This window comes from Vigna radiata, chromosome 4, assembly GCF_000741045.1.
Source record: "Vigna radiata var. radiata cultivar VC1973A chromosome 4, Vradiata_ver6, whole genome shotgun sequence".
Classification (NCBI taxonomy): domain Eukaryota; kingdom Viridiplantae; phylum Streptophyta; class Magnoliopsida; order Fabales; family Fabaceae; genus Vigna; species Vigna radiata.
The window spans coordinates 2,852,946-2,925,034 of record NC_028354.1 but is presented as its reverse complement, the minus strand read 5'-3'; the positions used below and the strand labels follow the sequence as shown (position 1 = coordinate 2,925,034).

Sequence of the window (72,089 nt, the reverse complement as noted above, 5' to 3'; positions counted from 1 at the left end):
ATGTTGTATTGGTCAACCTTACTAATGTTAGATATTCCTAACCCGCTTGTAAAATCTTATCTTAACTCTTCGCTCAAGTTTGCTAGAAAAAAAAGAGTCCACATGGCTCAATCTAAATTAGAGTATTAAAACTCTTCAATAACTAATGGATTGAAGAAACTCATCCTTAAGAGCAAGGATGTTGAATTCATGCCAAAAGTGAAGAGTTCACAAAAAAAAAAAAAAGTTGATTTACACTCTCAATCTGAATTTAAAGAAGGTTGTCTAACCTTTGATGAGCTCATGATAAACTTCAAGTTGGACCAACAACTTATTCAATGAGTCGGACAAAAATAGAGTCACATAGTTTAGTTTGACAATAACTAGAAAATGTACTCAAATATAATGTCAACATGTTTTCTTAAAGTGTGACGTACATGCCAAATGTTCATGATAGAAGACTATGTCCTAAACATATAAGAAAAGAATTTTTTGAAGATCACTTACAATTTAAAGCATTTATAACAAGGTCATTAAAACACTCTCATTAAATCTTTATAATGTTCCATGAAGATCATGAGCACATAATGGTAAATTCGACAAACAAGACAGTTGTATTCATTAGGCAAGGGGGCTTCATTAGGTGAAAGTCTGTGTTTGTAATTTTTCGTTTTTTGTTATTTTTATACATTTTGGGCTTTAGGCTTTATTTTAGGGTTTCTAGGTTTTCCTAAACTTATGTGCTTATATATATGGGTATCAAAAACTAATGTAAACACTTTTAAATAATATTGTAAGCATTTACATTTTGTGAGAGGTGATTCTCCTGGTTCTTGGATTAAAATTTTAATTATTATCAAAATTACCATCTTTGTGACGAATCTTCACTTAACTTATCAATTTACTAGATTGTGATATTATTGTTTTTGTCTTGTTTTATATTTTTATTTATTTTTATTATGCCTCTTGAGAATTTAAATTTAAAAATAAAAATATTTTTTTCAAGATCACATCGATTCACTTAAATTTCATATGTTAAATCTCGATAATTAAATTCGATACCTTATTTTTATCTTTAATGACCTTTGAAAATGACTTAGAATTCTTAATCAAATTTGGAAGCTTTGATCTTAACGTTGCATTGTAAGTAATATCAAACTTCCCCTTGACATGTGCATAATGTGATAAAGACTAATAGACAAAAAAAAAAAAAAACATGGGATAAGATCTTAAGTTTTTATCTTTAAATTGAGTTATGAGATCTTCATGAAGTACACTAAGTAAACCTTTATTATTGATTAGACGTAAGAACCTTTATGATGATTTAATGTCTACAGTATCGTCAACACTAACCCTTTATCTTAGACTTAAACTTTGTAAATTTTACCATATTAAATTTAACAAAATAAGTAAACATTCAAATTAATCATTTAATTTAATTGGATACAAATATGTTTAATACTCCCGTATCATTTTAAGAATTGATGTTGAAGATAATTTAAATATGTATTCTTTTAATGCTTTAAGACACCTTTTATGTCTATGATAAACTTGCTTTCAGAATTAATCAAATAAGCATAATTATCTTCACTATCTTATTTTGAGACTCTTACTTTCCTATTGAAGTTGATCTCCACCCTATATTTCCCATACTAAACAAAACTCAATTTGAAAAATTTCAGATAGGTCCTTTTTACCAGTTGGTCATCATATGATTTCTTTTGACTTACTATTTTTTTTTTATGCAAGAGATTAAGGCAGTGTTCGCTTGAACAGATTTCACTGTTCAGAGACAAATGCGAGCGAAGAATTGAAAATGATAAGGTGTTCGTTTGTGTGGATTTGTAAGCGATGAAACGCGATGATTTGTGAGTTGGTACTGTTTTTTTCATCTCAATGAATCGAGGAGATTTGCGCTGATTTCTTCGGAAATTACGTGTGTGCCCTCGTGATTTTATTAACTTCGCAGTTTCGTGTACAGCGAGATTCTACACAACCATTCAAGACGAAGAACCGAGATGGGAAATGGGGACCCAACTTTTGACGATAACGGTGCCGGCATTCTGGTCCTGCTATAGGGTGGCGGGAACAAACGGCGCAACGGAGACGGTGTTACCGTAGAGGAAGGGCGACTAAACAGTGAAGTCGTGGTGGCCCTGGTAGGTGTCGGGGAGGGCGATGGGGAGGGAGATCTGCTGGCTACAGTAGGAGGCATGGAGGTGGAGTGCGTGTATTAAACGCCGATGCGGGAGTTGGGGTTGTGGGCGGAGAGGGTGACCTGCATGGTGAGAAAGAGGGTATTGGGGATAGGGGAAGAGAGGTTGAAGGTGAGGAGGGTGGCGTCTTCAGAGAAAGAGAAATTGTTTTGATGCAAAAGGTGAAGAGCTACCCAACCAGAGAAGAAGAGTGAAGAAAGAGAAGAACTTAAAACGTAGTTAATTATTAAAAATAAATTCATTATTAAATTCATTTTATTAAATAAATTCACTCTTTATAATTCACTCTTTATTAAATAAATTCATTTTATCCAGCCATAATTTTTGTTTACTTTTAAATTTTTTTTAATAATTATTTTAAATTTTTTAATTTTTATAAACATTTTTACAATTAAATATAACATTAAAAAATATCATTTTATAATACTTTAATGACTAAGGGTATTTTGGTAATCTTTAATTTCTACCAATTAAACAAATTTTTTAAATATATCAAATCAATCAAATTTTACACTAATTCTCACAAACTTTACCTTCAAATCCACTCTTAATTACCTACAAATTCACTCAAAAAAACAAAAAAAAATTACTCTCAAATCCCCTCAAATCCATTCAATTACTCTCCCCAAATCATCTATCAGAAATCACTACAATCGAACACAGCATAAGGATAGTTATTAAATTATTATGAACTTATATGTGTAAAACTTTAATGTATCACTTCAAACTGAAGCAAATGGTTGAAGGACATGTGCGATTGTCAATTAAGGATTCTATCCATTGTCATCTCATCTTTATTATATACACAAGTGTATTTAATGGATACAAAGAAGTTAATAAACATGTGAAAAATTAAAATTAATTAATTAATTTGCTTGTTTTTTATCATGATAAAACAAACAGGAATAAAATATGCGTAATTACGATAGAATAAAATGAGTATTTTAATTTAAAATAAAATTGGAAAACTTTAGGTAAATATATAAATAGTGCGATAGGATATACTTTTTCTTTTCAAAGTAGTGGAAAAAGATTTCTTTCATTTAGATCTTAAAATTACGGACCGAAATAAGATCGAATCCGGTTCAGTGCATTTATCTCACGTGCCGGTCGACCCGGTTCACTGATTACTGCTAAAAACACTTTGAAATTATTGATGGAACCCACATGTTCCCCTATCCCAGAATTCTTGCCGGAGAGTGACACGAATGCGACACGTGTTCTGATCCAGCAGCTTACGTGTACAAACCCAAAAACTCCGCCACGTGGACAGGCGGGTACAGCATTGAGCGAAGGTAGTCGAATGTAGCGGAATAAAACCAGGGGTGCAAGGAGAATATAAGTGAGCGTTGGATTGGTTAGGAAATAGGGGTGCATGGATTTAGTGTAGTGGCGGGTGCAGGAGATGGTGCCCCGTGGCGGAGACGAGTACAAAGGAAGTTTTACCCACGCGGCGTGCCAGCTGTGAGGGCCGTGGAGTCCGTGATTGCGTGCAGGGTGGAGCATGCGGGACCCACGTATGCCCTCAGTCTCACTACACTACACACTTCCCATCTGATTAATCATATGTTAATTTATGTAATTTTGTAAAATTATTAGTATTTTTTTAAAATGAAAAATTGTGTATGGATGAATGAACTATCACTTACCTGTCATGCTCCCCAATACCCACTTCCTTCTTCTCACCAATCCCACTCAATAATACCTTCAATTCCCTTTTTTTTTTATATTTTTTATATTTTTAATTTGCAATGAACCATAACTTTATTTTTTATTTATTTTAAAAATTAATTACTTTATAGTTTAAAGGATATTATTTTCTCTGTTTTACAATTATCAGAGTTTTGTTAATTTAGAAAATTTCACAGATATGTTTTAATAAAATATTATTCTATCTTCAAATTACTTATTATACCCTTTGTCAGGTGACTAAAATTGAAAAAGCTTATATTATTTAAGTAAAATTGTTGGAAACATGGTACATTTATTACTATTAATAATATTCACGAAATAACATTAAACTGCATTCATAATAAAACGGGAGGAATAATCATTTTATAAAGAGAGTGCCGATGTCTATTATTATTATTATTCTTAATTATATGTGAAAAAATAATTTCAAGAAAATAATATTGTTTCAGTTAAATTATTTATTATAATTAAAAAAACCGTAAACATATATAATAATTAAGTTATTTTTTCGCTCAACATAGTTTAACTGAAATCATTCACAATAGAAAATTGACTTGTATATTTATTTAAACAAAAATAAACACTTAATTTGTATATATTTATATTTAATGCTGAATTCAACTTTTGTTGGTGAATTTGTGTAGATCTTCACATGCATGGTTATGAACTTTCATTAAGGCCAATATATTAGTTCAAATAACATGTTCTTATTTTAAATATGTTTCACAAGCACTGTATGAATAATTGTTTTAGTTATACGATCCTTATCAATTAATAATTACTTGATTAAACATGTTTATGTACTAAATTTTCGTGTTTTTCAGTTTAATTTGAAATATTCACACTTCTGCCACAGTATATTATTGAATAATACGCGTTCCATTCTGAAACCACCATGGTTGTAACATATAATAATCATATCAATGAACATTAAAATAGTCAATAAATCATTTTTACGATGTAGAATTTTTCTAAAAAATTTATTTATTTATTATAGAATTAACAGTCAGATAAATTATATATATAAAAAAAAAGAAAAACTAACCTAAAGTAATCCATCCTAGTATATTTTTGTATTGAAAGTAACGCACCATAACAATGTCACAGCTCAAATATTTATATAAAAAAGTCTACCACTATTAATTACACTTCATTTATTATATTGACAGATCAGCAGTTAAAATTAAATATGTCATTAACTTTTATACGAAGTCAAACTCAAGATCATGAATAAAATTATCCTTTTTTTCTCGAAAGAAATTAAGTATAATGGACTGACAAGTATATTTTTATTATATAATCTTTCCGGTTTAATTGTAATTTAAAAATATTTAAAATTGTAAGTCTGTAATTAACAAAGGAAGTGTTTATTTTTTTTTTAAGAAAAAGTAGAATGTTAACATTATGAATGGGGAAACAATAAAAAAAGTATACTTCCTTTTAGTATTTAATTAAACTAAGACTCAAACCTATCATAGATTTGCAACATTGCATTTATTTTATATATTATTTGTGTTATTTTAGTTTTTAAAAGTTGTTATTTATATAAACCAAATTTTCAAATAGGAGTAAGTTGATAACTACGAAAGGAGAATTGGATGGTAAAATAATAGCTTGGAGGGACAATATTGATGCAAAATAGTACAAGTAAAGTTTCCAAGGGACCAAATACACATATTATATATTTGAATATATAGCACAGATGATGAATTTGAAGTAGTAAATTGGTAAAATAATGTGAAACTTGGGGAAAAAGACTAAGAGAATATTAACACCTTTTTCTCTGGGTATCAGATTTTTGAGTGAATAGCTTGCAGATGAATTTTGGCAATGGCGAAAGCAAGAGAGTGAGATATTAATAGTATATTATATAAGAAGAAGAAGAAAGTGTGGTGAGAGAGAAAAACTAAGGTGGAGTGGAGTTATGAGTTTGTGCCTTTATGGTAAAGTCCTTGTTTTCCTCTCCATGGTTAAATGTTACTGAGAATAGAAGGCAGCAGAATAATAAAAGCATCCAAACGGAACATAGTGAGAGAGAGAGAGAGAGAGAGAGAGAGAGAGAGAGATTCACTCACTCACACAAATTTCCTTTCTTTTGAAAAGAAGAGCCATACGTAAAGGAGAGAGAAAGAGAGAAGAGAAGATGAAACACAGGGTGTTGAACAGCTGATATTCTCTGCTTCTCCATTCTTTGAACCAAATTTTCAATTTTTAACACAAACAAGCTTCTGGGGTTGTTGTAAAGTAGAAGGCTTTGGGGTCTGATCCGTTGGGATCATCATCGTCATCATATGGCTAAGCCAGGGGTGGTTGAATCTGATCCAGGGGTGATGGTGAAGAAGGCCATAGAGTTGAAGAGGGAGCTTCAGAGGTTGGTGAAGTCCATTGTAGATGATGAGGATTGCAGCACTGAGACCATTGATCAGGCAAAAGAGACTCTTTGTGTTCTCAAGGAGTTGAAACTCAGAAGGAGGTCTTCACTGTCTTTGAAGCTGCACAACAGGAATGTGTCATCTTGCCCTGATGAATTCAAGTGTCCTCTTTCCAAGGAATTGATGAGAGATCCTGTCATTGTGGCTTCTGGTCAGGTTAGTGTCAGAATTTTAATTGGAGAATCAGAATTCTTAATCTTCCAACATTTTTTTTCCTTGTTAATCCTCTTATTTATCCTATAAACAAACTATTGTCATGCTTTGATTTTAAGATATTGAAGGTATTTATTTTTACATTTAATACCCTTTTTTATAAAATATTAGAAGGATTGGTATCTTTTTGTGCTTATGGAGTAACAACACCAGCAACAATTTTCTCTGTTTGAGGTGTCTGAGGAAATGCTGGAAGCAGAACTAAAACAAAACAAAATTAGGGTGCTGTGCTGTTATCATTGTTATTAATTTAAAAAACATCTGGGCACATGAAAAAATGAGTTGATGAATTATCCAGTTGAGGCAAAAAGGGTAGAAAGTTCTTAACAAAAATGCTTTTTTTATTTCATTTTTGTAGGAATTAATTTAACTAAAGTGAAGATATAGATTCTGGTTTTGGCCTTTTGTACATCTCTCTTTTGCTGGAATTTCAGTACTTTATTCTATATTAAGTGACTAAAAAGGTGTGGGAAAGATAGAAAGGGAATATATTCAGTTCTTCCCAAGTCCAGTGCAGAGCCTTAGAGATATTATTTTTTTCTTTTGTTTGATGAAGTCAATTATATTGTTCATATTATCTGTTTTAATCAATGTGATGGTAAATCGTTCAAACGTTTGGAGTTGTGTTTTCCTCTGTTTTTTCCTTGTTTTCTTCCAATCCAAACAGTTTTAAACTGTTTCACATTTTGTTGTTCAATGTGTGAGTGGGAATTGCTGCATTTTACTTTGGAATAGTTTTACACTGGCTCTCATGGAAGTGCAATACCAAGTACTTTTTGTTTGATGTGCCGAACTTCTGTGATCTTCCATCTAGTTATGTAGTTAGCTTTACTGCATTTATGTTTGAAGTGTACATTTCAAGAAACAAAAAAGAGGAAAAAGAAAAAAGAAAAAGGGCAATTTGATGATGTACCTATGATAGCCATTGTAGATGGAAAGAGAAGGAGTGGGAGGTGGAAAAAGAATAATATTATTCTGTGTCTATAAATGTGATTCTTGAGTGAGTGGCGGTGGTGAATGTATATTTTGTGTAGAACTTTTGACTGGTTTTCTCAAAAGGGAATAATTAAAATCTAGTGTTCTTGGCCTTTTTCTTTTTCTAAATTACTACAGTGATGTCTTCCACCACCACCCAACTACCTTTTCTTACTTTCTGTCCAAAGCCTTTTTCTGTGCAATGATACTCTGATTGGTTTTGAGTTTGAAACAGATTTGGAGTTTGTGCAGATATTTTCCCTGTCCAATTATGAACAATGATTCATTTTGTTTCCCTCTTTTGGCTTCAATTATGCAGACATATGATAGACCTTTCATTCAAAAATGGCTAAGTGCTGGAAACAGGACTTGTCCTCGAACGCATCAAGTTCTTTCACACACTGTTCTCACACCAAATCATCTAATAAGGGAAATGATAGAACAGTGGTCAAAAAACCAAGGTGTTGAATTGTCGAATACTGTTCAATACATCGATGAGGAAGGTTTAAACCAAGCAGACAGAGAGATTTTTGTCCGTTTGCTTAAGAAAATGTCATCAACACTTTCTGATCAGAAGACGGCTGCAAAAGAACTGCGCATGTTGACAAAGAAGCATCCTTGTTTCCGGGTACTTTTCTGCGATTCTGCAGATGCGATTCCCCAATTGCTGAAGCCAATTTGTGGGAGTGATTCTTTCAGCAGTGTTCAACCTGATCTCCAAGAAGACGTGATCACAACACTCCTCAATATCTCTATTCATGACAACAACAAAAAGCGAGTGGCTGAAACACCAATGGTGATTCCTCTCCTTATGAGAGCATTGAGAAGTGGAACAATTGAAACAAGAAGCAATGCTGCAGCTGCCCTTTTCACCTTGTCAGCTCTTGACTCAAACAAGGAAATCATAGGGAAATCAGGAGCCTTAAAGCCATTGATCGATCTCTTAGAAGAAGGGCATCCCTTAGCAATGAAGGATGTTGCTTCAGCAATATTTAACATATGTGTGATGCATGAGAACAAGGCAAGAGCAGTGAAGGAGGGTGCAGTGAGAGTGATTTTGACAAAGATAAAGAATGAGGTTCATGTTGATGAATTACTAGCGATCCTTGCACTGCTTTCAAGTCATCAGAGGGCTGTTAATGAGATGGGAGATGTTGGAGCAGTGGGTAGCTTGCTGAGAATTATCAGAGAGAGCTCATGTGAACGGAACAAAGAGAATTGTGTGGCAATTCTTCAAACAATTTGTTTGCATGACAGATCAAAGTTGAAGGAAATAAGAGAAGAAGAGAACAGTCACAAAACAATCTCTGAGCTAGCACAGAGTGGAACATCAAGGGCTAAGAGAAAAGCTAGTGGAATTCTTGAGAGACTTAACAGGGTTGTTAATATCACACACACTGCATAATGTCTCTTCAGCCTTCTCAATCTCATCGTATATTCTGCATAATTCTCTCTTTTCACCAATTTTTGTACATCCCTTTTCTCAACTCATCTTCATCAGTTACTCACTCAATAAACTCATCTGCTCTTTGCCTCCAAATTCTCCAAAATCTTCTACACAATTCTCTACCATGGAAACTTTTACTTATGTTTATAATATATCATCTCTATGTTGTAGTGAAATACCTGATAGAAATACGAACAGTATTTTACTGAGGCGTGTAGATTCACTGTATATTGCATAAGTCTCCCAAGATACAACATGAACTTCTTAAAATGTATTCAAGGGTCAAAGAACTAGCAAGAAACTCTATAAAGAGTATAAATTAACCTAGAATGATTTTAAAAAAGGAAAAGAAGAAAAGAGAAAGAGAGAAGGCTGATTTTGATTGTGTTTTGGAATGGAGAAAGAGTTTCTATTTATAGAGCTAGGAAAGAATAAAACCAATATAAGACAATAAAAAATAATAAATACACTTAAAAATTTGAGTGTTGAAATATTAGCGTTGAAGAACGTTTTTTTTTTTTTAACAATAATCTAACATTATTACAACATATGTTACATTATATGGTGTTATGGGCCTACTCAAAGTTCAAACAAGTAAAAAGAAATGAAAAATATTATAATTGAATGAATGTAATATACATGCGTAGATCATATATTATTACTATAGTAGGGGTATTTTTTGTATTTTTTTTTTTATAAACTATAAGAACTTTATAGAAAATTATTTTTAATGATACTTTCTATATGTTTTAGGTATAAAAAAAATTGTATAATTTTCCAAATGAAAGCAACTAGTTCATTAATTCATATTCCGATATGTTTGTGTTCTTTTTTAATATTAAGGAATCCAAGTTGACTTAGTGTGGATTAATTAAAGAGATAATGACTTTTGATGGCTATTCTTTAATGTAAATTTAATACTTTACTTAAAAGATTATATCAGCTAGATTAACATGCATTAATTAAATTCGATTCCTTAAGCAAATTAGAAGGGTATTTTTTTTTTCACTTTTCATTGATAATGGTTGTAAAAAAAGAGAAGAGGCACACGTAAGAAGCAACATAGAAAAAAAAAAAAGATAATTCAGTAGGGACCAAGTTCACTTACAAAAGACGAGAAAGAAAGAAAGTGATCGGGGAAAACATCACTTCACCATTCACAAGGAATCAAATTTTGTGTCTTGTTTCCTTTTGTTGTTTGTTTGTGTTATTAGAGGACTTAAATAGAGTTAATCCAATTAATGAGTATAAGAATAATTCGCATAAGTCCAAGTTATGTTAATCAATTATGTTACATTTCATAATCTTTATTATTGTTGTGTCATACTATTAAAAGATGCACATGCTTGATATTTATGAATATTGTCAATATTTCATACAAGAATTTCTTCACTTGATATTTGTAGGCTTAATACCTCCCTTGGTCCTCATATTTGTGTGAAAATCTCAGTTCGGTCCTCAAGTTTTGAACTGTCTCAATTGGGTCATAATTTTTGTAAAAATGCACACATTTTACCCCAACCGTTAACTGATCTCAAACGGCGTTAAGTTTAGCTGACGTGGTATGCTGACGAGTTGGCTTAATCCCTTCTTGGTCCTCATATTTGTGTGAAAATCTAAGTTCGGTCCTCAAGTTTTGAACTGTCTCAATTGGGTCATAATTTTTGTAAACATGCACACATTTTACCCCAATCGCTAACTGATCTCACTATGCCATGTGAAACAATGCTTATTTTAAAAAATATTTCATATAATTAAATAATACACGTTAGCATGTCCTCTGGCTACCACGTCAACTAAACTTAACGCCATTTGAGATCAGTTAACGATTGGGGTAAAATGTGTGCATTTTTACAAAAATCATGACTCAATTGAGACAGTTCAAAACTTGAGGACCGAACTGAGATTTTGACACAAATACGAGGACCAAGAATGGATTAAGCCAACACGTCAGCATACCACGTCAGCTAAACTTAACGCCGTTTGATATCAGTTAACGGTTGGGGTAAAATGTGTGCATTTTTACAAAAATTATGAACCAATTGAAACAGTTCAAAACTTGAAGATCGAACTGAGATTTTCAGACAAATACAAGAACCAAGGAAGATATTAAGCTATATTTGTATGGATAACTTCATTAAATGTATTGTTCAAAGTGTACACCATTCATAATAAGATAGGAAAATCATTAGTGCATAAAGCTAAACTACAAAGTTTACTTATTAATAGTGCAATGTTTAACACTTTCACACATTAAATGAAAAAAAAAGTTGAATAAATTAATAAAAATCAATTAAGTGATAGTAGAACATATTAATGATTTGTTTTTATCGATGAAAAATTATAAATATACAAGTTGAGAGTTAAATAGATTTTGAAAGTTTTTCCAAGAACAAATATATCATTTAATAAATGATTGTAAAACTAAGATAGAGAAGTGTAAAATGTGATAAAATTAAATTCACATGAAATATCTGAATATGCATTTAGTATTGGTCCTCAAATCCTTAAAAAATACATCAATCATTTTTCTCACAAAAATGGGGAAACATTATTTGTATTTCTAGTTGGATGCATGAATTTTATTTTTTTTTTGAAGAAAATTAAATCATTTTAATTAATCCTATTTTTAATGTATTATTTTTATTTTAAATTCTTTCATTCTCATTGCTTAAATGTATGCAAGTCATAATAAGAAAGATTACAATTATGATGAAAAAGTTGAATATGAAAGTTCTTTCAAGGTCACATCCAATGTTAACCAAATGAAAAAATAATAATAATATTTTTAAAGTTATGACAAGATGATGGTTAAGTACTACATATTTTAGCTGTAATATTTCAACTATTATATAAATAATTGTTATTTTAGTAAAAAAATGAATTCTTTTTTTGTGAAAGAAAATTTTTATAAAAAATATTAATCATAACTTAACTTTTATATATATATATATATATATATATATATATATATATATATATATATATATATATATATATATATATTTCACATTCATGTAATTGTTCATAGAATATTAGAAAAACATTTATTTGTATAATATTAAGAATTTTATATTAGAATAGGTGACTATCTATATATTTAATATTTTCTTAAGAATTATTATAAATTTTTCATGAGTCAACATTTTAGAAAAAATTGTCTAAATAAATTTTTGAACAATTAGTTCTCTTTCTACTTATATAGCATCTACATATGAAATCTTAATAAATTCAATAAACTATAAAGATAAGGGGGTTTTAGGATTGAACCTATAATTATAAGATTCAATCTCGTTTTATTGGACAGATTCATATTCCACTTTTGATGATACACTATGAATATCAAAAGTTATTTTTGTTAAAATTACGCAACGAAATAATTGCATTTGAACAAAATTAGAGGAAGGTGAATTTGTTTATTATTAAAAACTATACTTTTAAAAAGTTTTCCCCTTTTTAATATCAAAGTTCAATTAAAATATTTTCCTTTATAATAACAATTGATAATTTAAAGAGGATAGAAAAAGATAAAATTACTTAAAATATTTTATAGTGGTTCGGATCAAAAGACTTAACCAAACTTACAATTACAGAAGAACGAGTTTAAGGTTTAAAAAACACATCTCTTGAAGACTCAAGAGATGAAAGACATATTCCTTAAATCACACAAGAAATGAATCACTTCCTTTGAATCAAACAAAGGATGAACAACTCTTAGCAATGATAGCATCACTCAATTACCCAATAACCCACTTGATGAAAGTTATCATTCTACCCACATTAGGTTTTTCAAAACCCCTTTTCACAAATACAAAGAGTTTCTCTGATAGTTACAACTTTAAACTTTTCAGTAAAAAATTATTCTCAAAATTAGGTTTAGACAAAATATATAAACTTAATCTTTTAAAAATTATGTCAAGAAACTGAAGAGTCAAGTTGCAACTGCAACTCTTGAACTTTGATGTGAAATTAGAATTTGTCTTGTCCAAAACTTTAATATATTTTGGTCCTCAATTTTTAAAATGAATGAATATAATCCTTTTAATCCAATTACGATAATTTTTATTGACATGTCAAATAGGTTTCATGTTATTATTTTAGTTATTTACACCATTTAATGCATTCATGTTTCAATGTCCATTGAAAAATGCTTTTAACACAAAAAAAAAATTAACCTAATTGAATTAAAAATGACTATATTCATTCACTTTTAAAGTTTAAGAATCAAAATATATTAAAATTTTAGGGTTAAATATGTTTTTCGTCCCCCAACTATTGGCCGTTTTTGTGTTTAGTCCCTCTTTCAAACTATAGTACAATTTAGTCCTTCAACTTTAGAAAATTATGGTTTTAGTCTTTTTTACCAAATTTTTTAAACTTTATTTGCTGTTTCAAGCACGTTACATTATAGCATTTGGATTGTTTACACTGTTTGACACATTTTTGCTTCAATGTTAACTGAGAAAAGCACGTTACATTATAGCATTTGGATTGTTTACACTGTTTGACACATTTTTGCTTCAATGTTAACTAAGAAATGCGTTTGAAACAGCAAATAAAGTTAAAAAAATTTGGTAAAAATGACTAAAACCAGAGTTTTCTAAAGTTAAAGGACTAAATTGTACTATAGTTTGAAAGAGGGACTAAACACAAAAACGGCCAATAGTTGGGGGACGAAAAACATATTTAACCCAAAATTTTAAATAGAGAAATTCTAATTTTACATTAAAATTCAGAATTAAAAACATACTTAATCCATTTATAAAATATTAATTTTTTAAAATGTATATATTGAAACAACTCATTTAAATTTAAAGACCAAATTTAATTGCATTTATATTGTAGTAATTAGTTTAATTTGAATTATACTTAAAAAATAATTTTTATCTAAATTTATATTTTAAAAATTTATTTTTAAATAGTTTTATTTAAAAATTCTAAAAAATAAAATATAAAAATATCCGCAAATATAAAAATATCGTTTTGTTTTTCATGAATATCCAATAATTAACAAAACAGATATCATGACCTGGTACCACATAGCTTACATTCTCTTTTAATTTATAGACCAAGTTTAATCTATTTTCATTTTTTTCTTCGAAGTCACGATTACCTGGATTAATGAAGAGATAATCCTAATCTTTGTCATATCTTCTTCATTTTCTTTCCTTTTTTCTTTTTTTAAATTCTTTCTTCTTATCACTTATAAAAAAAGTTCTTTCAAAAAAATATTAAAACAAAAGTTTGTTTTAGTGCTTCATTATACTTAAATTTAACATTTAAGTACAGTTCTTTACCATTACATATGATTTTAGTCCTTCATTATACTTAAATTTAATATTTAACGACAACTTTTTCCCATTAAAATATTGATAGAAGTAAATTCACATAAATTGTACAAAGATGATAGAAATAATACATTCACGTATTGTCTAAAGATAAAAATATTAAAAAAAAAATTAAAACTAAGTTTTATCTATTATATCTAAGATCTAGTAACAAGTGACATCTTATACAACTAAACTTGTTTTAACTTTTACAAATACATGTAATCTACATGATTTCTTTTGCACATCTAACGTTATTAAAAATATAAATATGTAAAGTATTATTTCTACACATACTATGGGATAAACCTCAACAAATTATGAGCGACAATAATCGATTTTGGTGTTCTTTTTTCATTTTTATTAATAAAAATAATGAATAAAATTAAAATTTATTAATAAAAAATAGACTCATTTATCTTTGCTATAACTTTCTACTCTAATTCTTTTCATTATATTCCATTTCCATCAACGCAATTTCTTAATCAACATCCAAAGATGGCATTAGTGTCCCACAGCAGATAAAGACCCACTTACATTGGCTACTATTCTATATAAAGAAGTGAAGGAGAAGAACAACAAACCCAAAACGAAACTATTAAAAGCTTTTTGTTAATATATCTTTGTATGCCCACCCATGTTTATCCAAGAATGCCTCAACTGCTTGCTTTATTGCTAGGTTTGGTATTAGCTGTGATGGATCAAGAGGTTCTCGAGTCACTGGATCAAACTTACCCACCTAATTTTAGACAAATTAAGAGGATGTAATACCATCAATAACAAAAAATTTAGTCTTAATGATCTCACATACATATCAATTTACCTTCTCAAGATGGTCAATAATCACTGTCTTCTCGTATGTAAGTCCACTTGGGGTAATCACAGGATCACAGAAAATATCAAGTGAGATTCTACAGCACAGATAATCTGGCACCTACAATAATTGACAAATGTATTCCTAGGATAAATCATATAGACATTTGAAAAGGACCTATTAAGTTTCAAAGAAGATAAAACAAAATATGAGAGTTGTGTGTACCTCAGTAGGCATGTCTTGTTCTGCAACTTTATCAAACACTTTTCCTAAAGCCTCTAACTGTTCTAAATGGGTAGTATCATCTTCTACAGATCCTTCCGTGTGGGGGACTTCGAGAAAATGTTTTTCCTTTAGAGCATCCTCACAAGCTTCTCTGAGATAAACACATTTATGACAATAGCTCAACATGATAACTATCATTCTCTAACCAACAAATAAATTACAGTACATTGAAAAACATGTATTAAGGAATGAGTCATAGTTATGTAGGTCCAATAATCACCAGAAAATTAACATACTTCAAGCTCTGTAGTTCCCATGATCGCTTAACATATGAATGTTCCCACTCTAGGTATTTTGCTTTTGCAAGCTCTTGCCATATTTCCTCTACCATTTGGCCCTTAGGATGGGAACCTCTATCAAGATCCAAAGCCTGTTAATGACCATAACCAATGAGAAACTAGTCACGCATAAAAACAGGGGAAAAATCCATGTTAAGGAAAAAATAATGTTTGTGGCTTCTTTTTTTGAATATTAAAGTTGCATCTAAATAGAACTAACGTCAAAATGAAAAGAAGCTACCAACATAAATTTTTCATTCCTGATGAATATTCTCTAATTTGATGATTTTAAAATCATATAAAAAGAATAAAATAATAGCATAAATTTACTATGTTATTTTTATGTTCATCTTTATAAGCATTATACAACTATTTAGATTTAAAAATAACATATTTGCCTTGTCCTGTTTCCCTTCCAGTTATTTGCAAAAATAATAGTTATATATCTTCACGAATGTAAAAATTCCTTAAGAATATAGAAAACAAGTGGCACCAACGGAGAATGAATACAACCTTCTTCAATTCTAAGATTCCTTTAGCAAACTCTTGTCTCTCTACCAATGCAAGACCTAACATATAGTGGGCCTGAATTAGCAAAAGAAATATAAGCAGCAGTTAATTATGTAAAAGTATATCATTGAAAACAATAATAAGATATACATAAGCTGTAACGCAGTGCAACAACTATGATATAATAAATCTTGTCAAGATAAGTCCTGATACCAAATTAGATAGTGATGAAATGTAATGCAATACTACAAAACTAGGTTGTAAGATGAGTTTTGCATCCTTTGTATGTTATCATTTGTTCATTTCTAATGTGACATTTTCAACCCAATGCATCTTACGTGTTCCATCAAACAATAACATGAAAATAACAAGTAGATGACAAATACCTTAACCAAATTGCTGTCAAGCTTGATAGCTTCACGAGAGTCTTCCTCTACTCTGGTCCAATTACTGCAAGCACCAAAATTAAACATGATACTCTCAAGAAAACAAAAAAAAAAAAAAAAAAAAATTCCAAAATAAAGTAAAGTAAACAAATATTATACTTCCTATAAATGAAACCCATTGTCAATTTAGATACCACATCAAAATTCAACCCTTAAATATACAAACTAGTTTCACTTCTTTTGCTCTTTGTAGTAGGGACCAACTCGATAAAAGTTCCAATGAAATAATTCAAGAATTCAGTCGAACAAACAATCACTCTGGAAAAACAACAAATCAATAATAATTAAAAAAAAGGATCTGGGTTTAACTTTATCCCATAAAAAACAGTATATGAGGTGAATGTTAGTACCACTTATGTACTATTTTCAAACTCGACCTCTAGTGCAACTAATGCCATTTTAGAAGAATGTAACGAAATCCTATAAAGTTTACATTTTTCATCAATGTTTTGTTTAAGTCGGCCATTTTTCAACAATAATAATGAAAAGAAAAATGAAGAGGGAGAACAAAACACGGTAGGGTTCCAAATTCAAAACCTGCGCTTGAGATGACAGAGAGCACGGTTGGTCCAATAGACCGGAACATCGGGGCACAGTGCAATCGCCTTGAAGTCGAACGAGAAAAGAGATAAATCAATAAGCAAGAAAAACAGCAAAAGCTACAAACATGACAAGATGCACCAACCAAAAGCCCTGAAAAAAAAAAAAAAAAGACCTCAGTATAAGCATCAATGGCAGCTCCAAAACGCTGTTTCTTGAAGTAATTGTTGCCGTCCTTTCGAAGTTGCTCCGCTTGTTTTGCCACAGACAAAAAATCCTGGACTTTTGGAGGCATTGTTGGTTCCTTTTCCCTCTCTGCAACACAGTGTTTAAGTGCGTTGTGTGAGAGGAATGGGTATTGGAGGAAGAAGTAAATGCGTGAAGTTGAAGCATGCGTACTTACGAGACATTGTTTAATTTGTTTGGGCACTAAATCCAGCTCCTTAAATGTGGTAAGGGTTACTACTACTTTCCAAAGAATCAATGGGTTGACTTCCTCTTCTTAACACTACCTTTGGGAAATATGAAAACTTCCTTCTTCTATCGAACAAGGCATTTATACATAGAGAGAGAAGAGGAAGAGAGGGAGAGAGAGGGGTTTAATTAAGTTTGAAATCATTCATAAATTCATAATTTTATTTAATTTTTTATTAGATATATTAAGCTTATTGAGTGATGTATTTTTTATATTTAAATTAGTTTTTTTTTTTAAATTCTGTTTTAAAAAAAATAATATGAGGATAACAACATATTTATTTATTATTTATATATTATAATTAAAATATTATAAGTATTTAATATTTTGTCACATTTTTTTATATGCAATTTACATTAATAAAATAAAATAACAAGTTTTTCTATACAATATAACATATTTTATATTTTTAAAAGGTTAAAATTCCAAAAATTAAATTAATACACTATTTTATTTTACCTTTTTAAATTGAATTTCTATTATTTTATTTTTTTAATTAAGGATGCACATGATTAATTAAATTGTACGGTTAAAAATTGTATTGAATAGAAAACAGAATTATTATATAAAAGTATTGAAAAGAAAATATTTGTTTCTACTAAAAACATACGTTCTTCTATAAATAATAAAATTATATAGTTATATAGTTGGAAAGTTAAAGATTAAGATAAGGTAAGTCAGACAAAATGTGGAAAAGGGTTGGGACTAAAATTCCGTGAAATTTGATTGGGACTTAGAGTTGAAATTCTATAAAGTTAGTCTTAACCTAAAATTTAACAAATTAAGCTAAGAATGTTAGAAAAGAAACTCATTCAAATCAATCTCAACCAAAATTCGGTCAAGTTTAGTTAAAAATTGATTGAATTTAATTGGAATGTCCATAGTTGAAATTCGTTTGAGTCGATCATAACCAACAATCAATCAAATTCAATAGCTTCAACTAAAAATCAGGCAAACTAAGTCGACAACCACAGCCGAAACTTGTTTGAGTTGGTTCCAATTGAAATTGGTTAAATTCGACCAAGTTAGCCCTGATTAAAAATTATCAGAATTCGAGGGACGACCACAGATGGTCGAGATGGTCCTGACTAAAAATTGTTCGAGTTTGACCAAGTTAGCACTGACTGAAAATTAATAGAGTTCGATCGAGTAAAAAACGACCGAAAACCAATCAAGTCAATCACAACAGAAATTCGATTAAGTCGACCTTTACCAAAGATCGATAGAATTTGGTGAGTCAACTTCAATAGAAAATTAACTGAATTCGACTAAGTCGACATCAACCAAATAAATAATAAATATAAAATGAATTAATTTTAAGTTAATGAATACTTTTAATTAAATTGTAATTTCAAAAATTCATTTTTTTAAAAATAAAATAAAATATATATAATTGAACTTTTTTTAATTCAATAAAATATAGTTAATTGATAATTTAATAAATTCAATTAGTTTATTCGTCCATATTTTTAGTTAATTAGATGAGGTGATTATCATCTTATATATTGTCTTTTATCTTACTTGTTTCTTCCTAATAAAACAATATGGACTTTTGTAGTTAATATAAGGTTTAATCATTTAGATTGTCCCTGTTTATGTAGGGTTTTTTCATTTAGGTTCTAGTATTTTAAAACGTCTCAATTAAGTCCTTGATTTTGAAAAATTGAATCAATTAAGGGCTTGTCGTTAACTTGGGTGGATAGCGTTAAAATTGAGTATGCGTGGCACGGTGACTTGGCTGAGGTGGCATTGTATGGTGAGCTGAGTTGGTTTTCTCTCATTTTGGAATAAAATGTGATTGAAAATAATTGATACATACAAAACCCAACGTTTAAATAAATCATTTCTTAAGAAATGAAAACGTGGGTTTTGACTCTGGAACATTGTAGAAGAAAGGGAAGAATTTGGGGAAAATTGGGAAATCAGAAGGGATTAAACACCTTAAATTGGAAGACAGGAATTGATGTTGGTGGAGGTTGTTTTTATGCGACGCATGTGGGTGCTGAACGCAAAGACGATGTCGAAGGACCATTCTTGTTGTTCGTCGACCTGCAATGTATGGCGGAAGGAGATTCCTAATCTTTGTTCACCCATTTGCCACTATGGAGAGAGATGTGCGTTGAAAACTGCTAAAACTATCAAGAATTGTGGGAAGAAATTTTGGGGATGCTCGAAGTATAAGGTATATTGATTTGAGCTATTTCTTATGTGGAACTGTTTATGATAATACGTTTTTGTGTTGATAGAATGGTATTGAAGATGGTGGTTGCAACTTCTTCAAATGGTGCAGTGATGTTGCGGAACACGAAATGGAGACCTGCTTGAAGAGTGAAGGAATGAAACAAAGTATGCTGAACTGTGAAGAGTTGGATAGTGATAGGAAAATTTTAGAGAAGTATGTGTTCAGTGTTGAAAAGTGGATGAAGTTGTTGATAATTTTGGTTGGTGTTTTATGTGTAATTAACATAGTTTTAGTTTCAATGATGATGAGAATGGGATAATTTGTTGTAGGTCTGTTGTACCTTGATTCTATTTTAATGAAAATGACTGTTGTTTGGAATCTGATATGACTAAAGAGATCTTTTAATAGTGTATCAATTGTGATTAAGAATGTTATAAAGATGATGGATGATGTTTTTGTTGAAGATAAAACTCCACACGTGACTCGTTGAAGCAACAATTCTTCCCTGTTATTTGTCTGAACACCCTTTAGAATAAAGTGGTCATGTCTTGCCCTTGAACAAGTTTATGTGCTATGGACTTGTGATGGGATTATCTAGCCATGGTTACTTTGGTTTGTTCTGTGTAAAGTTGGCTAATTAGAATTATCAGTCTCTGCTTATAATATTATATTACTGGTTCAATGATGACAGTGTGTGAATTTGAAAACAAGAGGAAGTTGATGCGTGGTTCTGAAACCAGTGGCTGATGCGTGGTTCTGATGTGTGGTCCCCTTTTACTTGAAGTCTGAAGACTGAATGTTTGAGTTCCATGTACATGGTTCTAAAACCAGTGGCAGATTACTATTGTGATAGTTACAACTACTGTAACTCTTTTCGAACAATGTTAATATTTTCAACTTTTTAATTAACTTCAAACTTAACAAAATGCATAAAACAATAGAATAAAGACACTTTAAAGATTTGAACCAGATTTGAACAACTTTTTAATTAACTTCAAATTTAACAAAATGCATTAAACTTAGCTATAATAGAGAGAGAATATGCTTTCACAAGGCCATCAATGTAACCAGATTTAAACACTTTAAAGACCATATCGATTTTCAAGATGATACAACAATAGAATAAAGACACTTAATTGGGTCATTTTACTCTGCTATCTTATCCTTGAAAACTTTCCCTATCCTGATTATATGATTTTGGTGCATCTCAATAACAGATTATGGCATAACGCACATAAGGATTCCCACACAAAATCCAAACACAATACACTGACATCCCTTCTGTCATAACATAGAAGGCTCATCACCCACTTCATGGTCTATATTACAGGATACATATTTCACATAACAATGTTTTATTTGGACCAAGCTCAACTACCAACAAAACTCAGAATTGTTTGAAGATGCATAAGAAAGCAATTGTTATTAAGCAGTAAAACTTGGCATACAACTGCAGATGTCATTATGCAGTAAAAGTTGGCATACAATTTGCACTAACAAAATACAATTTGCACTACAGATTATAAAACTCTAGACATGACTTATAAGGCAACTTCATCTTCAATTGTTGACGACATCATTGGTTCAGTTGACTGGGTGCAAGAAGTTCTGTTATGGCCCAATTGCTTGCATTTTCCACATCTTTTCTTTATACCACCCTTTCTCATTCTTTTATCGTCATTCACCAATTCCCATTGCTCCAACCTTCGCTTCTTCTTTGGTCTTCCAGGCAGTATTCTTTTTGGTGGAGGGAGCACATCAACATATGGGGTAATCTCCCACATGTTTTTACCATTTATTGGATACACAATTGAACAATAAGTTTCTTCATATGTTGTCTTCCTAAAGCAGCATGGTATGAAGTCCTCTGGTGTAGATTTAGGAATTTCATAACAGCCAAAAGTGGCAACATGGTACGCCACTGATAGCCCACTTCCTGCATGTACACGAATTTTCATCTAAATTGACAACAAACTTGTCACCAGCTTGGGACACATGGCGCGCTTCAAAAAGCTTCTCTCATGACTAGCTGTCAATTATCAAAAAGGAAAGGTTTAAACAACAATTACATCACATTGGAAATCATGAAAAAAAATGAGTAAAGGTTACCATGGAATCCAGTGCTTAGTTAACTAAGACTCCTTGTTTAGCCTAGTTTTGATTTTAGGACAAATTTCCCCAGACAATAATTGTATTTTACTCCTGTTACTTGCCCATCTCTTCATCAAGTAAAGGCGAATGTCCTCCAACATGCTTATGATTGGCTTGGACCTTGTATGCACCAAAACACTATTGAAAGCCTCAGACATGTTCACCAAAGTATCACATTGAGGTATGGTGCTAAATCTTGAACGTGACCAGTGTCTACATTTCATAAGTATCATGAACATTTAAGTTACATATCCATGTTCAAATATTAAATAAAAGAAGTATTAAATAAAAGAAGTATGCATACAAACCTGGGAGGAATTTTCAGCAAGTATTTAAAGGCCTCATTATTGAGTTGGTTTATATTTCTCATTTCTAATTCCCAAGCTTGTGGATGGGTTGCTGATGTTGCCTTCCACATCAAACACTTTAGTTGTTTTCCAGGGAATTTCTTTCTGAAATTAGCGCATAGGTGCCTAACACAGAAACGTTGATCAACTCGAGGCACCACTTCTTGTATAACTTGCATTAGTCCCTGTTTCATCACAATAATGACATACAGTGTTGTTAGAAATATGATATCAATTTCAATGTTAATAAAGACAAAGGAGAAATGGTCATCTGCATTACCTTTTGTTGACCCGACATCAATGTAAATGATGAACTGACTTCCTCCTCACCAAGATCTTCAACAAGAAGTTCAAGAAACCATTTCCAAGTATCCTTGTTCTCTACTCCACCACGGCATACGCTAGAGGTAGCATTTGGTCATTTGCATCTCTACCGACAACACTTAATAATTCACCACCATATCTTCCTTTCAAAAATGCACCATTCAGTCCAATAATTGGCCTGCAGGACACAAAACTATCCTTGCAGGCCTTCAGACAACAATAAAATCTTTTAAATATTGGTCCACTGCCACCATCTTCTACCTTTACCTTCATTGTGGATCTTGCATTACGAGCTAGCAGCTCATTTGCATAATCATAAATCCTTTTAAATTGGTCTTTGAAAGACCTGTCAACTTGCTCTGAAGCAATGGCCTTTGCCCCATAAGCCATGCATCTCGATACACCAACATTCCATTTCCTACTTATCTTTTCACGAATTTCCACTCCCTTTACACTGGGATTTTCTCTAACAGTTTTTTCCAACCTCTTACTGAGTCATTTTGCATTAACTAATCTTACTTTGTGCTCCCTACTAAAGCTATGATTGTCAACAATAGTCCTAAGTTACCAAGTTTTAATTGCTTCCATATATCCACAATATATCATCCAGGGGCATTCTCCGTTACCACTCATACATTTGACTCTGATTCTCTTATCATTTTTAAGATATCTAATATTTTTTCCATTTTGTACTGCATACGTTTTTATTGCATCCACAAAGTCTTGCTTCTCAGCAAAATAAGTCCTCACATCCCATTTATTGTCTACCATTGTCTTAGGCATAGAGAATGTTACAAACTTCCCATAACCCTCCTCTTCATCATCTTCACCATCACTTTCTACTCCACTATCTAACTCCTCGGACTCCCAATCATCATCAGACAAACCTCTATGCTTATCACTATTTATGCCATCGTCAACATCAGTATCAGACATCTCAGCCTATGATGGTCCATCAGATTGCACATCACTTTGCACATCAGATTGCACATCAGATTGCACATCAGATTGAACATTACCAACTCCATCTTCAACTTCCTCTTCTATATCACACTCAACGTGTACATCAACCAAACCTTCCATACAATCATTGACAACATTAGCATCAACATCATCTTCAACATCATCATTAACATCAACATTAGCAGCCCCTTCACACTCAATTTCCCTTCAACAACATCATTAACAGCCCCTTCACACTCAATTTCACCTTCAACAACATCATTAACAACATCATTAGCATCATCATTAACAACCCCTTCACACTGAATTTCATCTTCAACAACATGATGACCTCTCTCACCTTCATTGGCAGGCACCTCACATTGACTTTCACCATCCTGTTGACATTCAACCCCAGTATCCTATTCACATTCACCGTCAATAGTTTCTACTTCAGTTGTATTCTCATTAACATATTCTAACATATGTATCACCTCAAGTTCAGAAACTGTGTGCTCAACAAAAAAATGCACCTCACCATTAAGCTTAGCTAAGGTAATCATATGCATGGCTCCTTTGTCATCCAACAAAGGCTCCAACCTATTCTCTATCACAAAACCACCATCTACGCAGTACCAAAACTCCTTAAAGCCATCATAACCTTGAAGTTTGACTACACTCACTACAATGAAATAACTCCACATTTCTGGGTCAAAGGAATAAGTTATACTCTCCCCCTCATAAGTAAGTTTCACTTCTTTTATAAACTTTCCACCGTGGTGGATAACAACTTTGAAATTTTCCTCCATGACGTACAAAACAAAGTTATATTTAACCTATAAAGCAATAAAAAAGCGACGAAAACAACATTTAGTAACAATACATGCAAACCACAACCCACTGAAAAAGACAATGCAACAACACTTTAATATGCCATCCAAGGGACCACATTGCACTAAAAAACGAAACAATATATACTATGTTATGCATCACACTTTAATATTGGGGGACCACATTCCACTCAAAAACGAAACAAGATATACTATGCATCACATTATAAAAAGACAACATCATCAAACAATTAAATCAAAAGTATTTTTACTAACCTCAACGCCTGACCTCGAACACTTTCGCGTAGTGCTTACCACGTGATCCATCGCGTACACCTTCCTGATTTCACCGATTTCAAACCGACAAATCACTCCAAAATCTTTACACGAATCGTACTTGATCACCACATATACCAAATTTTCCACCAAACACTCAATTTATTTGCTCGCTACAAACCCTATTTTCCCAAAATCCCCAATTTCGCACAAAGACAAATAACATTCCCTTTCTTCTACAATGTTCCAGAGTCAAAACACACGTTTTCGTTTCTTAAGAAATTATTTATTTAAACGTTGCGTTTTGTATGTATCAATTATTTTTAATTATATTTTATTCCAAAATGAGAGAAAATCAACTTAGCTAACCATACACTGCCACCTCAGCCAAGTCACCGTGTCATGCACACTTAATTTTAACGTCATCCACCCAAGTTAATGGCAAGTCCTTAATCGATTCAATTTTTCAAAATCAGAGACTTAATTGAGACGTTTTAAAATATTAAGACCTAATTAAGAAAACCCTACATAAATAGGAACAATGATTAAACTTTAATATAAAACAATGACTGATTTTTATTGTATTTAATTGAAAATGTGTAATATTATATCTTGTCCCATTGGTGACAAGAATAACCCTTGATTATTGTAGTTGATAAAGTTTTAATAAAAAAATGGTAAAACTTATTTATCTATTAATTACAATATTATTTTATATTAATCATGAGTTTTGTTGTCTAATTAAAAAAATATAATTATAAAAACATAATTGAAAATTATAAAATTTTTAATCAAATGATATATTAAAAAGATTTTTATAGAAACTCAACTATATACATATAAAGTTATACTCGAAACTTAATTAAATAAAAAGTTTAATTAAAATTCGATTGAAAATATTAAAGCTCGTGAAAAACTTAATATTTAATTATATAGTTTATAGTTTTTACTGTTAAGAGTCTTTTTATTCTAATATTTTAGGTCAATATTTAAATTGTTTTATTAGTTTTAACTACGTTCCGCTTTTTTAAAAACTTGATAATTTAGTATCTTTTATTAATTAAAAATGGAAAAGTGTGAAAAATATTTTATTGGCATATAATGACACATCATCAAAATAGTTGTGATGGATAATCTTTTCAATAGTATTTTTTGTCATTTTACCAAAAAAAAGTATATTGTATTTGATTAAAAAAATTTAAAATATATTAAAATCAAAGTAAAACTAATATAGGAAATAAGCATGGTTTTTATAATAAATTTTATATGAGAGGAAGAAAGAAAAGAAGGAGAAATATCTTATAAAATAAGTTATCTAACCGAAAGATTTCTATTGAAGTAAAATATTTTTAATTTTGAATTTATTGAGAATTTTAGGAAGAGGATATGGAATCTAAAATCTCTAAAGTTTGCCTTAAAAAAATACGTCCAAGACTTATGTTTGTCTCGTCTCAAGAATTTTTATAACAATTTTTTAAGTATCAAAGAAGACTCTTCTTTATTATACTCAATTAACTCTTTGTGTTAGTAAAACATTAAATTCAATGAAATGTTACGGAAAAAAATAACGTTGTAATATTTTAATAATAAAAGGGTAAGTTAGATAAAGGTTGTTAATAAGGAAAGTTTATTTTTATATATAAAAAATATTTTCTTTAAAAACTATTTATTTTACTTATTTTTACTTTTTTTTTTTTAGTTTCTGACACCACTTTTAATCTGATTGAAGATTAGAGATCATAAAATTACTTTTGGCAAGAAATTATATAAAACTTATCATAAATATAAAGTTAAACAGAATAAGTTACTGAGTTACATATGAGCTTTAAAGTAGTTCATGTAACTCAAGTTATTCTTAGTTACTCTTTGTTGTTCCCAAATCCTAATTGTAGACTTAAAACTCTAATAAGAGTTTTCGTTATTTTTCTAGATTATTCTATGTGTTTGGGTTTTATAGGAAAATCTTTGTTTGAGGGAAATATCATTGGCTAAGATAAAGGAAGCTAATTAACTGTTTATTGAATTTTGTTCTATAGTTGCATGTGTATAGAATTGTAGTCTTGAACCTAGAGTTACAAATTTTTGAATTAAAATGAGTTGGTTGGAACAGTACGTAAAGTCAGATGTTTATGTACGTTGTAAAATAGGTTACTTTTGTGATTAAAATTTAATCTTTAATATAAATTTTTGAAATTGAATCCTTTTGGCTAATTTGGTATTTTAATATGTAATTGGTATGCTCCTGAAAATTGTTTGAAGTGTTGTCTTGTTTTGTCTTAGAGGATTTTTGAATGCATGTTAAGTGTGTCTTAGATTTTAGTATGATGAAATCTATCAAATTTGGTAAATTGGACTCAGTGGGTTTTAAAATGGTAAAATGATTTGGTATTGAACTTGCTTCAGTCGACATTGTGTTGAATATTTATAAATTTTACAGAGTTGTGATATGCATGAAAACTCTGATCTAGTTTTGTTTTAGAATACTCATGTGATATAATCTTGAATTAAATAATATAACACCTCTTGAGTTAGGAACCTCAATGTATAAGGTATTTAAGAGTTTATTTACTAGGAAGTAATTCAAGAGTGCCAAATTACTCAGTCCAAAGCTTAATAGGAAACTTTTGGGTACTGATACACCGTCAAACATCATTACAACATCGTTGGGTGTGACTAATACACTTACCACTAACTTGGGGGCACTAAGCGCCACTTTTGGACTTCTCGGCACACTTAAATAAGTGGATTCTAGGGGTTTTAGATTTGGGCATCACTTTTCAATTAGGATGATGCTAGATTCAACTGAAATTTTGACAACAGGTCTTAAATACATGAATTGTTACTTTGATTGGTAGGATCTTTTATTTAAAATATGTAGTTAGAAAAGTTATTCTTGTATGTTTATCTTATTTTAGGTTTCTCTTTCGTGAAGAACATTCTTATTTGTGGTTTTGGTTTGATCTTGGAATAAAATAATGTATATAATGAATGATAGATGTATTTTGAATTGAAATATAAAGTATGTGAATGTTATAAAATTTAATGCATAATATAAATATAAACAAATTTAATCATGTTCAAAATACTTCTCAAGAATAATTTCTTATTGGGCTTGGGCTTTATCTTTTTGTTTTGCATATTTTGTTTTCACTTTCGGTTATAACCGACTACACCGACTATACTCTGTTTTTCCTCTCTCCATGATCTTGTATATATATGACCCTGCTACAGTAATAAAATATCAAGGCAATATGCATTGAGATTCTTTTCTCTCTCTTTCTTGGTCTGCATTTTTTCTGTTACGGTATCAGGAGCAAGGTTATCTCTTCTCCTCCATCACGCTTCTCTGTTTTCTTTGCAACCATGAGTGGTGACAATGACCCATCTCTTAATATTCATAGTTTTTTATATTTACACCCAAATGAAAATCCAGCCATGGCCCTAGTTTCCCCTTCTCTTGATTCTACAAATTACCATTCTTGGAGCAGATCTATGATTACTGCTCTTAGTGCCAAAAACAAGGTTGAGTTCATCAATGGCAGTGCTCCACAACCATCACAGTCCGATCGAACATGTGGTGCTTGGATACGTTGTAATAATATGGTCGTTTCGTGGCTCGTTCATTCGATTTCATCTTCTATTCGCCAGAGCATACTTTGGATGGATTGTGCTGAGGAAATCTGGCGTGACCTAAAATCTCGTTATTCACAAGGGGATCTTCTTCGTATATCTGCTCTGCAACTTGAGGCATCTTCCATTAAACAAGGTGATTTGCTTGTCACAGATTTCTTCACTCAACTCCATATTATTTGGGATGAATTGGAGAATTTTCGACCAGATCCAGTTTGCACCTGTAGTGTTAAATGCAGCTGTAAAGTTTCTTCTACTCTAGGTCAACGAAAACTTGAAAATCAAGCTATGGAGTTTCTTTGTGGGCTTAATGAACAATATGCTAATGTTCGTTCTCATGTTCTATTATTGGATTCGCTGCCTCCCATCACCAAAATTTTTTCGTATGTTGCACAACAAGAACGACAACTAACTATCACTGACCCTTTCACTGCTGAAATCAAACATAGTTCCATCAATGCTGTTAGTGCTAATTGCAATTTCTGTGGTCGATCTGGACATACTGAAAACACTTGTTATCGTAAACATGGTTTTCCTTCCAACTCTGATAACAAGAATAACAAGAATGTGTCTCAACGTGGGAAAACTTGTACTCACTGTGGGAAGATTGGTCACACTATAGATGTGTGCTATAAGAAACATGGGTTTCCCCCTGGACATCGTTTCTTTAATGGCAAAATTTCTACTGCTAATAGCATTGTGACTGGTGAAGGCAAAGTCACTGAGAAAGATCTTTCTGTTACTGCTACTGAGCAACAAGCGATTCGTTTCACACCTTAACAGTATCAAGCTCTATTAGCTTTAACCCAACAGCCACCAAATGCTACTTCAACATTAAATAATACTGCTGATCATGCTAATCAGCTTGGTTCCATTTCTTCTTCTTCCACTCACACACGTCATATTTAAGGTATTGTCCATTCAGTTATTTGCACCACAGACAATTTTAACACCACTCCTTGGATCCTTGATTCAGGAGCCACATACCATGTGTCCTGTTCTTTTCAATTTTTTACTTCTTATCACAACATTGATCCTATAACTGTCAAACTTCCTAATGGTCATCATGTCGCTGCTACACACTCTGGCACTGTTCAATTTTCTTCTAATCTAACCCTTACAGATGTCCTCTATATTCCTTCATTCAGTGTCAATCTCATCTCTATTTCTAGACTTGTATCTACTGTACCATGTTAACTCATTTTCACTGCTAATAATTGTCTTATACAGGACGTGAACACCAAGATGAAGATTGGTTCAGTTGACGTGCAAGGCGGTTTATACAAGCTTATTCCCCAACATACTACATCTCACCATATACATTCTTCCATAGTTAATCCAAAATGTAACGTGATACCCATTGACTTATGGCATTTTCGTTTGGGTCATCCATCCCATGGACGTTTACATGTTATGCAACAACTTTATCCATGTTTGACCATTAATAAAAATTTTACTTGCAATACTTGTCATTATGCTAAACAACGCAAGCTTCCTTTCCCTCTCAGTACATCCCATGCTTTACACACTTTTTCTCTTTTGCACATGGATATATGGGGGCCATGCTCCACACCCTCTTTATATGGCCACCGTTATTTCCTAACCATTGTTGATGATCACTCACGTTTCACATGGATATTTTTAATGCGCTCCAAAGCTGAAACTCGCATGCACATAATCAATTTTATAACTCTAATTGAAAATCAATTTAACATTCATGTTCAAACTGTCCCAACAGACAATGGTGTTGAGTTTTCCATGTATGATTTTTTTAAATCTAAGGGAATCATTCATCAAACTTCATGTGTGGAAACTCCACAACAAAATGGCATTGCTGAACGTAAACATCAACACTTACTCAATGTCACACGAGCACTCCTTTTTCATTCAAACTTACCTCACAGTTTTTGGAATTTTGCTATTTTACATGCCACTTATCTCATCAATTGCATACCAACTCCCTTTCTTAATAATAAAACTCCTTTTCAAAAATTATATGGTCATCCATGTGATATTTCTGCACTAAAAGTTTTTGGGTGTCTCTGTTACACATCTACCCTTACTTCCAATCGCAAGAAACTTGACCCACGTGCTCATCCTTGCATCTTCATAGGTCTGTCACCATATAACAAAGGTTACCTCACCTATGATCTTCATACTCGAAACATTGTTACCTCTCGCAATGTTTACTTTTATGAAGATCATTTTCCTTCCCTGCAAACAGATGCCATAGATACACCTATTCCTACCATTACACCTTTATCTTTCACATATGATTCTGCAACACTGGATCCTTTTCCTCCTCCCACTGATCAACATCAACCTCCTTCTTCTACAAATCCATCTCATGTTCCTACCCCAACCTTACGTCGCTCAACTCGTCCCCACAAGCCTCCTACCTATTTACAAGATTTTCATCATTCTCTCGCATCAACTACAACCGATCTTCATTCAGGTACTCACTATCCTATTGAAAATTTTCTCTGCTATTCTCATCTTTCTCCTTCATTTCATCATTTTGTTTCTTCCATTTCTGTTGAGTCGGAACCAAAATCATATGCTGAAGCAGCTAAAAGTGACTGTTGGCTTAAAGCCATGAAAGCTGAATTAGATGCTCTTCAAACGAATCACACTTGGACGCTCACCACTCTCCCATCTAACAAATGTGCTATTGGTTGTCGTTGGATCTATAAGATAAAATATCATGCAGATGGAAGCATTGAACGTTATAAAGCACGCTTAGTTGCCAAAGGGTATACTCAGACAGAAGGATTGGATTACCTAGCCACATTCTCACCAATTGCCAAACTCACCACTGTTCGACTTCTTTTAGCTATTGCTGCAATTTTTAATGGGCACTTAAAGTAGTTGGATGTAAATAATGCTTTCCTCCATGGTGAGTTACATGAAGAAGTCTACATGAGCCTACCTCCTGGTCTTCATTCTACTTCTCCAAATCAAGTTTGTAAACTGCAACGTTCTATATATGGTTTAAAACAAGCTAGCCATCAGTGGTTTGCTAGACTTTCTTCATTTCTCATGCAACACGGTTACCAGCAATCTCAATCAGATCATTCATTATTTCTCAAATTTTCTGGTTCTTCCACAACAGCTCTCCTTGTGTACGTTGATGATGTGGTTCTTGCAGGTAATGATATTTCAGAAATGAGCCATATCACTCAGCTTCTTGATATCACATTCAAAATCAAGGATCTTGGTAATCTCAAGTATTTTTTGGGTCTGAAAGTTGCTAGAAATAAGTCCGGTATTCATATCTCTCAACGGAAATATACCCTTGACATTCTTTCAGATTGTGGTATGTTGGCTTCTCGACCTGTTTCTACTCCTATGGATTATACCACCCGCCTCTCTGCTACAACAGGGACTTCTCTTTCTGATCCTACTGCATATTGTCGACTGATTGGACGTCTTATTTACCTCACTACCACTCGCCCAAACATCACTCATGCTGTTCATCATCTTAGCCAATTCATGTCTGCTTCAACAACAGCTCATTCACAAGCCATTTTTCGCATTCTACGATACTTAAAATCTACTCCTGGATTGGGTCTCTTTTTCTCTTCTACAAGTTCTCTTCAATTAAAAGCTTTCAACGATTCAGACTGGGCGGGTTGTATTGATACTCGACGCTCCATTACAAGCTTCTCTGTTTATCTTGGAGACTCCTTAATCTCTTGGCGTTCTAAGAAGCAGCCCACTGTTTCTCGCAGTTCTTCTGAGGCCGAGTATCGTGCCTTGGCTACCACTACCTGTGAGCTTCAATGGCTCACATATCTTCTTGATGATCTGTATATCCTTGTTCAGCGCCCTGCTCTTCTTTACTGTGACAACCAATCTGCTCTTCAAATAGCAGCAAATCAAGTTTTTCATGAACGTACAAAACACATTGATATCGATTGTCATATTGTTCGTGAGAAAGTTAATTCTGGTCTCCTAAAATTGCTGCCCATAGCTTCCTCGTATCAACTTGCCGATATTTACAAAAAAGCTTTATCTCCTTCCAACTTTATCACTTTATGTTCCAAGCTGGGAAAGCTAAACATCTATTCCCATCTTGAGGGGGGTCTCAAGAATAATTTGTTATTGGGCTTGGGCTTTATCTTTTCGTTTTGCATATTTTGTTTTCACTTTCGGTTGTAACCGACTACACCGACTATATTCTGCTTTTCCTCTCTCCATAGTCTTGTATATATATGACCCTACTACAGTAATAAAATATCAAGGCAGTATGCATTGAGATTCTTTTCTCTGACTTTCTTGGTCTGCATTTTTTCTCTTAATACTCAATAAAAATATCAATTTTAATAAAAATATTTATATAATTTTTATATAAAAATTAAATTTCGTTTTGAGAAATATAGAAGTGAATCATTTAAAAAAAATTATGATTAAATTAAGACAAAATAAAAATGAAAGATAGACTGAAATAATAACACATTAAACAAGTGAAACTACCATAACCACAATCACGTAACATAATATTTAACTCAATACTTAACCTATCGTATGTTGTTTGTGGATTATTAATAAAGAAAAATTTAATTACATCAAAATTTTCAAAATAAAAATAAAATTAAAACCCATAAAAAAGGGATTTCCTACCAAAATAACAAATTTAGCCGTAGAATAAAATACTGATAAACATTTTAGGCGAATTATTATTTTATTTTTAATAAAGTTAAGCTAATATACTACTAAATACTTTTTTAACTAAACTAGTTTATAGTGGGTTTCTCGGTACTTTTCCTGGTTTTTCTCCAAGTCAGTTTTTTTCAACACGTCACTTGCTTGGTTTAATAGAATATGATTTTTAAAACAGAGATTTTGATGAAATTTATTTAAATTAAGTCTACGAGATTATAAAAAATTGAATCCACATCTCCTTTTACTAATTATTTTGAATAATGTATCAAAGCTTATAAATCTTCTTTTTATAATAGGGTGGAATTGGACAAATTTTTTCTTAAAGATTTTCAGCAAATGAAAAAAAAAACGAAAAAAAAAGTGTTTGACATCTTTATAGGTTAAAAGATCTTATGAATAAGTTAAACGTAAAAATTAAAGGGATTATATATAGAAGAATATTTATAAATGAACTCATATAATATAATTTTTGCTTATGGATGTCATAATTCAATATTTTTCTTTTTAAGAATAAATTTTTGAAATAACAAAATGATTATTGAGTATAAGTTGATTAGATTATGAGATGAAAAGAAGTAATATAATTGATTTTACAAGTGAAAAGAAGTTAATTGCAATGTAAAAAATCTCTTCATTATAAATGTTAAGTGTATAATTTAATTTATTTATAGAAAATTTCTAAAAGTTATAAGGTGTTTGGGGTTCAACTCCCCTAAAATACAAATAAGTAATATTTGTTGATAAAAATAACATAAAAAAATACTCTGATTAAGTTGCATTATGATTATTAAAATTTTATAAGATTTTGAGATTATACCTTCTTTGATAAATAAAATCTGAAATTAATTAAATTTTTTTAGAAGAAACTAGAATATAATAATAAAAATTCTATTTTTTCTAAAAAGATAATCTAGAAATGGTCATAAGTTCTAAAATTTATGATTAGAAAAATAATGAGTTGTATGAAGAAAAACTAATGGACAGGTTAAAGTTTTAGCATTTAATACTTTAGTTATAAACTGTGAATGAAGTACTAAGAATGGTATGCAATAAATCCTAATTATTTATTATATTTGTTATTATATAATTGTAGTTAAAATAATAAAAATATTAGTAAATCTAAATACCTAATTTAGTGGGATTATTGGTTTATTAGATTTTATGTCAATCATGTATGTTAAGTAAAAAAAAGAAAAATGCAATTATAAAAACCCAAACCTTAGAAAACTTTGGGGAAGCTAAATTATGAGCGGGAAATAGACCTTTGGGAGCATTGATGAATTTGTATAGATTAGAAATAAAGATTTATTCTAATCCTATTGCTAGCTTTTAGATTTGTCAATGGAATGTTTAACTGTCTCATGCTTTTCAGTTTTGGATTTGAATTGCTGATTCAGTGTTTGGTAGATATGGTGATGATGTTATCCCCCCTCCGTATGATCCTTATGAATTATCTAATCAATACAAAGTTCAACTGGAAAAGTTCGCAACTTGCTAACAGATTCTCCTCTTCCCTCGCTTTTGTGGAAAACCCATTTGGTTCATGTGCAAAACATGAAGAAAAGTCTACATTTTCCAACCCACTTAGTTTCTTACGTGATTACAAGTTTTCAGGGAAGAATGTTAGGAACACGGAAATCTTGCATGCCCATTTGCTTAAAACTTGTGATTTACAATCTGATATCTTCTCCATGAACACTTTGCTCGATTGGTATTGCAAATCTGCTGACATGGTTATTGCCTACAAGCTGTTTGATACAATTGCTCTTCCTAATCTTGTTTCTTGGAACATCATGATATCAGGTTGTGACCATAATTCAATGTTTGAGAAGTCCCTGGAGATGTTTCGTAGAATGCATTTTCGTGGTGTTGAGCCTGATGAGTTTAGTTATGGAAGTGTTCTTTCAGCCTGCAGTGCTCTGCAAGCACCAATATTTGGCAAGCAAGTTTATGCACTTGTAACGAAGAATGGCTTTCTTTCCAGTGGTTATGTTCAGACTCGATTGGTGGATTTGTTTTCAAAAAATTGTAACTTTAAGGAGGCTTTAAGGTTTTTCTATGATGCTTCGCGTGATAATGTGGCATGTTGGAATGCTATTATTTCCGTGGCAGTTAAAAGTGGAGAAAGCTGGGTTGCTTTGAATCTGTTTCGCCAAATGCACCATGCATCTGTAATGCCAAATAGTTATACATTTCCCAGCCTCTTAACAGCATGTGGTGCTCTTAAAGAGTTGCATATTGGGAGAGGACTTCATGGGAGGGCAATCAAATGTGGTGCGACAGATGTCTTTGTGGAGACTTCTATTGTTGATTTCTATGCAAAATTTGGATGTATGAATGAAGCTTTTAGACAATTTTCCCAAATGCAAGTTCACAATGTGGTCTCCTGGACTGCAATCATTTGTGGATTTGTGCAAGAGGATGATATCATTTTTGCACTAAAGCTTTTCAAAAATATGAGAGCCATAGGGCAGGAAACAAATAACTATACTCTTACTAGTGTACTTTCTGCATGTGCAAAACCCGGGATGATTAAGGAGGCTGGTGAAATTCATTCCTTGGTATTAAAATCAGGGTTCAATGTGGATCCTAAGGTTGGAACTGCTTTGATCCATATGTATGCAAAAATAGGAGAACTTGGACTATCCGAGTTAGCCTTTAGTGAGATTAAAAATAAAAAGGATCAGTGCACATGGGCAGCCATGTTGTCTTCTTTTGCTCAGAACCAAAATTCTAGAGGGGCAGTTGAGTTGTTCCTTTTAATGTTAGGAGAAGGTGTGAAACCTGATGAATATTGTATTAGTAGTGTGTTAAGCATTATGAACTGCTTATTTCTAGGATCACAGATAAATGGTTACACTTTGAAGTCTGGGTTAGTTGCTGATGTTTCTGTTGGCTGCTCACTTTTAACAATGTATTCAAAGTGTGGTTGTTTAGAAGAATCTTATAAAGTTTTTCAGCAAATTCCAGCCAAAGACTATGTTTCATGGTCCTCCATGATTTCTGGTTTTGCAGAGCATGGGTATGCATATCGATCTCTTCAGCTATTTAAAGAAATGCTATATCAAGAAATTGAACCTGATAACATTACCTTAACCTCTACTTTAGCTGCATGTTCTGATCTTTGTGTCTTAAAGACTGGCAAGGAAATTCATGGTTATGCTCTCCGTTTAGGAATAGGAACAAACATAGTTGTTGGTGGTGCACTTGTAAACATGTATTCAAAATGTGGAGGCTTGAACATAGCAAGGACAGTGTTTGATATGCTGCCACAAAAGGATGCGTTTGCTCTTTCTTCCTTGGTCTCAGGTTATGCTCAAAAGGGTCTAATTGAAGAGTCACTTTTGTTATTTTGTGATATGCGTCGAACTGATATGACAGTTGATGCCTTCACAATTTCATCCATTCTTGGGGGTGCTGCAGTTTTGTATCGGCCAGACATTGGAGCACAACTGCATGCCTACACTGAAAAATTGGGCTTTCGAGCAGATGTATCTATTGGTAGTTCACTAGTGACAATGTACTCAAAATGTGGGAGTATCGAGGATTGTCAGAAAGCATTTGATGATGTTAAGAAGCCTGATTTGATAGGTTGGACATCCATCATAGTGAGCTATGCTCAGCATGGTAAGGGTGCAGAGGCTTTAGCTGCTTATGAACTTATGAGAAAAGAAGGAGTCCAGCCTGATGCCGTAACTTTTGTTGGGATTCTATTGGCATGTACTCATAGTGGGCTGGTTGAAGAAGCCTTCTTTTATCTCAATTCGATGTGTCAAGATTACAACATTAAGCCAGGTTATCGTCATTATGCTTGTCTTGTTGATCTTCTTGGTCGATCAGGTAGACTCAGGGAGGCTGAAAGTTTCATCAACAAGATGCTCGTTGAGCCTGATGCTTTAATATGGGGAACTTTGCTTGCTGCTTGCAAGGTCCATGGTGATTTTGAGCTTGGCAAGTTAGCAGCCAAAAAGATATTGGAATTGGGGCCAAGCGATGCTGGAGTTTATGTGTCATTTTCAAATATCTGTGCAGATGTAGGACAGTGGGAAGAAGTCACAAAGATTAGAAACTCATTGAAGGGAAAAGGGATGAAGAAGGAGCCTGGTTGGAGCCTTTTGTGAAAAACTATGAATATAATGTCATGATTGGTGACTCTTAGTAGCTACTAATCTGATATGTTGAATTCCTTACATAAACAAATGGTAAAAGAATGGTGAGTTTGACATCTGAAGACTAGACTCATATGTATCAGGACAATGATTGTTCTGGATGATGCTAGATGCACAGTTATCTTAAGAAATGTCAAAATATATTAATACAACCATAATGTCATGATCAATTGCTAGTACTTTCATAATTCAGACGCATAAATATGCAAGGAAACACAACTTGGCATTTGTATTGAATTTTGTGGCCAATTTCTACGTTAAGCGACTTTTGTACTTGGGGGCCATATACATAATGATAAAATTGTTGCGCAAAACTGATATGGTGTAAAATTGCCTGGAGAGTTTCTATGGTGCATAACGCAGGTGAAATAATAGTAAACATATGGTTAGAATATTAGGATTCTGATCTTATTCTTTTAGGATTTTATTCTTATCTGCATTAGTCAATTTTCCATGAACATACGCTTTAAGTTTTCAATGATTATTACTATGTGCCTATGGGTATAATGGTTTTGTTGTTTGTATAACTTGCAGGTGGAATTGCAAGGTCAGATAGCTTCACTGATTGGATTTTGGGTTTAAAATTATCCCATGATTTTGGTGCTTGTTAATATGACAGTCATTAAGTGACTGGTGATTATTGGGTGTGATGCTAATGGCACTAAGGAGCATGATGGAAACACTTTCAAGCTACCAAAATTACCAACTACATTATGTTCATATAAAGACTTCAATATGGATACTGTGGGAAAAATTGATCAAGATTTGGTAAATTTTTCAGCTGTTCCTCTGAAGAGCTACAAACCTTAACTACTATAGGAAAAGTTTATCAGGTTGTTTGCAGTTATCAAATTTCTGAAATGTAACTGTAGGAATGATTCTTTGCGTTCCTTTCACTTAACTCAACTAACTAGTCCCTGGACATTTTGTAGGCCTACTTGTAACTATTTGTCACCCCAGCAGGGCCTATAAAAGCCTTGATTCCTTCATAATGATGCTATGCTGGTGGGTTCTGCTGTGCAACCCAGGTATCTCCTGCTACATTTTGCCAGAAATGTTGCAACTTCTAAGTTACTGCTGTTTTGGTGTGGATGCAAAACTAAAAGAAATAAGAGGAACACACTGTCTTTGGAGAGTTCTTAACCTGAAAAAATCTTAAAAAATGGCGACTAAGGCCTCTAGCAAAATGACGCCGTTGCCAGGGAACAATGATTTAGTAGCCATTTGTATTTAGTTTATCATGTTTTCTGATTTTTAGTTTGATCATTCTAGGTAGGAGCTGCTTAGATTTTTCTGCTACTGTTACATACTGTTTTTAGCTGTGTTCATTGCCCTATTTCTGTCACTGTGTTTGCTGTAAGTGTATCATCAGGTGAGATCAGGTTCAATACACTAATTTGACCCTGAAATTGAGGGGCTAGAAGGAGAAGCTGAACCAGTTTGATTCATAATCCATTGACCAAACTGTCAAGCCTGTTGAACCTGAAACAGTCGATTGAGAGACATGGACTGCAACGTGAGAGAACCTTGAAGGAGCTGGCAAACCAGGATGACTACAAACCTCTGTATATCCAGATTCCACATGCTGATGAAGGAGCTGCAAACTTTGAATTGAAGCCAAAACTGATCCAGCTGCTGCCAAAGTTTCATGGCTTGGCTGATGAGGATCCATACAAGCAACCTCTAAAAGAAGAAAAAAGAAAGATCTGATAAAACCAGTGGTGGAAGAATAGTGCAAATCAGCTTCAGAGTTTCATTCCAGATTTTATTTTCCTTTTCATTACCACAGAACAATTTTCTTTCTGCAATTTTATTCTTAATTCTTTGATCTATTTGCCGTTTCCAGTTTGCTCCCCTTGCACATTGATGACAATGTGTGATTCAAGTTTGGGGGGAGAGGTTTTATCTTTTGCATTTCTGCTTATTTTCCTTTTATGTTTAATTCATATATTTCTGCTTCTGAACTTTTTTTTGTTATACACTCTTGATTGCTTTGTCTTTTGTCATATTTGAACCATTTTTCTGTTTTTAGAAGTAGAATAAGTGCGCAGTGCTCCTATTTTGAGTCTTAATTGCTATTTTGAATTTTCCTTGCTGATTTGAGTATTCTTGCTGTTTGTAGAGGATAAAGTTAGGGCGGGACATAGTTCAATGAACAGTACTATAACCACAATTAACCATACTATATTATATCTAAAAAAACTAAACTTGTTTTAACTAAAAACTAATTAAACTATTCTATAATTTACTAAAAAAATTGAACTTTACACCAGTTCGGTACTAGTTCGGTTCGGTTCACTGTGAAACACAGATTTTTTTTCCTAAATGAGAATTTCACCCCAAATTTGAAAACTCTCGAAGCTAGGGTTCAAGAGAATTGAGAGAAATGCAAAGAGAGTTCTATGGTTCTTTCGAGAAAATGCACTAGGAAGCTCGATTCAGCGGACCAGAAGCTAGCTACAAAGGATTGATGCTGCAAAAGGGGATGATTGAGGAGCGCGAACAAAATTCTTTGTTAAAGTTGGTGTGAAGTCACTCGATTGTATGGCATTTTTTTCTATAAAAAAATTGTATAGTAGTTTTTTTGTGGGGTTAGTTTTGGTTACTTTAGGTTATTTTCAGTTTGAGGGTGATCAGTAGATGATAGTTTTGGTCAAATCACAAGGTGGCAGCTTTGAGCTGTATACTGTGAACGGAGATCAACAGTGTAGTAATTTAGGAGCCAAACCTAATAAATAATTTAACCTTTGTCGTTTACTTACATATTCTTAATTTTATTAAGTTTTTACTTCTCCATCCTTAAATGACCAGAGGGGATGATTTGTTATTGTTTGTGGCCTGAGTGCTTGTTTTGATACGATAGTGAGTAGTGCATCCTACTTAATTTTGTTCATGGATTTGGTTGTATGGCATTTCACTGTTTCTTTTCACATGCTGGGAAATGAAAAATTGTATTTAAGCTGCAAAATTGAAAAATGGATTTCCTGTTGGTTTGTGACATGACTTTTTATGGTGGGATGATGACCAGTGAGTTAACCTGATAATTTTGATTTTAAGAATCATGCATCCTGGTTATTCTTGTCAAAGACTTCATTCGGTTGGTTTAAGTCTGAGTGGCTGTTGTGCCTTTTTCCGACGAAAAATTACAATATTGAATTTATGCTTTAATTGAGTTAATTTTCATGTTACTAGTGCAATAAAGAGGTTAGTGCTTCAGATTTATGAAATATATAACTACCATATTGAGGTAATATCAGAAAATAAATCACTTTTGGCTGTCAAGTCATGGGGATAAAAAACTTGTGCTTATTATCTAGTTTTTAAATGGTATTGTTATTTTTGTTTGTTGTGTTATGTTCTTTAATATGATATCCCCTGTTTTTGTTGAAAGGTGTTCTATACCCGATCTTTAAAATTGTGGATCGCAATGGGTAACTTTTGTTGTGCTGCAGCTCACTGTGATGTAGTATGTAAGAGGGATGTTTGTAGAAATGACTGATATTTGGCCTTACACTATTATTAATATTGCTTATAAAGAGTGGTTGACTTTATTTATACTACCTCTTTCTGTTTGTATATTGCTTAAAAACAGGATAGCATCCCAACTATTATTGTTCATGATTCTAATATTTTAGCTGATGCTTCTTCTTTTAATGATGTTGTTTTTGATGATTTGAATGTTATTTCTGCTTTTAATTTTGATAATGCTGATTCTGACTTTATGCCTGCAGTTCAATATGGTTTCAATGATGTACCTGCTTTTTACATTAATTTTATAGCTGTTGATTTTCATAATGATACTTCTTATTGTTCTAAAAGTATGGTTGAACCTGTGGTTGATAATCACACTGATCTTAATGAAATAACTGCAGTTCACACTGATTTTATAGTTGTTGATGGTCATATTGATCATATTGATATACCTGCTGCTGTTTTTTGATCCAAATGTTGATGTTGCTGATTGATCTGATTTTTACACAGTTTTAATTGATAACAATGTTGCAGTAGCTGGTGAATTTCATGCTTCTGTTTCAGATCTTGATGTTGTTGATTTTATTACTGCCACTACTGATTATGATTTTAATGCTTCTTGTTCTGATTCTTAATGTTCATTCTGAACTCAATAACGTGGCAGCTGTTGTTGCCGATTTTTCAAGTGCTGATTTTGCAATCGTTGATGTTGATATTCATACACCTCTCATTCAACACATTCATAAACCTTCACTAGATGAGGTGTTGCTGCTGCAACAGAATTGGAGAGAAAGTCATTGTTTTATAGATTAGTCTAGTTTCCTACGTTTTAGTTTAGCTCAGCCTAGTTTTCTACAGTTTTTTTTTTGCTAGTTTTTATATGTTTCATACTTAGTACTACTTTGTAGATGTTAGGATTCAAGTTTCATTTCAGTTTCGATGCTGTTCTTTTTTTCTGATTTTTCTGTTTTGCTTTGTTTTCGACTCTCACTCACGTTGAGGACAATGTTTAGTTCAAATGTGAGGAAAGTGTTCTGCTGTTTTTAGCATGCTGTTTTAGTTTGTTGCTTTTACTTTTTAGTTTATCTATTTTCTGTTTTCAATTTAGTTGCTGCCAGGGTTTAGTATTGCTGTTGATGTTTCTGTTTGAAGTTTTTAGTTTAGATAGCTATTTACTGTTCTGTTTTATATTCCAGAAGCCGCTGTTCAAATTTTATTTCATTGCTGTTTTATTTGTTTTTGCTGTTTTGTTTAGTCTAAACATTCTATTTGCTTTTTTAATCTAGTTCCATTTGCTGTTTTTTTTTTTATTTATTTTTTTCCTAAACTGTTTTGATTTGATAGCTTTGCTGTTTTGAATTGTTTTCACTGAATAAAAAGTTGTTTTTAATAAGTTGTGAGTAGTTTTTTATTCTTCATTCTTAGTTAGAGGTCTTAAACTTGATTGACATGTTCATTCATTGAATTTAGCTAGTTTTTCATGAAAACTGGATGCTGGATCAATTTTTATAACAATACACAATCTTTGGGACATTTAGTGATTGATTTCACGTAAGTTATTATAAAGAAAGACACGTTTTTGTTACTTATTATTCATGCGTCGACTATATAATGATTGCTTGCTTTTCAGTATGATTCCATGTTGATGCAGATTAGAATTTGTATGATGATGCAGATTAGAATTTGTTATCGGGTGTAGTAATTCATGGTGTATTTTTCACGATTTACACGCATGTATATTTTCTGAATTTTGAATTGCACAATAAATACCACTTTACTGAATTGTTTAGTGTAATTAAACTAAAAAATAGTTCACTTTCTTTGAATTATGTTTTAGTTCAGTTCACTTGAACTATTTTATAGTTAAATGTAATTATTTATAATACAGTGCACTGAACTGCATTTTATCCACCCGAGGTATAGTAGTAGTATTTTGTGTTAAAAAACGGTGATCTACACAAATAATTTTACTCTTCAATCCATTGTGGGATTTTGGACCGATTACAAATAATAAAAACTGACAATAAAATATCAATTAACTTAAAATCAAAACCATCTATATCTATTTTATCTCAATCAAAATCAAACTAAATATTACTAAACCCAAAAACTAATAAAATAATAAATCTCAAAAATTTGAGATTATCTAACATTTTGCTTAGTCTAATATGTAGTTGAGTATTGCTAACGAGGTTTAACTAACCAGTTTTTGTTAATTCTTTTTGCTGACTTATTCGGTTTTGCTAACCCTTTTTATTGATTTGATCAGTTCTTCTAACCTGGTTCTTTCTGTTGTTTAGCTAATAGATTTGACTAACCAGTTTTTGCACCAATTTTTGATTTATTGTACTGATTTGAATTTGCTAACACGTTTATTTTAGGGTTTTGAGTAGTTTGATCCTGTTGAGTTTTTAAACCTGTTTAGATAATTCTTTTGCTAATTTGAGTAGTAGCTTTTACTTTTGGACTTCGTTTGCCGTTTTTTAAAACTTTAACAAATTCATTGAGTCTTATTCTGCTGTCTAAGCTGCTTATTTTAAGCATAGTGTTGAATTGCTAATTCTTAAGTTGAGAGATTCCAGACTGTTTGATCCAGTCATTCATTGATAGTAGAGTAGATTTTCATGACAATTTCAGTTTTAAATCAGTTTGACAGATTTTGACCATGAGAGACTAAAGCCTTATTTGTTTCTTTTGTGTGATGCAGAACTTGTATTTAACATACCTTGTTTGAAACTTCTGAAAAGATTGAAAGTGGCTTGAGAAAAATAAAAGATGAGAAAAGAAAAAGAAAGAGTGGCCTGAACTGAAAAACAATAAGAAGGAAACTGTAAATTTTTTAGGAGCATGACTTTACACTTGAATTTCCAAATTTCTCCCCGTTGCTACTTCACTCCTCTTTGGTGCTTAAGCTTTGAATCCTTTTCTGTATCCTACCCTCTAACTTGGCCACATTACAAGCTTGATTAAAGTCCTGTTGATCTTGAGTTGTGTTGATAATTAGAGGCTCTTCAAGCCTATGCTAGTGCTAGTTTCATTAAGTGGTATGCTGAGAGTTAAACACTAACATGGAACACATGAGAGGATGTGATAGGTTTCTGGTCAAGAAACCGTATCTTCCACTCACTCAACACACTACAGAGTAAAGAAAACTTATGAATAATCTCGGGTTTATTGCTTAACAAGAAAGAATACAAGAAAGAGAACAACAAGGGAGCTTAATCTCCCTCCAACAAGACTCAAAGTCTGTTCAAAACATACAAACTGTCAAAAAGTCCCTCTCCAAGACTCAACTCTCCTATTTATACAAACTAACATTCCCGCCACTCGTAACTGTTAACACAGTTAAGCCAACTAACCAACTAACTGCCTTTAACTGTTTAATCACAGTTATCTAACCTCTCCTCTTCCTTACATACACCTTCAACCTCCTATCAATACCCTCCCCTCCATTTTCAACCTTGTCCTCAAGGTTGAATTCTGGAAATTGATTCTTAATTGTTGCTAAATCTTCCCGTGTTGCCCCTTCTATACCCCAGTCTGCCACTCTATCAGTACTTGTTGGATCACATCCTCTCATTGCTGAAGTTGTCTTCGTTCCAACACCCTGATTGGCCAGAAAACAGGTCCTTCAGCCTGCAATTCCTCTGGTAACGCCTTCTCCACTATCTGATCTCCCACAACCTTTTTCAATTGAGAAGCATGGAACACTGGATGGATTCTCGCTGTCTCCGGAAGCTCCAATCTAAACGCCACATTGCCAACCTGCTGTAACACTTTAAATGGCCCAAAATATCTAGCTGACAGCTTGGGGTGTAATCGCACCGGCATTGAAGATTGTCGGTGGGGCCTTATCTTCAAATAGACCCACTCTCCCACTTTTATATCCATTTCTCTCCTTTTTTTTATTAGCTTGTTGGGTCATCAAATCCTGGGCACGTCTCAAATGATGTTTCAACTGATTAAGGGCCTCATCTCTCGTCATGAGGTCCTGTGCTACTGCCTCCACCTGTGTCTCTCCGGGAATAAATCTGCTGAAAGAGGGAGGAGGCCTTCCATACACAATCTCAAACGGTGTACACTTTGTTGCTCCTTGGTAACTTGTGTTGTACCAAAATTCTGCCCAGGATAGCATTGAAAACCAATTCTTAGGCTGTTCCGACCAAAAACACCGCAAGTACCCTTCCACAATGCGGTTTATCACTTCTGTTTGTCCATCCGTCTCCGGATGATAAGATGTGCTCATCTTGAGCTGAGTCCCTTGCATTTTAAAAAATTCTTTCCAAAAAATACTCAAGAATAAAGGGTCTCTATCGCTTACCATTGATACCGGGATCCCGTGCAACCTTATAATCTCCTTAGCAAACACATCAGCAACTGTTTTTGTAGAATATGGGTGCTTCAGTGCCAGAAAATGTGCATACTTACTCAGCCGGTCAACCACCACCATAATAGTATCGTATCCTTGCGACTTAGGCAGCCTCACAATGAAATCTAGGCTAATTTCCTCCCATACTGCTTGAGGAATTGGCAATGGCTGTAGCAATCCTTGAGGGGAGGCTGTCACATACTTGTGTTGTTGGCACACGGCACAACTTGCCACGAAATCTGTGATCTTCTTCTTCATACCTACCCAATAGAAAGGTTGTGCTATTCTTCTGTAAGTCCTATAGACACCCGAATGCCCCCTAGTCTTGGTCACATGAAACTCCTCAATTAGTTTAGGAATCGAGTTGGATTTCGCAGATATCACCAATCTGCCTTTATAATGCAACCTGTTATTCTCCAAAGTATACGCTCTTTTTGAGTTAGGATCATTCCTCAACTCCTCAATCACCTTTTGCAGCTCGGTATCCTCCTCTACCTCCTTCAATATTTCTTGGAAATCTGGCCAGAATGGCCTTGAAATGGCTCGCAGCTCTCCTTCCTCTGGACCCCCTTCATGCCTCTGTGAAAGAGCATCTGCAACCCTATTAGTACTTCCCTTTTTATATATAATCTCAAATTCATACCCCATCAACTTGGCCAACCAGTTCTGCTGGTTTTGGGTAGTAATCCTCTACTCCAACAGATATTTCAAACTCCTCTGGTCTGTGTATACCGTGAACTTTCTTCCCACCAAGTACGGCCTCCAGTGTTGAATGGCTAACTCCAAGGCCATCAACTCTTCTTCGTATATTGATTTACTGAGGTTATTCTCAGACAATGCTTTACTAAAGAATGCTATCGACCTTCTATTTTGGGTCAACACAGCACCCACTCCTACTCTCGAGGCATCACACTCAATATAAAACTCTTGGCTGAAATTGGGTAACTTCAACACGGGGGCTGATGTGATCGCTGCCTTCAGTTCTTCCATAGCTCGCTTCGCATGCTCATTCCACGAAAATTTCCCCTTCTTGAGCAGTTCGGTCAATGGTTTGGGTATTTTGCCATAGTCGGCCACGAACCTCCTATAGTAACCCGTGAGCCCAAGGAAACCCCTCAACATTTTTAAGTTCCTAGGTTCTTGCCATTCCACCACCGCTTTAATTTTTTCTCTATCCATTTCTACTCCTTGATCGGAAATTTGACGACCCAAGTAACGTATCTTCTTCTTCCCAAAATCACACTTCTTCCGGTTGGCCACCCACCCATTTCGTTCCAGCAACTGCATCACCATTTCTAACTGTTTAAGATGATCGGCCCAATTTGGGCTATAGACGAGAATATCGTCGAAAAAAACCAACACCCATTTCCTCAAATACGGTTGCAGGAGCTTGTTCATGGTGCTCTGAAACGTGGCCGGCACATTCGTCAGTCCGAACGGCATCACGAGAAATTCGAAATGTCCTAGATGGGTGCAGAAGGTCGTCTTCGCTACGTCTGCTTCCTCCATTCTGATCTGGTGGTACCTAGATTTCAGATCGATCTTAGAAAAATATCGAGCTCCCCTTAGTTCGTCTAGCAACTCCTCTATCACCGGGATTGGGAACTTATCCGGTACAGTGGCCTTGTTCAGTGCCCTGTAATCTACACAAAAGCGCCAACTTCCATCCTTTTTCTTCACGAGTATGACCGGGCTGGAGAACGGGCTTGAGCTGTGGCGGATAATGCCGGACTGCAACATTTCTTCAACCTGTTTTTTGATCTCTCCTTTTAGAATGTGAGGATAGTGGTATGGCCTCACATTTATAGGATCTACACCTGTTTTCAGCTGGATTCGGTGCTGGATAGGAAGTTCTGGAGGAAGCCCGTGCATATCTTGAAAGAGCCGATAGTGGGATTGCAACAGCTTTTCCATTTGGGCCCACTGTTCACCTGTCACATCTGTCCCCCACTCACCATCTTCAGTTGCTTCTAGCGAACTCAAACCCCACACTACAGCCCCTGATTCCACGTCATCCCCAATCTTCCACAAAGACTTTGGCTTCACCAGCTGTCGCAAAAGAGTGAAATCCCCTTTAGTTGTGATCGTCTTCTTCCCCACGTGGTACTCCATGGTCATGCTTCCCCAATTTGCTCTGACTTCTCCCAATTTAGCTAACCACGCAACACCCAAAATAATATCAACACCCCCAGCTCAAAAACGCGGAACTCCTCCTCCACGTCCACCTCCTCCAGTCGAACCACCATCCCTACACAACGGCCCTAGGTAACCCGTCACACCCGTCGCCTAGACTCACGGTGTACGGCGCAGTTGCGATTACCGGCAAGCCCAGCTCCTCCGTGGTTCTCTTGCTTATATAATTGTGGCTGGCTCCGCTGTCTATGAGAACCACCACCCGTCTTTCCCCAATTTTCCCGGTCAACTTCAAGGTCCCTGGATTAGTCCAACCTTCGGCAGAAAATGCCGACAACTCCATAACCTTCTCTGTATTGCCGTTCGTCTCACCCTCTTCCCCTTCGTCTTCGTCTTCCGCCAGCAATAATACTCACAGATTCTTCTCGGCACAGCGGTGGCCAGGTGCGAATGGCTCGCCACATCGGAAGCATCGCCTCTCCTCCTTTCTCTTGAGGAATTCTGGGTAAGGTAAATTTCGAACCATACGGCCTCTTCCTTCACTCCCAGTCGCCGCACTCGCTCTCGCTACCGGGTTCACTGTCGTTCCCTCTCTCCTCGCCAGACCTCTACCCTCTGTTCTTCCCCACTGACTCGTCGCTGGTTTAGTCACCTCCGTTCGCGTCACGCTACCCATGGGTCGTGCACTGAATGGGTATATCTTGAACCCATTCACATGGCTTCCCTGCGCTCTCATCATAGCATCTTCCACGTCGCGGGCGATTCTCATGGCTTCCATCAACTCCGATGGGTTCTGTATCCTCACTTGACCCTTCACGTCTTCCCGTAAACCGGCTAAGAAGTAACCCATCACCTGTATCTCCGGAATCCCCTTAGTCTGCCCCATCAAGACTTCAACCTGTCGAACAAACTCCTCGATTGTCCCCTCCTGGCGTATAGTAGCCAATCGTTCGAACACGGTACCCCTAAATCCACCTCCGAAGCGATTAATCATGGCTTCTTTCAGCCCTTCCCACGTTCGATTGCTCGCTTTCTCCTTCCAGAAAGTGAACCAGTACGCCGTGCTACCCTCCATGCTAACATAGGTGATCTCCACTTTTTCCTCATCTTCCGTCACTCGCTGTATATCGAAGAACCTCTCTGCCCGATTGAGCCAACTGAGTGGTTCGTCTCCATCGAAGGTGGGTAACTCCACCCTCTTCCTCCACGGTTTTTGCTCCCCTGCTCTTTCCCCGCTTCCACTTCCTCCGGTTTCCCCATTTCTCTTATGTCGGTTATCGTTCACGAAGCTATCGTCAGAACTACTCTCCGTAGGATTCTCCCTTTTCTCCAACATCTTCATAATTTGATGTAAGTCCCGACGTACCGTCGCCGACTCCGCTTTCATTCCCTCCAGCGTTATCTCGATTGCTTCGAATCGTGCTTCCACGGCTTTCTCCATCTTCTCGACGCAACGTTCTCCGCAAAAAGGATCCGGCAGGTCGGACCAAACTTGATAGGTTTCTGGTCAAGAAACCTTAGAGGATGAGAGATACACTGACTTGTTAGGCTTTTATTTTGATCCATGAATTGATTTTTGAGTGAATTCTGCTTTGGTTGAGTTGCTTGGCCTGTTTTCAGTCCGTTTGGAGTTTTAAAGCTTTGTTTGGTACTTCTTTTAGCGCATACCAGATGTAGCTGAGTAGTGGGATGATGATTCTATCTGGTTCTGTAAAATGCTTTTTAGTTTTCTCTTTTTTCTTTTATGTTTGCTCAGGAGTGTAAAGACTTAAGTGTGGAGGTATGTTAAATCCCATTTTTGGCATGTTTTTGATAGTAAACTGCACTTTTGGGTGTTCTTTTGTTTTAATTCCTTAATTTTAATTCATTTTCATATTTTCTTGTTAATAAGGTGTTTTTAAGTAGATTTTAATGTAATTAACATTTTTGGTTCTGTTATATTCTTTGTAGGAATAGATATCAATTTTAGGAAGTATTTTAGTGAAGATTTCCATTCTTGAATTTGAGTGAGTGGAGTTAGTATTTTTAGTTTTGGTACAATTAACTTGAAAGAATGTCTTCTTCTGATTTGTTGATAAGTGTTCAATGCATAGTTCAGATTTTCATCACATGCATGTGTCTAAGTTTGAAAGCAAGCATTATATATTTGAGAGGTTAGTGTTTAGTGATACTACAAAAGAGGTTAGACTAACTTTAAGAGGAAAGAGTGTCTTTTTAAAACCCTAAAAGCATAATCTTCCACCTTTGTACTCATTGGCCAAAAATAAGACCCTTTAAGGAGTGGACAAATGTCCACAAATCCTCTCCAATGAAGGGAGTACATGTGGCCATTCATAAAGTACAATCCTCCCCATTCCTAGAATGCCATGTGAGCATTACTAAAGCTAAATCATCTTCGATAGAAGCATGACACATGACACATACTTTCCACATGGTTTGTATGTCTAGCTTAAGGAAAAACCCTATACTAATTAGGCCTTACTCCAATGAGGAAAGGACATATGGCCACTCATAAAGCATAATCATTTCCATTCCTAGAGTGTCATGTGGCCATTATTAAAGCTAAATTCTCTCTAATGGAAGCATGATACAAGACATATAATTTCCACATGGTTTGGATGTCTAGCTTAAGGAAAAATCCTATACTAATTAAACTTTAATACGAGCCTTAAATAAACCTACCTACTTGGCCGAAATACATGGCCTAAAGAAATGTACACTACTTGGCCAAAATACATGGCCTAAAGAAACCTATACTACTTTAAGTTATACTCTATGATGGCTCCAAAGGTGGTCCAAAAGATAAAGTTCAGACAATTTTAATGGATGACTTTAACTCTTCTTATATATGATTGACAATTGTTAGGGGGTATGCTATCTGACTGATTGACCTGAGTTGAAGCTTATGATGGATGGACCCAAGCAGAAGTTCGAGATTGACAAGGTCGGGCCATGATCAATATTTTGGCCACGAACGAAATCTGGTCGAATCCAACAAAGTTAGACACGATTGAAATTTTGTCAAATTCGACAAAGTCACCATGATCGAAATTAGGTCGAATTCGACCGACTCATCCTCGACCAAAGTTCAGTTGAATTTGATCGAGTCAACTCTAGCCGAAATTCATTTGATATCGACCCATTTGGTCTGGGCTAAAATTCGATCGAATTCGGCTGAGTTAGCCTTAATTGAAATTTGGCCAAATTTGAATAAGTTAGATGCCATAGCTTGCACCAATCACGATCGTCCCCCCGACCTCCAAAGACAAGGGGAAAAGAAAATTTCCCAAGGAGAAGTCTTCCTCCTCCTAAAAATGAAGCAAAAGGAGCTCTTCCCTAAAGGGCCTCTTCTAACTGGATTGTTTGATACTATCGTTCAGGTAGCCAAGCAGACGAGTTATAACTTGTCGAGCGAAGAGAAGGCATTCTTCAAGGGGATGACTTTTGAGGAGGTCGTGAACATGGCCTTTGAGCTGCACGTGCGAGTGAGGATTTGCATGGCCTTGGTCGTAGGAACTCCTAAAGGGACTGCCTCTGTCGAGGAGTTACAGGCCTCCCAATAGGATTTGAAGTTGGCCCTTAAAGCCAACGACGATTTGAATCTCCAACTGGATGAGCGAGGCCTATAAGGCCTATGAAGAAGGCAAGAAGAAGGTTGCCTCCTTCCTTACCAAGGCGCAGACGACTTATCAACATCTTCAGCGAAAAAATGATGACCTCAAACTGAATTATCAAAGAGTGAGTGGCTGATGCAAGGATTTATCGACTAAGCAGGATGCTTTGGTGAAGCAAAAGGCCGAATTGACCAAGGAGTACGAGATGTTTGGCAATGCTGTTTATAATGAGCAAAACAAGGTGTTCACCCAAGTAATTGTCTTCTTCAACATCCCTCAAATTTTGAAGGTTTCAACTTCATGAAACAGGTTGTGAATAGGTAGTTAGTTGATCTGCCAATGCCTTCCACTTAGGCAGAGGTAGAGCAATCGATTGAGGAGGAAGATGAGGGGGAGGAGGATCTTATTGGCAAGGAGGAATAAGGGACCTCCTAGGGTGTTTATATTTTTCTTAGTTATTTTGTGATCATGGTCGCTCGACAAACATGGCTTTTAGGTTAGGTTATCCTATTTGTCGTTCGATCTTATTTTGTATTCCCCCGTACACAATTTGATATTAATGAAATGAACATTTTACTTTGTTGGAAACTAAGTCTTTTTTTATGTGATTGTCTTTGTCGCTCGGTTGTTTATCTTGGCATTTATGGTGTCAACGCGATTTTTTCTTTAGATGTTTGCTAAGTTGTTGTTTAAATTGTTGAAGTTAATAATTGTTGATTGATCATCCAGTTGGTAAGTTATAAAATCTTGCTTAGATTTTTTCTCATGCACACGTTTTTTGATTCAATGAATGTTTTGCCAATCAGTGGGATCTAGGAGTTCACTTAGAGTGTTTCCTTTGAGTGATGCGATGAGAGTTCCCGAAGAATGCTCCTCGTCGATTGATGAGAACTAGGTGTTCAGTTAGAACATTCCCTAGATATGATGCGACAAGAGTTCCTGGAGAATGTTCCTCGTTAATTAGTGAGAGCTAGGAGTTCACTTAGAACGTTCCCTAGAGACGGTGCGACAGTAGTTTCAGAAGAATGTTCCTCGCTAATCGGTGAGAGCTAGAAGTTCACTTAGAACGTTTCCTAGAGACGATGAAACGAGAGTTCTTGAAGAATGTTCCTCACAGATCGGTGAGAGCTAGGAGTTCACTTAGAACATTCCTTAGAGACGATGCGACGATAGTTCTCGAAGAATGTTCCTCGCTGGTCGGTGAGAGATAAAAGTTCACTGAGAATGTTCCCTAGAGATGATGCGATGAAAGTTTTCGAAGAACATTTCTTGCCAATTGGTGAGAGTTAGGAGTTCACTTGGAACGTTCCTTAAGCCCAAGCTTGTTGGTGTAGTTATGACCACTGTGTTAAATGACTTGCGCAAAGAAGTGACTGGAAAATTCTGATTTCATTAGTCATCACAATGCTTATATAAAGTTTCTAACTAAAATAAAATTTGAGATGAGATTCATTCCATGTGTTGGGGATCAATCTTGGCGACGATCCTCTTGTGGGCTTCTATTCGCACAATCACCAACTCTTGTCTCTTCAGTAGTGTGTCGAGTTCCACTATGAGTTGAACCTCGTTGAGCCCCAAGTCCCCTAGTTGCCTCTTGAGGGAGGGCTCGCCTACTTCGATAGGAAAGATAGCATCCATACTGTATGCAAGGTTGAATGGAGTTTCCTCAATTGTATCATGCGATGAGAAACGATATCCCCATAGGACATTTGGTGACTCATCCACCTATCCAACTTTAGCGTCTCCAAGCAACGCTTCAACTCTCTCACGATATATATCAAAGTATCATTTTTTTCTTGTGAGAAAGTATGTAAGGTTAAGTTTGAGAGATTTTGTGAGAAATAAGGCTAAAAAGATTTGTGAAAAAAAAAATTAGAGATTGTTTTTATTTTAATGAACTTTAAATATGTATAATATATATAGAAAGACAAATGTATAATTTAATATTGACACTATTTAATGCAGATATTGTTTTATTTTCTATTATTTTATTATCATATATAGCAATAGAAATATAATAGAAAATGAAGTTAAAACATATTAATAATGTTTTAGTCCGTTCATTAATTTTATTCTATTTATTTGAACAAGGATTAATCAAATGTAGTAAGAATAAGTACACAGTTGTCTACTACATGGTGTGATTAATTAGAGATTATTATATTATGAATTAGAAGTTACATGTTTTTAGTATTTATTTTTTAAATTATAAGTGTTATAATTTCGGACATATTGATATAATATTTTAAATTTTAACTCATATAATATGATAAAATAAAATATATGATTGATGAAATTTGCACCTGAATTATTTTTCTATGACTAATTTTCTGGAAAATGATTTTATTTAAATGAAAAAAAAAATCACAATGTTTCAGAGATAAATGAAACCAACTTCAATACACTAAATTTATTTCATTTAAGTACCGTAATTTATAGTTTAATGTTATTGCACACCAATTAAGAATAACAATAATTATATATTATTCTATTTTTAAACAACTGAATCGAAATAATTTCACTATTCTCATAAATGCATTGTCTTAAAAAAAAACTAATTTGAGAATATATGAAGAAAAATATTTATATTTCATTGAAACTAAAGTAAACCAATCAAGTTGAAACTTTTTAAGATGGTCATTTTGTAACAGAGAGTTATGTCTAAATTAATTTTAATAATAATATTAGCAAAAGTAAATGTGGTTGTGTTTGTTATATTTTATTATGTTGTTTCATAATTTCTTTTCTAAAAAATATTTATAAATTATTATTTTTTAAATATTTTATGCAATTTTGTTTACTATATGAAAAAATATAATTAAATATGTTACTTATTATATATTGTATTGAAGTTATATTATAATAAAAACTTATTATATAGAATTAAATATTTTACGACTTAATTGATTTTATATAGTGGATTTGTTAATTTCTTTATTATTATTTTCTTTTTTATTTTTTATTTATTGTTTACATAATTTTTGGTGGAGAGTAGTAATGCCTACTTTAATATTTAACTTATTTTTTTCAAAGAAAAACAATAAATTTGAAATGCTATCCTACTTTTGTCTCACTCTCCTTAATCATTTAGCAATGTTTTTTTTCCCTACTTCTCTTCATTCCTCCTACAAGTATATTTGTAAGCAAAAATATATATACACACGAATTGGTGTTTAAAAAATATTAAAAAATTATAATAAAATATTAGGTTTAAATACCTTTTTAGTCCCCAAGTTGGGGTATGAATTTTCGTTTTGTCCCAGATTTCAAAAATGAAACCCTTTGGTCCCCATGTTTTCAATTTTGAGTGCAATCGGTCCCTTCCGTTAAGTAGTTAGGAACGACGTTAAATGTTAACTTATGTGGCAAATGAGTTATCCAACGTGGGAAAAACAAATGTTTTAACAATGACAGATGTCAAAATATCATCTTAGGCTGGAAAGAAAAAAAAATGGATTTGCCCTAATATATTCATCTTGAACTTGAACTGAAGTAGGTGAGCTGAAGAACCTGATGTGAAGCAGGTTTCGCTGAGGTGATCTGGAAGGAGCTTAGCAGAAGGAGCTCATGTGAAGCAGGTCAGGTCATATTACCATAAGTTCCTTCTTTGTTTTTGAAGTTGGGTGTTTGTGAGGTGAGTGCCCTAACTTGGCTATTTGTGATTGTGGTTGTTTTGTAGGTGTGGGTGAAGCATTATTGTGTCCTTACTCGAAGCAATGTTGATGAATCAGTGTTCGTCTTGGTCATGGGGGAGCTCTCGTAGTGCTTCATCAAGAGGAGCAATGGTTGGAAACCATGTATTCTATTGTGGAGAGGTTGCTGTATTAAGAGTCGCAAAAACTGTTAAGAATGAGGGCATACATTTTTGGGGCTGCCCTAATTACAAGGTTTGTTTTGTTGGTGTTGTTTATATTTTTGGGTACATCAGTTTGGTGTATCCTGACATGGTTTTGGTTGGTTGTTTGGAACAGTGGAGTAGAAACAAAGAAGTGAGATGATGTAATTTCTTTAAATGGCGAACTGAAGAATATATAGATGAAAGGGATACTACACTTGCATGGCAAAGGAGAAAGATTAGTACTTTGGAAAAGTCAATGTTGGTTTATCAAAAAAGGGAGAAGGTGTTGTTGTGGTTGTTATGTTTGATGAGGATTGTTAACATCATCGTTGTCTGTCTTTTGTTTTAAATTTGTAATCAAGAATGTTTCTGTTAATGAAGAATGTGGTTGTAATCAAGAATGTGGTTGTAATGAAGAAGTTGTAGTTAATGAAGAAGCTGTTACTGGTATGAAAGTGTTTCTTATTGAATTTGACGTGTTTCTGTTATTGAAGAAATGAGATCCTTTCATGATGAAAAACTTATGACAATGACAATATCAGAGAAGGCAATATGCCTATAACAATATCAGACAAGGCAATATGCCAATGAGAATTATATCATATCAGTAACAACCTAAAATATCAGAGAAGGCAGTATGCCTCTAAAATATCAGACAAGGCAATATGCCAATGAGAATTATATCATATCAGTAACAACTTAGAATATTGCCAATGATAGTAACAACCTAAAATAACAACCTAAAATATTAGAGAAGGCAATATGCCTCTAACAATATCAATAACAACCTAAAATATCATACACGGCAATATGGCAATGACAATTATATCCAAATAACTCCATCAGATTATCCAAAACTCCATCAGATTATCCAAAACATGAGCTATCATTGAGTGCAAAATACATATCCAAATACATAAAAAATTACCCAAAACATGAGCTATCACTGAGTGCAAAATACATATCCAGATTAAGTACTTAACAAAAAACATCACATATGAAGTACTTAAGTCAATACATGACAGATTAACTACGAAAATTTTAAATTACATCTCCAAAATACAACACAAAGGTCTTCAACAGAAATGTGTTCACTAAAGTCATCTGATAGTGTGATCTTCAGTAATGTGACTTCCTTGAGTAGGGTGTGGTGTAGGTTGTTCTTGGTGGTCTTGTTGTTCACTTGCTTGAGTGGGGTGTGGTGTAGGTTGTTCTTGGTGGTCTTGCTGTTCACTTGCTTGAGTGGGGTATGGTGTAGCTTGTTGGTGTTCTTGTTGACTTGCTTGAGGGCAATTCGGTCTTCTATGCCCTAGTTGTATACAAATGTCACATCTCTTTGGGATTCCAGCTTGTCCAAGTTGTGTATCATCTCTCTTTTGCTCCCAATTCTCGAGTCTTCTTTTTTTCCTTGGTCTACCCGGCAACACCTTATTTAGAGGTTGCAAAATATCAGGATATTATGTCCTTTCCCATAGGTCAGGTCCATTGAGAGGAAATCTTATTGGAATGTAAGTTTCTTCATAAGTGGAGGTTCTAAACCAATTTGGCAAGTAGTCTTCTGGAGTGATGTTTAAAAACCTCATGGTTGTGAGTGCATGGCAGCAAGGGATCCCTGTGACAGTCCACTTCCTACAGCTACAATCTCTTTTCTGTACATCAACCACAACCTTTTCAGCAATATTGGAAGTATGATGGATCTCAAATACTTGCAGCCCAGACCAACTGCCAAAACATAAAAAAAATGAGTAAAAATATTGTAAAAAGTGAGTATCTCATTATTAACTCATTATTACTTACTTAGGTATCTAATATTGTGTCTTCTCTAGCTCCTTCTGTAGTCTTTTGTGAATTTTAGGACAAATGGGACCATCAAACTTAGTTATCTTCTCTCTATTGGATGCCCACCTCTTCATTAGGTAGCTATGAATCTCCTCCAACATTGTTATTATTGGTTTCTCCCTTGCATATAAAATCACGCTATTAAAACCTTCACATATGTTATTAACAAGTGTGTCGCATGCAGGTCTTCCTGAAAATCTTGACCTAGACCAAAATCTAGAAGAAGTCAAAGTTAATTATGTGGACAAGAAAGAAAGATTCAATTAATATGAAAGAATATGTCGAATTCATATGTATTCAAATGTATTTAAAGAATATTACCTTGGTGGAATAGCTATCAAGTGTTTAAAGGTGTCTTCGTTGACATCCTTCATTTGTCTCATGATTGATTCCCATGCTTGGGGGTTTGTAGCTGTTACTGCCTTCCAAAGTAGTTGTCTAAGGTTAATGCCAGAAAATTTTTTCCTAAAATTAGCATAAATGTGCCTTACACAAAAACGTTGGTCCACACCAGGCAATAGTTGTTGTAAAGCTAGCTTAAGTCCCTATGCCAATAATGAAGGTAAGTATGAGTCTTAAAATGGCATGGTCAACAAAGTAATTAAGGAAAGGTAGACATTTACTTACTTTCTGTTGATCTGACACAAAGGTACACTTTGAACATGATCCCCCTCCTCCAAGATCATCAATTAACCATTCTAAAAACCAAGTCCATGTTTCCTTATTCTCTACTTCAACAACAACATATGCTAATGGACACATCTGGTCATTACCATCTATTGCCACAGCAGTTAAAAGCTCACCTCCATACTTGCCTTTTAAAAAACATCCATCCAAATGTATAATAGGCCGACATGAGACAAAGTTGTCCTTACATGTTTTTAAACAAACATATATTCTGTTGAACATAACATTATCATCATTTCGATCTACTTTCACTTTGACTGTTGAGCCAGGGTTTGATCTAAGTAATTCATGTGCATAGTCATACAGTCTTTCATATTGTTGTTTGAAACAACCCTCAATTTTGGCAGTTGCCATTGCTTTTGCCTTCATTGTTGTAGACCTAGACACTTCAATGTTCCATTTTTGACAAAACTTAGTGTGCAGATTTTTCAGATTTATATCTGGATTTTCTTTCATGCTCTTCTCTAATTTTCCACTTAACCATTTGGAGGTAACTAGACCAATGTTGAATTCCCTACTACATGTATGTCTATCTATGATCTTTCTTAGTTGCCATGTACTTTGGCTACTCCTATAGGCACAATATGCATACCATGGACAATTGCCTTGTGATCCACAACATTCAACACATATTCTTCTCTTGTCGTTTTTAAAAATCTTCAACTTCCTACCATTATGTATTCCATAAGTTCTAATTGCATCAATGAAATCTCTTTTCTCAGGGAAGTATGTTCCCAATTGCCACTTATATTCTTTCATATTAACGGGCTCTAAGAAGATCCCAAAATGTCCATCTCGGGGTGTTTCTTCATTTGACTCATCACTTGCATAAATACTACCACAACTATCAGATTCCCACTCAGTATCAGATAAGCCCCTAGCCTGTGTATGGAACTTTGAGGTAGTACTTCGACTTGTTGTACCCATTTCAACAAACAGACTACCTTCGTAGTCTTCGTTTTGAAGTTGTTCATCTGCATTCACATCAACATCCACCAAATCATCTTCACTAACAAAAGCCTCTTCATCAGACCCTATCCAACTACTAACTTCAACCTCCTCCTGCACATTTTCTTGACCACCACCTACATCATCCTGCACATTTTCATGACCACCACTTACATCATCATGCACATCTCCTTCATCACTCTCTATATCAGCATCAACATCCCCTTCAACAACAACATGATCCTGCACATCCCCATGCCCACTCTCTACAGCAGCCTGCACATCCCCTTCACCACTCTCTACATCAGCATCAACGTCCCCTTCAACAACACCATGATCATGCATATCCCCATGCCCACTCTCTACATCAGCCTGCACATCCCCTTCACCACTCTCTACATCAACAACAACATCCCCTTCACCAAGATCATGATCTTGCACATCCCCATGCCCACTCTCTACAACAACCTGCACATCCCCTTCGCCACTCTCTACATCAACAACAACATCCCCTTCACCAAGATCAGGATGTTCTAACTCATGACCATGTTCAACATCATCTCCACATTCAGCAGCTTCAGCACCATTACCACCACCATATTCTCTAACTTGAGCATCTTCATCACGATGTTCTTGTAGTTCACCACATTCTTCTTCACCCTTTTCTACAACTTTACCTTCACCTTCACCATCCTCACCATGTTCACCAACATTATATTCCAATTCCAGAAGATAATGAGGTTCAGACACCATGTGAACCACAAACACATGAGCTTTATTCAATAATGCAATGTTGACCACATGCATTGCTCCCTTGTCATCACTTAACAATTCCATCCTATCTTCTAAAACACGACCACCCAGGGAATACCACAATTCCTTAACATTTCTATATCCCATCTCCTTAAGTATGGCCAAGATTTCAAAATAACTCCATCTGTCTATGTCTATCATCAAGCTACTTGTGTCCCCTCCACGGTATCCGAATGACCCATCATTCAGAAACTTACCCCCATGGTGAAACACCACCTCAACACCACAGTTTTCCATTATCTTTACTTATCAACTATTTATAAGCTTATATAAAAGTAAGTGTCAGACTTCACATGCATATACTATCACAATTTAATGACTTTCACATGCATCTTAATTGTAAATATGCCACGTTACTAACAAATGTAGGCATACAAAGTTAAACTTTATGACACGCAATAACTAGTTCACCTACAACATTCCATTTTGTCTTGAAGCTTAAATAAAGAAGCATGAAATACAGATTAAATAACAACCACAGGTTCAATCTTACAAAAGACAAAAAACAGTACACACTAATTTGGAACCAAAACCACTACACACAACAAAAAGATAAGCAGTAAACAACGGGACCATTACATATGCAACGTAATAAAAGGGACCCCAACACAATAAAAGGGACCACATGACAACATACAAAGGGGACAAGAAGACAAGTTCCATGGGGAAAGCAACTACATAAAAAAAGTGCAAAAAAAACATCACTTTCAACTTTTTCGCTTTGAAGAAAGAGCACCTCAACGTCGCTGAGCAATGTCTCCAACCCTTTTCGCTCAACAATCCCTTTCGAGAACAACAATTCTTCGTCAACGTCAATGCTTCCAAAACCTCGTAGCTTCCACACAATCAACCACTTCAACAATTGCAAAAGCCCCAATTTCCCAATCTAAGACCTAACTTAATAATGTCTTCAAAAAACGATAGTGGTTCGAGAACACTGATTATTTTTATTTGCCCTAATTAAAAAAACTAATATATTTAATTTCCCCTAATTAAAAACACGACATATGCTGCCACCTCATTGCCACGACCACATTTGTTGCCACATAACATACACAATCACTTAACATTTAACGTCGTTGCTAGCTACTTATCGGAAGGAACCAATTGCACTCAAAATTGAAAACATGGAAACCAAAGGGCTTCATTTTTGAAACCGGGGACAAAACGAAAATTCATACCCCAACTTGGAGACTAAAAAAGTATTTAAACCTAAAATATCATGTAAAATATTTTTTTTTTATTCCTAGAGCTCCAAACCCAACCCTACCCATACACTCTAACACAAAATCCTATTCACACCCCCAATTTCTATCCACGTATACCACTGCTTAATTTTTGGTGTGCATTGACTAATTGCACTCTAAAGAAGTTATTAAAAATTTCAACATCTGTTATAAGTTTTACATAGGATTAAAGGCTAATTTTCCAATAAACTTACTTATTTTACCCAAGTCTTCCTCAGATAAGGTAAAAGAATCCACTGATCTAAACCAAAAGATTAAAGTACTAAATGTTCAAATTCCATAGTTTAAACCATTTTTTCAATTTCTTTGGTATCATAAGATTTTTAAAAAATGAAAAATATAAAATTTAATTTCTAACGTATGGTTGATCGTTTTGAGATATGAATAATGGTAATGTTTCGTAATGATGTTTATTATGTCAATTTACAATGTTTTTAATTAGTTTTAACTAATATTTCACATCTTTTAGCTATGGTTTAGTGATGAAAAAAAATAATGATTGTTTTGTACATTAAGAATTTGAAACCAATTATTATTGTATGTATAATTGTCCGATCAATTCAAGAACTGGGTGCTCGATCAGTATACAGTCTCATAAAAGCAGAGTTAACGAGCTAATAATTCTAGAATCTATAAATACAAATTTGGTTGTATTCAACTAATTGATTACATTAATTACACATTTATTCTTACTCCTGTCATATATTTAAATATCTTAACCTATGTGGGAAATTTAGAGAACATTGTGAAAAATACACTTAATGTCGACTTTTAAATCAAAACAATTAGTAAAATGTTTAATGAAGTCTCTCTATTAATAAAATATTCCATTAAACTCTCCAATTTTAAATCGGCAGCAATATGACTATTTTAATGTTAAATCAAATTTTTTGAATTAAAAATACGTAACAATGTAATGATTGTATATGTTTGAAATTGATATAGATAGTTATATAAATTTTAACCATATGCTTATTATAAATTAGATAACATCTAAATTAAAATAGTCAATACTTTATCTTAACGGTTTTAGTAATAATTGTATAAGAAATTATCACAATGTTGTATTTTTTAAAATTTGACAGAATTGATTAAAAAATTTATCAATAAAATATCAAATTGAATATATAAAAAAATGAAAAGGTAATTAAAGACATTTTTTAATGCTCCCCGAACAGTTTTTATGATTGTTTTCTCTTTGCATGGCAACCCCAGATAAATCAATATGGCTTTTCCAAAAAGCAGGAAAAAACCATTAAATTGTTACTTGAAGTGTCAACTTTTTTTTTTGAATAGTCCTTAAACTAGTGAAGTTATACATATAATTAGAAAAAAATTAGGATAATGCTACATAATTGCTCAAGTATTGAAAAGTTCTTCAAATATATAAATCCAGAAACCATGTTAAAATTTCATAAAATTAAAATATTACCTTTATCAATAAAATACTCATATCAGCAAATTAACTCCAATTAAAGATGATTTAAGGTAGTGAAGATTATTGATACTTGGGTTTATGCAGAGAAAAGCATGGAGTCTTTGATATCACAATTTTGAGCTTAAGAATATTAGCATAAAAATTATATACATGTCCACTTCTGGTAAATCCTTAGAAATATATAACAGATAAATTAAAAATTCGACTGTACATATAGGAACATAAATAAAAGGAAAATAATGCATGTACAGAAAAATATCTGACATAACCCTCATACTAGATAGACGAGAGATGAGTAGTTGAGTTTTTTTGGATTAAAAAATCCCAACTACCCAAATTTTGAAGTTGAGTGTTACATTAGATAATTGTTATGCGCATGCATCATTCTTCTGAATGAAAATATAAACTTTGAAGTTACAACAGATGAATAATCCAACTAACTTTTACTTGAACAAAAATTTTCATTCTTGCTTTCCTGGCTCATGTCAGATGGCAATAACTGCTTCTGAATACGAGCTGCAAGCTGAGAAACTTTCTCATCATCTAAATTAAGGTGTCGCCTTAGCAAACTCTAAAGTTAAAGAATTGTGTTACTGATTAGTCTCTCATAACATCGTTATAATACCATATATCCATATCCTATCAAAAGGAAATGAAATTTTACCTCAGAAGCCCATAAACAATCGTATGCTTTACGGGGAATTATGTGAACATGTGTCTGAAAAGCAAGTTTTATAGCAAAATTAACCACATTTCAAAACTTGCAAATTTTGGAGACCCGAGTAAATGTATGATTCCATAAAAGTGCAAGTGACATTATAGAAGATCTAAAATCTCACATGATATATTACTTGGCCAGCAGCTGCCCCATTGTTGACCAACAGGTTGAATGAACCTGCAGGAATTCAAAACATACTATGAAACTACATGGCGTGAGGATATATAATATCTTATAGAACTATCAAAAGAGTAGATGATCAACCGATCTGATATGAAAAAGACAACATGCAAGGTAATTATAATTTTCCCCCAAACAAACAACAATAACCACAAGTTTGATATCCTTCAATGAAATTGGATACACTTCTAAAGATTCATAGAGCCGCATTATAAAACAAGCATCAGTAAAACACAGAAGTTAATAACTTTACCGTCACTGTTACTATAACTAGCCATGGTGTGGAATCCATACAATGGTCGAATTTGTTTGAGCTTTATTTTTAGAAAAATAAAATTTTCATAGAAAATACATTTATTATATTTTTTTAGATTTTTGTTTAAACTTTGTTAAAAAAGCAGAAGTCAAGAATAAGCTAGTGCAAATCTGTTTTCAAAAACACGGAAAGAGACGTTTAATGATAAAAAAAAAAGATTTTTAATAATTATATCCCAGCATAAGTAATTTCTGTTTTCGTAAGAATAACTTACTTTTCATCACTTTTTTTAAAAGCAATTTATTTTTAAGCTTAGACAAGCTCATTCGATATCTACCAGCAGGGTTTCAATTGAGTTTTTTTAAATCTATGCCATATAAGAGAACAACACATAGTAGAGTTCAGATAAATGTACAAGTATTGAAGTACATACTGCAGCCAGTAGCCTTCATGATTGCATTGCTAATGAAGGGAACTTTTGAAAACATTGCAGCTACCACCTGTATAATAGCCAATCAGGCTAGGTAAATAAGAGCTTTGCAACACGTTTGACAAAAGTAAATAATCAATCAGGACCAACACCTTTCACTTCATAACTAGAGAGAGATAACCTATCAAAAGATAACCAACCAAGTTTCAAGATAGGGATGGTACAAATTCATATTAGTAATGTGGAGCATTTTGGGTAAATAAACAGGATAATTTTGTCTCTATTGCACTTTACAGAGTAACAAATTTAGCAGAGATTACGAACTTGAGGAAACTGAAAAGAAAAATGCTGAAACACTAAAAATCTCTATTATTTGGTTTATTTGTTCACTCTCGCCATCATGCACTATTTATCCCTTTTCTGTGTCAACTAGGATACGACAAGGTTGACAATCATTTCAAAAGAAAAATCCCCTCACTTTACAGTCACTATCCTAGGGTGTAGGATTAAGAATTAAACAAGTCATTTCACTGATTAAGTAGAGATATCACTACGCATGCATATCTTAACTTTAAACAATAATGAATATATTTAATTTCATTATCGATAACACCACTAACATCCATCCCAAGAACCTTCACAGAAGGACTTTCCTCGTGAAGAAATAATTTATTATTGACTTAAAATTATAGAGTAAAGTCAGTAAAGAAGTTACAAAATAATAAAGCAAATCTTCTTGTGTACCTATTGAAAATTACTTACTGATGGAGGAGTAGCATCCAGTGAAGGAAAATGAGATTTTGGGATAATGAGGGAGTGCCTAGAAAACACAACCTAGAAGTGAGAAGTAGATAAATAAAAAGCACCATGCAGTATAGCTGAAAAGGTAAAAGGACTTGAATTGTAAACTTTTAGGCAAAGATGATTACCAAATCAAACACTATGCCATTGACAAACAAAGAAATTATCCAACAATTGTAAATTTAACCATGGTATTTAAGTATTGTTTCAGAAATAAAAACAAAAGTTTACATCACTTTTCTTCCAAATTGAATTGCACCGTTAAGAATATTTTTGTTTTGAAATGCATCACCAGAAAAAGAAAAAGGCTGCATGACACTTGTTTACTTTTCTTCCTATAATCCCTGTTATGCAGTTACCCATATTTTCTATTATTTCTTTCCCCTCAGCCAAAGACTCCAATCCCTACTCTGTTCTTCAAATTTTTTGTCCACAGTATAACATGCCCACTTAACCTAATGCTTTAAATATTTGTTTCTCTTCCTCTAATTCTTCTACTCTCATTTTATCCTCACAGAAAACAACCCAAGAAGTCATTGCAACCCCAGTGTTTTTTTTTTTTTTTTTTTTTTGTAGACTTGAGGTTGAAAACAGGGAATTGGGCAAACTAGATGTATCTATTAGTGGCTAACTTGATCTCATGTCATTCCTTTGGTATAAAACAAGTAGATATTAATACTTAATTATTTATGGGAAGCCCATGTTAGAATCCCATACCCATTACTGCAGATAACAGTCTAAGTACATCTAGTTATGCATAAGTATATTTTATTCCAATTTCCAAGAGAAAAAGAGCTATTCGTTTGACGGATCATCCTGTATACAGAAAGGGTTATCAATGAGATGAAGCCCTGCCCCACGGTATGAGATCATATAAAGTGATCGAGTAAGGAATTATCCATTGATTATATCGCCCTAGGGATGCATCAACATCGGAGGGTATGGTCATCAGTGAGATGAACACTTCCAAGTTTGGTTGTCACAAGTGTGAACAATGGAATTTTGAAAAAAACCTACAAGATTCCTTTATGGAAATGGTTATATTTCATCATTACCTTTATATATTATTTTATGCTTGCTCAGTAAACAAAATCATCTTTACATTTATTTCCTAACTTCTTATACATGGGCACATTTTTATTTATTTTGTTTATATTATTCACCTTCGTTGCACTACATGTGCCTTACTCGATTCTTAAAAGGAACCACTAGTACCTTGCTGGTGTTTCCTTTTCCAATTAACTTCACTTTGGTTATTATGGTTCCTATTCTATTTTTTTTTTTAATCAGATTACAAGATAGTTGATTATGATGTTAGTGAGACCTGTAGTTCTCCCCGTTAACTTTGGTTAGGTCTCCTGTTTTGAAAAGCTGACACTGCATCTGTAGGATATTACATTTTTGGAAATTATCTTGGGTTATACTAGATCTTTAATACAACAAACGTTATATTTTGTTTTACCAAGTGCTATCATTTATGAATGCTAATATTAGAGGGGAAACTATTGAAATTTTCAGAAAAATCTAAAACACAATTTGTTTTGGGATATTATTTTGCTTAATGTATTATGATAGATTGGCTTACCAGGACAAGCAGTTTTCGTGTTAACTTAGATTGTGCACCAGAATGACTTCAAAGTTTCATTATGACATAAAGGAAATGCAATGGAAAAGGATTGAAGAGATTAAATATTGACTAAAAGAAGCAATTTTGATATTCAACATCACAACTCATATAAAACCGAAAAGACATGCCTCTCATTTACTCAAGTTGTGATGTCTATATATATGTCCATAAAATAGTGAAATAATAAAAATACAATGCCTTATGATATACCTATATGGAATTGCACCTTGAGACATGACACCTTACCCATGACTCAGCGGACTTCTATCCAGTATGCATAGGCACATGTCATCTTCATAAAGCTGTTGGTTTGACAAAATATTAAGAAAAGTAAGGTCAAAGTTATGAGAAAACATGGTTGAAGAGTATATTAATTATAACAAAAGAGCAATGACAGCAAATACTTGAACTGAAAATGTAAAAATAAACATGTTTGGAAGGACTAAAAAAAGAAAATTCACAATTTTAAATAGTTCCTGATGTCTAAGCATTAAAAGCTAAGGTAACCTTGTCCAATAATGCTACCACTATGCAAAAGATCCAAGGAAGGTTAAACCATTGTCCACGTCTGTAGTTTGCAACCTTAGCTTGCATTTGCAAGAGGAAACTTCCAGAATTTGAACCCTGATGAGGTTTGCAAGAGGGGTAAGCTAGAGGTTAAGTCCTAACCTCGAGGTCACATGGTAACGAGGCTCCCTTTATTTTAAGGCCCAAAGCATCAACACCAACAATAGAAAACTCTAGTCGATTGGGTGAAGCGTTCACAAACTTTTGCTAGAATAAATATCTATATTTCAATTATACATAAATATAAACTAAGAAATTCCATCTATCAATACTTTTCAAAAGTCGTAAAATTTCCAGGTTCTTGAAGCAAGGTTTCAATTATAAATAAAATTCTCCCCTCTCCCCATCTCTGTCTCTGATTATCACAGGTTCAGTATCAAACTCCAATCAACAAAATATGAAACATAGGCCCCCTACTAAATAAACACAAAATGTTTCATGTGTCCAATTTATAAACACAATATTTCACTCCATCAACTAAGGCTTTTATGATTTCTTAGCACATGTAAAGCTTGCACCATAAGGCTTAGGCATTACTTTTTTCTTTTCAGAAACATAGAGCTTCTGAAACTCTATTTATCCATGTTTTGGCAACAAAATGAACCAGTAAACACATTGAGTAATGTTCATGTATGTTTAACCAACACACAGTGATTCAGCGACGCAATTGGCTTAGCAGCTTTAGAAAATGCAGAATCATTCATAACACGTGGCAGGAAAAAAAAATCACCACATCAATGAATTGCTCCGTAAAAAATATTCATGTCACGAACTAAAATCAATCAGTAACTTAGGAGTTTGGAAATTTGCAATCCCGCAAACATTATGATTCGGAACGAAATTGATACCATTAACTGTGTAGATTCTGAAAAACTTTGAAAGAGGGTTTGATCGTTGACCACAGTTTCCAAAAATAAAAAGTGTGTACCTTCAAAGCTGGTGATTGGCCACGAATAATGTTGCAGAAAACGCAATCGTCTTGCAGAGTACGGTTTTCGGCGTGGGAATGAGGGGCACAAAGGGAAGGCGAAAGAAATGGAGCGAGAGGATCCGGAGGTAATGGGGTCGGGTTAAGATGGGCGCAGAAAACGGCAAGTCGTCGGGCCTGAACGGACATGGTATGGTGGGTTTGTGAATGAGAAAAAAGGGTGAGTGGAAAGAAGAGAATGGAAGGAAGGGAAGATTATTGGGTTTGAGTTTTGGAGTTTTGTTTGAGTTGGTGTGGCTTATCCACAGGAGAGAAGGATACATGTGGTGTGGAGGCTCAATCATCATTGGTCAAACCGTTCTCCCTGCTCCTATCTCTTCTGGCGTAACCACGACAAAACAAACTGTGGAAAATAATATGTTATCGTGTTATTTTTTAATTATTTTCATCATTATTTTACAAGCTATTTTTCAATTATTTTCATCATTATTTTGTGAGCTACCTTACCTATGTCCATTATTTAAGTTTGTTAAAGTTTGAAACAATTTCGGTTGTCAGTGAACCTTTTTACATATGGATTTTTCTTTAGTTGTTTGTCCCAATTGTGCATGAAGACCATTGATGGTGTTATGTTGTGAAGTTTCATACAATGAAGTTCTTTGTTCCTGATTCAATCGGACACAACAAACGAAAAGGTAAAAAGATAGACAATTATATTGTAAGTATTTTTATTGTAACATGTACTTTGGTTATTGTAGTTTGTACTTCATAATTTAACTTCCTCTTATTTATGTGATGGCCTATAATATGTTATTTTCTACGTTGTTAAATTGTATTGAAGATACAAAGCCAACTTTGAAGGATAACCACTAGTGTAAAATCGACCTTTAATGACATTGGTTAAGGGGTGGCTTGACGTATATTAATGAACGGTGACATTTTCGTGATTAAATGGCAATAACGACATCGGTTGGGATGGGGAGCGACATCTATAACATTTTAGACGTCAACTCCTCACTAAACCGACGTCCATGGTACTGACAGGTAGGTAAGAAGTCACAATATCGACGTCGGTTATTGGCGCGCCAGACGTCTATCTGGCTGCAATTAAAACTATTCACCTACCTAACAGACACTTAGTCGTCAGTTATCGCAGAACCGACGTCTAATGGCCTGACTAGTTATTGAAAAGTAAATCAATTAGTGCTTTAGACGTTGGAGACTCTTGCGCCCGACGTCTAAATGGCCTGAAAAAGTAGGTGAAAAGTTCTCTTCGACGTCGCTTTAGTAGGTAACCAACGTCTATCTGATTGCAATTAATGCGACTCACCTACCTGCCAAGCACTTAGACGTCATGTGGTTCAGGATAGATGTTTAAAATGTTATAGACGTCGACGCTCCAGGTTACCGTAGTCTACTTGCCTGACCGGTTATTAAAAAGTCACTTCAGCAAGCGCTTTAAACGTTAGCGCCCTTTGAATTCGACGTCGAAATGGCCGGAAAAGGCATATGAAAAGTTCTATGGGACGTCACATTAGTAAGGTAATTGACGTCTATAACACTATAGATGTCGGTTGTTGCATTAACTGACGCCTTATTTCATCTTAAATAAACCGTGAACTCCCACTTACGCACACATCATCATCTTCCTCCTCTCCTTTTCTCTCTCGCGGCATTGCATTCCAGGTGCGTCTTTTTTTATTTAAACCATTTACACTTCGTTGTAGTCCGATTAAATTAGTCTTTTAATCGGTTATCTTCTAAATAAACCGATTAAAATGTGTTTTTGTTGTGTTTTAGTGTAGTTTTGCTCCTTACTTTGGGTAACGTAGTACCACATTCTCCCATTGCTACCTTCCTCACCAAGAAAACCTTCGTCTTTTGGATGTCTTATGGCGTTTCGACCCAAAATGGAACCTGAGTCGTTGCCTAGTTGTCGTGTCACCGTAATTTTTTCTTTTTGCGGTTGCAATGAAACTAGGCAAGGACCCAGGTTCTGTTTTGGGTTAAAATGTCATAGGATATACAAAAGACGCAAGCTTTTTTGGTGGGGAAGCTAGTAAAGGGAGAGTGTGCTACTAGGTTATCCAAAGATAGGAGGAAGGTTGCACTAAAACACAACGACAATATTAGATGTCGGTTAAAGCCAAAACCGACATCTATACTAACTTTATACGTCAGTTAATGCTATGTTCGATGTCAATGTAATGCCTTAGACGTCGGTTATGGCCATTTTCGACGTTTATATAGTGCTCTTAGATGTCAGTTGAGGCATTAATCGACGTTCTATGATGTCAAACTTAAAACGAACGGACGTCTACATAGACGTCGGTTTTCTGGAAATGCGACGTCCCATTAATGTCACTCGTATAGACGTCAGTTGTGGATTAGACGTTAAAAGCCCAAAATAACCGACATCTAAAGCCCTTTATGCACTGGTGAACACAATGTTATTCCCATTCAACCAAATATGGAAGTGGTTTGACTTAGTGTTCTTCACCAAAGTGTTATCCCATTGAATATATACATTTCATTAAAGTCTGCTGTAATAATTTGTTTATGTGGTGTTATGATTGTTCTAGATATGATTGTGGGGTTATTCTTCTCAAAATGATTGAGTTGTGGGATGATGTTCCTAAATATGATGGGAAAACATGTAAAGTTATGTTATAAGGAATTGTACTTGACGTTTAATTAAAAATTGGTTTGAAGTTGTACAAAATTTTTTTGGTGTACTCGAAATCTATGTAATTGTAATAAACTTGTACAAAAAGTCTTACACAACTGTCCACTTATTTAGTCAATGATCCCCACCTTTTTTTGATGTGTGGTTTGACAATTTTTGTTTGAAAAAAGTGAGTGTATTGATGCAGTTTGTTGTCACAGTTTTTAATTGTGATGAACTTATTAGTAGATAGGCAGTACATCCAAGTCGTTGTATAAGTACCTTAAATGAATTAAATTTAAGAAAACATATACAAAATGTCCAACACAACTACCCACTTATTTGGTCATTGCTCCCCACTTATTTTTAATGTGTGAATTAACAATTTTTGTTTGAAAAAAGTGAGTGTATTGATACAGATTGTGTTCACAATTACTAACTATGATGGCCCTTTTAGTAGAAAGGCAATACATCCAACATGATAACATAACTCTTCCTTTGACACACAAACATCACTAACAACTGATAAAATAACATAACAATTCATTAAGGAAGTAAAACAAAAAACTTATATACAACAAACAAACAATCAAAATAGTGACCACGACCTTATGAAAAACACTTTTAATAATAGTGTCACCTACTTTGACATTTATCCAATGCAATAATCGAGAAATTTTGTTCTCCAGTAATTGAACTTTAGGTTGGAATTGACAAAATGATAAAAAAACCATAACTGAAACATTAACTACCATAAAAACAAGTCATACATCATCATACATTATAAATAAAGTCCATTCCAATCACAACTACATACATATGGATTACCTGCAACAAGTAAACACATCCACCAACATGTAAGTGACTTATACTTTTTTTCATTCTTCAATGCCAATGAAGCACTACAAAAACTCCCCACCATATACTCATAAACAAACTACCCCAATTATATTTACCCACACTTTCTAAGTCGTCCTAAATATTAAAAAGTATGGGGAGAACTATTCCTTTTTGATTTGGTAGCAAAAACTCATATATGCCTAACAAAATATAAGCGCTATAAAAAATTCTATAAGAACATCTAGATGTTCTTCCAACAGAAAATCATATATCAGATTAAAATCAACTTTTCCAACACTTAAATACTTCATATATTCACTATGTACACCAACATAATTTAAATCAATGTGTTCTCCCACAACAGTCAGTCTTAACCCTAAATAAAATATAAGCACTATAAAAAATTCTATAGGAACATCTAGATGTTCTTCCAACAGAAAATCATATATCAGATTAAAATAAAATTTTCCAACACTTAAATACTTCATATATTCACTATGTACACCAACATAATTTAAATCAATGTGTTGTCCCACAACACTCAGTCTTAACCCTAAACATACATCTAAAAATTAAAGTCAACTACTTTGTCACCAAAGGAAAAACCACCCCTCCTTTCAACCCACCTACTATATAACTCAGATAAAACATTTCTACTAATATTCACATGATAGTTCAAGATCGTCAACCACCCAAACGGTGTGCCTTCAATAAATGTTTTCTATTCCACACTTAACCTTTCATTCACAACACCAACATACTTTGATTTGCACGAATGATGGAAATAAAGCTACAGATACAAAATTCATTATAGCTCAGATATAAATCACCAAAATTCTTCACATTACCATACAAATGCATATACCTTGTTGAGATGGACTACATTGACAAACTTCACGGCCTTTACCTTTATCCATTTCACTCAAAAACAACGAAACACAGAGTAAGGAGAAAACAGAGCAATATAGAACAACCTAGGTTTTCCACTTTGAACTCGAACGGAGAACGAACGAAGATTTCACGCTTAGGAAGGAAAGAATCGCGCCTAAGAAACTCCTCAACCACAATGAACTCACCTAAAAGCGAGGCAAACGAGAATGCAAGCTTGGCACAACGATGAATAAACAACACAATGGTCGGTCTCAAAAGTGGCCAAGAAAAAATGGAAAGAATAGAACAAAAAACAACTAGTTCTTGAGAAGGAAGAAGAGAAAATGGAAAACGGAAGCTCAACAAGTGACTTAGGGTTTTTGGGATGAAACTCGAAAAGAGGAAGGAAGGAGCTATCGCGTCATTACATTTGTGCAATTTTTCATCCAAACATTTCCACGTTAGCGACTTTTAAATAATTAACAAAATAGTTGGAAAATGACTTGTCAACTGTGTCAAAATGTTGTCAAAAAATTATGTTAACATATAATTTTCCAAAATTGCTATTAGTCCACCCACTAGACTCTCAAGGTATGTATTAAGCATAAATAAATGATAATTTTTTTTAATTTTTAATTTTAAAATTAATTAAATACATTCCTTTT

General features: G+C 33.8%; 6 protein-coding genes across 10 annotated transcripts; 3 read left to right on the top strand and 3 right to left on the bottom strand.

Annotated features, from left to right (window-relative positions):
* The first annotated feature begins 5,625 nt into the window (after positions 1-5,625).
* LOC106758072 (U-box domain-containing protein 9) lies at positions 5,626-9,177 on the top strand. The gene is made up of 2 exons (XM_014640981.2): positions 5,626-6,475; positions 7,827-9,177. The coding sequence occupies exons 1-2, from the start codon at positions 6,179-6,181 to the stop codon at positions 8,910-8,912; spliced, it is 1,383 nt and encodes a 460-aa protein (XP_014496467.1). The 5' UTR covers positions 5,626-6,178; the 3' UTR covers positions 8,913-9,177.
* Positions 9,178-14,709: 5,532 nt separating this feature from the next.
* Positions 14,710-17,690, bottom strand: LOC106759046 (E3 ubiquitin-protein ligase CHIP). 2 transcript variants are annotated; one of them, XM_022779504.1, is made up of 9 exons: positions 17,554-17,690; positions 17,330-17,469; positions 17,152-17,219; positions 16,555-16,618; positions 16,172-16,243; positions 15,617-15,750; positions 15,321-15,471; positions 15,105-15,215; positions 14,710-15,020 (listed from the first exon to the last, which is right to left on the bottom strand). In XM_022779504.1, exons 2-9 carry the CDS (start codon positions 17,447-17,449, stop codon positions 14,880-14,882), a joined length of 861 nt encoding a protein of 286 aa, XP_022635225.1. In that variant the 5' UTR covers positions 17,450-17,469; positions 17,554-17,690; the 3' UTR covers positions 14,710-14,879. The 2 variants fall into 2 exon arrangements, with proteins under 2 accessions (XP_022635225.1, XP_014497544.1); XM_014642058.2 differs by having other exon boundaries at positions 17,558-17,690.
* A 3,662-nt stretch (positions 17,691-21,352) lies between these two features.
* Positions 21,353-22,607, bottom strand: LOC106758252. Its single transcript, XM_014641191.1, has 4 exons — positions 22,590-22,607; positions 22,271-22,494; positions 22,021-22,175; positions 21,353-21,747 (listed from the first exon to the last, which is right to left on the bottom strand). Exons 1-4 carry the CDS (start codon positions 22,605-22,607, stop codon positions 21,353-21,355), a joined length of 792 nt encoding a protein of 263 aa, XP_014496677.1.
* An 8,623-nt stretch (positions 22,608-31,230) lies between these two features.
* LOC106758250 (uncharacterized mitochondrial protein AtMg00810-like) lies at positions 31,231-32,472 on the top strand. Its single transcript, XM_014641189.1, has one exon. The coding sequence runs from the start codon at positions 31,231-31,233 to the stop codon at positions 32,470-32,472; it is 1,242 nt and encodes a 413-aa protein (XP_014496675.1).
* Positions 32,473-34,159: 1,687 nt separating this feature from the next.
* On the top strand, positions 34,160-39,050 carry LOC106758739 (pentatricopeptide repeat-containing protein At1g74600, chloroplastic). 3 transcript variants are annotated; one of them, XM_022779579.1, is made up of 4 exons: positions 34,160-37,508; positions 37,680-37,978; positions 38,078-38,173; positions 38,518-39,050. In XM_022779579.1, the coding sequence occupies exon 1, from the start codon at positions 34,323-34,325 to the stop codon at positions 37,095-37,097; it is 2,775 nt and encodes a 924-aa protein (XP_022635300.1). In that variant the 5' UTR covers positions 34,160-34,322; the 3' UTR covers positions 37,098-37,508; positions 37,680-37,978; positions 38,078-38,173; positions 38,518-39,050. The 3 variants fall into 3 exon arrangements, with proteins under 3 accessions (XP_022635300.1, XP_014497199.1, XP_014497198.1); XM_014641713.2 differs by having other exon boundaries at positions 34,160-37,189; positions 38,078-39,050; XM_014641712.2 differs by having other exon boundaries at positions 38,078-39,050.
* Positions 39,051-61,700: 22,650 nt separating this feature from the next.
* LOC106759491 (adenylylsulfatase HINT3) lies at positions 61,701-67,432 on the bottom strand. 2 transcript variants are annotated; one of them, XM_022779578.1, is made up of 7 exons: positions 67,050-67,432; positions 65,801-65,856; positions 63,889-63,946; positions 63,112-63,196; positions 62,382-62,437; positions 62,207-62,260; positions 61,701-62,113 (listed from the first exon to the last, which is right to left on the bottom strand). In XM_022779578.1, the coding sequence occupies exons 1-7, from the start codon at positions 67,236-67,238 to the stop codon at positions 61,979-61,981; spliced, it is 633 nt and encodes a 210-aa protein (XP_022635299.1). In that variant the 5' UTR covers positions 67,239-67,432; the 3' UTR covers positions 61,701-61,978. The 2 variants fall into 2 exon arrangements, with proteins under 2 accessions (XP_022635299.1, XP_014498165.1); XM_014642679.2 differs by having other exon boundaries at positions 63,130-63,196; positions 67,050-67,430.
* Between the last annotated feature and the right edge of the window lie 4,657 nt (positions 67,433-72,089).

Excerpts from the sequence above, each read along its gene's own strand:
- LOC106758072 (XM_014640981.2), top strand. The coding sequence starts at position 6,179 with ATGGCTAAGCCAGGGGTGGTTGAATCTGATCCAGGGGTGATGGTGAAG. Across the intron at positions 6,476-7,826 it reads TCATTGTGGCTTCTGGTCAG|ACATATGATAGACCTTTCAT; the intron begins GTTAGTGTCAGA and ends TCAATTATGCAG.
- LOC106759046 (XM_014642058.2), bottom strand. Across the intron at positions 15,751-16,171 it reads GAATCTTAGAATTGAAGAAG|GCTTTGGATCTTGATAGAGG; the intron begins GTTGTATTCATT and ends GGTCATTAACAG. Across the intron at positions 15,472-15,616 it reads TGGGAACTACAGAGCTTGAA|AGAAGCTTGTGAGGATGCTC; the intron begins GTATGTTAATTT and ends TGTTTATCTCAG.
- LOC106758252 (XM_014641191.1), bottom strand. Across the intron at positions 22,176-22,270 it reads TTGCTGAAAATTCCTCCCAG|ACACTGGTCACGTTCAAGAT; the intron begins GTTTGTATGCAT and ends TATGAAATGTAG. Across the intron at positions 21,748-22,020 it reads CTTGATGAAGAGATGGGCAA|GAAGTGGGCTATCAGTGGCG; the intron begins GTAACAGGAGTA and ends GTGTACATGCAG.
- LOC106758250 (XM_014641189.1), top strand. The coding sequence starts at position 31,231 with ATGAGCCTACCTCCTGGTCTTCATTCTACTTCTCCAAATCAAGTTTGT.
- LOC106758739 (XM_014641713.2), top strand. The coding sequence starts at position 34,323 with ATGTTTAACTGTCTCATGCTTTTCAGTTTTGGATTTGAATTGCTGATT.
- LOC106759491 (XM_022779578.1), bottom strand. The coding sequence starts at position 67,238 with ATGTCCGTTCAGGCCCGACGACTTGCCGTTTTCTGCGCCCATCTTAAC. Across the intron at positions 63,197-63,888 it reads TGGATGCTACTCCTCCATCA|GTGGTAGCTGCAATGTTTTC; the intron begins GTAAGTAATTTT and ends GCTATTATACAG. Across the intron at positions 62,114-62,206 it reads ATTGTTTATGGGCTTCTGAG|AGTTTGCTAAGGCGACACCT; the intron begins GTAAAATTTCAT and ends CTTTAACTTTAG.